Here is a 71,786-nt window from a genome sequence, read left to right on the forward strand (position 1 = left end):
TTTGTGCTCCTGTTCCTGTATCCCTTTCTCTCTCTCTCTCTCTCTCTACTCTTTAATTTATCTCTCCGCTTTTGATTGTGTTTGCTTTAGGAGATCAATATCTCTGCTTTTGATGAGAAGCGGCCATTATTGCTTTTACTGCTCACTGGAACCTTTTTTTCGGGGCTGCTTTTTTGGATGCTTGTGAGTTGTGATTAGTGTGCCATTCTTAGCGGGGTAATGTGGGTGATGATTTGCGGGGCTTGTAGATTAGATGGTCTTATGACGCACTGGAGATTGGTGGTCCTGGCCAATCAGGTATTGGATACTCTGGACGAGTCAGATTTTGATAACGTGGCAGTGTTTTTGTGGTCACTGCTATTGAACCTTTGGTGGTCTCGGGTGCACGTAAGTTCGACGGTGGGAGTGTGGTGGGACCCTTTCACTGACTACGATTGACAAAACCAGTCTAGAAAATGAACACATAGCTGGACCATGGTTGGTTTGTCGGGGCGCGAGTTTCCCGGTTGCCTTACCGGATTTAATAGGTTACCAAAATATATATATATAAAATTGTTAATCTCCTCCTAAAATTTCCTTTCTTCTTTTTTAATATATAAATATAAATATCTCTTATTAGAAGCATAACTGTCATTGGGTTTTTAATATCTTAATATTTACTTTAAAATTATATTATTTTTATTTTATTATTTTAAATATTGAAGCGATAAAATATTTTTAAAAAATTATCGAACATGACTACAAAATAAGTTTTATAGGATTTTTAATTTTGTTAATTTCCTACATTTTTTTCTCATTTACAAACAGCTCTTCACTATTTCAATTATGACCGGTGGAAAAGAAAAGGGGTAAAAATACAAAAGTTCTTTACCACCAATGATTTGTGGGCCGGACAAGGGTAAAGAGTTACGTATGTATGGGAAAGAGTTTTGTTATAAATTTTTTTGTTTAAATAAAAATAAATAATAAATGACGTGATATAAATGGAAAATGAGATTTGAATGTTTTGGGAATAAAAAATGAAAAAAGTTTGTCTGATAATAATTTTGAAAGGATGGTGATTTTTTTTTTTTAAATAAAAAAAAGTCAAAATTGAACTACAATATAACGTGTTTTCTAGTTTCTCATAATATTAAATATAGAAAAGGGATAGAAAATGGATGAAGAATAAAAATGGAATGGATAAAATGCAGAAGATATATTGATTGAATCAGGGGCGGAGCCACCTTAGGGCTTGGGGGTCCCCACAAGCCCCAAGGTTCTCTTCAAAAAAAAATTTAAAATTTTTTTTTAAAATTAAAATTTTACCTCAAATTTTATTATTTTTTCTAATTTTGACTCCTAAAACTTTTTTTCAATTTGGCCCCCCCAACTTGGGAGGGCTGGCTCCGCCCCTGGATTGAATCATAAGTACATAAGTCTGAGTAATTCAAGAAGCTCAGTTTTCTCCCAGATCATCAAAAACTCAAATCAAGCTAAAACTCTCGATACAGATTACAAATTACAAAGGCTATTTAAACCCCACAGATGAGATAACAAACTAACTACTTCGGCCCAACTAACAAACTCAATCCCAATCGGTTATAAACTCAAGCCCAAAGGGCTTAACCTAATATCCCTTACATAAAACCATTTGGCAAACACTGCTGCTAAGCTCGGGTTATCTTAAGTTCCACATGTTGTTATCAAAGAGAAATGTTACACACTCTAATGGGGTTCGAAGTCATGCTCTCAAATGTTCATTATCGAATATTACATGTACTCTTATTTGTTATTTCATTCGATACTAATTTTTACAGTCACATTAAAGAATGAACACTAAAAAAAAAATGTGTAGCACTATTTGTTATCAAATACACAAGGTTGACAACGACTAACATGAAATTTAATCCAACTCACCAAAGGATGGATTGGGTTGATAGTTGGTAGGCTATTGAGGCATGACTAAATATAGGCTTCGGCTCTGTCTGTTATCAACAGAGGCCACCATGAAAGTAGGCCCAAAGGTGGTCCAGCCCACTTCGTTCAATGCTTTCACTTTTCACAATATTATTTTCATTTTATTCTTTTCCACAATATACGAAACATACAACTCTGGCTAGCGGTAGAGAAAATGTAGATTTTGTGGGTTGAATAAATGGCTAAACCATTACAACTTTGCAAAATAATATAATTCAATATTTTTAAAGATTCCCTTTTTATATTTTTGCTGATGATCATCACGTGCCTTAAAAATTTAAATTAATAAAAAATAAAAAATTTAATAATTTAATTAATATTCTAACATTTCGGAATAACAATTACTTTCATTTTTTGTTTAAACTATGTAACCAATCATGAATCCTTTCTTCCTTCAAAAGAAATTTATAATATAACGAGTTTGGGAATATATGAACAGGAGAATACCATCGTCCATCTAGATCTCATTGTAAGCTATGGAGCAGTGCCTGTGATCGTCCCCAGAGACACTTGTCATGTAGGAATTTGTGAAAGCAGTATATAATTTCTTAATTCTTACGAGAAGAAGCTTAATTAATTGCTCGCCATGTTTGCCGAAGGCTCCACAGCTTAATCAGGAACTGGAAATGAAGAGACAGATTATTGTAAGAAGTTTTTCAATTGGGAAAAACATCTACTCCGGGAGTGGGATGGTTTCAACTTTCAAGCCCAAAATCCGAACTCGAAGTTGGAGCTGAGTTCCTGGAGGTCAAGTTCTAGGCCACCTTTCTTTTTTGGCCCTCGTTTGTTCCTTTGTTTGTCAGCTTTCTATATATTGTTTCTTTCGAGTCTTATTTTCTGCATTTCAACATTTAATAGTTTGTTGGATGGCCACAGGCAAATACACCATTCAGTTTGCAGCAAGAGAACAGGCTGAAACAGATGGGCACGACAGTGAGGAATGCTAAGGTGTACGTGGAGAGATTGAAGACGAATGGGGAAAAGGAAAGAGTGGCAAGGATCATAATGGGGAAGATGTCAATTGAACATTTATCAGATTTGATGTCCATATACCCCATGATGGGCAAGATATGTTGTGAGGTTTTAGAGAAAAAGCTTCAAGATCTGGTTAAAGAAGACAACTGAATCTCATTCTGATTTTATAAGATGTACCTTTGAAAGGCCTACATGTTTTCATTTTGGCTTAATCTTTCCCTCCTTTTTCGCCCTTTCCATGTTTTTATTTTAGGATCCGGCTTCTATGCGGTAGTTTACACTACTGCATAGATACTGTTAGACTAAAACGGCATCGTTTTAGTCTAATAGCAGAAGACGACAAAAAAAAAAAAAACGAAGCGTGACTTATTCCAAAAGCCAAGTCTCATACCAAGCAAGCCGGTGAAGGATTGACTCTATGCGATAGTGGATTTTCTGGTTCATTACACCTGGTTTTCTCACGTAAGTTTTTTGGTTCATTACACCTGGTTTTGTTATTTTTCTTGTTTATCTCATGGGTGTGCAAGAAATTAAAGTTGGGTCGTTGTTTCCGACGTCTTTTTTGTTGTCACAGGTTTGTTCTTATGTTATGTGGGGCTTTTCGGTAAGAATGAGGGTACTAAAGATACCCTTCTCAAAGTCTTTTGAATGGTGATTCTAGTGAAAATAATGAAGCAAAGTCAAGTAAGTGTAAAGGGAGTGAAACTGTAACCCCTTATTCGAATGCTGGAAAATTCCAGTATTCACACTTTCTCTTGGATGGGTCCTCCGATTGCTTTTGGCAATCTTTCACCGTTAGAGTCAATCATTCACCTGCTTGCTTGGTACGAGACTTGGAGCTCGTTTGGCAAACCGGTTTTTGTTTTTGTGTTTGAGAATTGTTTTCGAGAACAAAAACAAAAAACCATTTTCTGTTGTTTTTTCGTTAAAAAAGTGTTTGGCAAATTGTTTTCGAAAATAGTTTTTGAAAACAGAAAACAGTACCTAAAGCGTTTGAACAATTGTTTTCAAAACAATTTTCACTTAAGAAGACAATAAAAAACCGTTTGGCGTTTCTATATATTTTTTGTTTTTTCAATTTATTAGGTTATTTTCAAATACATTTTTGTCAAATTTATATGTCATTAGACTTAATAGCCTGAATGAGAATAGTATATTGTGATTATTGAGATATTCAAAGCAAAACTCTTTCAAACTCGAATAGTTTGCCTAAAATTACGATGGACCGTCTTCAAAGAGTGCTGGAAACGATCTGCTGCAACTCTCATTCCGACACCATGACCAAGTATAAACATTGTGATATCAACGGCCTCTTTAACAGTGACTAAGTCAGTCTCTTTGAGCTCAGTTCAATTCCCTTAAATGGGCACACAAGCTTCTAAATGCACCCTTATACAGTTACTGCAATTGCAAAGATAAAATGCTATCTAATGTTATCTTCCTCTTTATCTTTATCTTCGGTGCTTGTGTTGATAAGTCTCGAGGAGATAATTCTTGAAGAGTTTGAATTGATGCGATGATGTACACAAGCCCGATGCGTAGTTGCTGTGGATAAGCCTTCTACATAATCTGATGAAGTTGGTCGGCGCCTCTATTGCAATATTTGAACCAAGCTATTGCGGTACAAATGTTGTTGTTGAAGATCTCTTATGGATTTGATAATGTGGGTGTTGATTATGCTTTCTCCTTAAAGAGTAATTAACTAAGTAATAAGAAATGGGTGATGCAAAAGCAATTGCCAATGGCATTTAAAAAAACAACCCAAAGTCTAAATAGATTGTGTTAAGTTTGAAACTCTAGTCAAAAGAAAATTTCATGCAGAAAAATTCATTTAGTTCCTCAACTCGTGTACTTCTCACCATTTTATGGTTTTAATAAGCACAGTAGGGATACATAAACTATGATAAAAGCATGCAACACCATACCAAGTTGCTAGCCACTAATCAAGACATCAGATGCAAATTCGTTCGTTTTTCTTTCTTTCTGTTTTGGAACAAATTTAGATGGAGCAACAAAGAATCTGTAGCTGCATCAAGTCCCTCCCTACACAATTTGTTATGAGCCTGAATATTTGATGGTGGGATTTGTAATGAAATAAGAATAAAAGACAATAAAAGTAATAGTTTGGTACCTCGAGTGGCCAAATATAATCCTCCTTTTCACTCTAACACGCGGTTAAGAGATGAACCTTTGGATAATTTTCTAATTATTTTCATTGATAATCAAAGCTGAATTTAAATACAAGAGACAAGCTAAATTAACTAACTACCGACTAAACTCATTACATAATAACTACCCATTACATAAAAGTTACTAAACTACCACTACTCACTCTTACATAATAGCTCACCCACTACTTCCTGAACCCACTAACTCCTACTAATTTCTAGAATGCTCTACATAGACTACATGGTCAATATTCCATTACCCATCACCCACGTAGCTGCCTTGTGTCCCTCATGTGTGCATAACACGTACACTTTTGCACTCTAGGATGTTCCACTTCACACGTTCACTCTGCATTTCCTTGTTTCCCACCTCCACTTCACACGTTCTCCACACACACTTCTTCCACAAATAGCTCATAACAACCGTGCCCATAGCATAATTGAATCGATCTCCCGCCTGATGATGCAGAACTCGAAACCACCAACATTTTAAATGACATCGTTTTTGCTAGAGCCGTTAGATCTTCCAAATGATTTGAAACAAAATATCCAAATGAGAGTTTTGTCCTGAAGAAGAAGAAGAGATAGAAGAGAAAAATTAAAAGATTGAGCATGATAAGAGAAAAGGGCAGCGAAGACACCGAGAGGGGGCTGCTTCGGTGATTCAGAGCCTCCTGTAGGGAAGCAATTGAACGAGTAAAGCTCGAAATTGAACGCAAAGGAGGAATGAGGGCTCTAATGCAAGAAATGATAAAAAAAATACTCACCTCGGCTCTCACGAATCGAACCACAGATCAAGATTAGTGTGTTTCTTACTATGCACTTAAAATCAAAAGGCGTTTTTATGTTTCGTGCATTGTTTCTGTACTGTAGCAGAGAACAATTTTCAGAAAGAAACAGGTCTAACCTGTTTTCGATTTTTGTGTTGTATCTTATTTTTGTTTTATAAACATGTATCCAAACGCCCATAAATAGTGATAAAACATGTTTTGCTGTTTTGAAAACAGAAAACTGTTCCAAAACAAGCAACGAAACAGGCTCCTGGCTTTTGCAACAAGTCACGTTCCGATTTTTTTTTTTTTTTTTTTTTTTTGTCGGCTTCTACTGTTAGACCTTTTAGACTAAGGTCTAACAACGATGCTGTTGTAGTCTAATAGCATTTACGCGGTAGTTTAGACTCTGCATAGAAGCCGAATCCTATATTTCAAAGGAGTAATGCTACGCAAACTTTCAACATGTGTCAGCATGTGATTCCTTAACCACCTTTCATTACAAAAAAAAAAAGCATATTCTAGACGGTTTAAAAATGCAGAAAAACCGTCCGGAATCAATTCCGGACGGTTTTTTCTAGACGGTTTAAAACCGTCTAGGAAGATGTGTCGCTAATTAAGGTTCGGGACGGTTTGGGTCAAACCGTCCGCAATTCCAAACGGTTTGGTCAAACCGTCTAGAACTGGTTCTGGACGGTTTTGGGTAAAACCGTCCATAAAATTTTGGACGGTTTTGCTCAAAACCGTCCAAAATTTGTCCTTTTTTTTTTTTTTTTTTTTTTTTCTTTTTTAAATTATAATTATAATTTTAATTTTAATATGATTATTGTTCTTATTTTTATGTCCGGTGCAGTTGAGCTTCGTCTACCGGAGTAAATCAGCTCCGGTTCCACCGGAAATCCATCGGAAAGACAGGCTTCCACTGGTCCTTCTTCGACTTCTTCGGTCACTGCTGGAAATCCATCGGTCAAACCCAAGAATCACAAAACAAAGGAAAATTAATTCCCAAAAAAATCCCAAAAATCCCACCGCCACCGTTCCATCAGCTTCTTCTCCAATCCACCACACCCATGCTCTCGTACTACCCATCAGACATTAATTCCAAACCCAAAACAAACACAATCCAAAAAAAAAGAAAAAACAAAGAGAGGGGAAGAGAGAACTGGGCGGAAATCCATGTATTCCGGCCGGATCTCTCTCTGCATTCCGGCCCCAGATCCGGCCTAGCGTGGATTTTGGTTGGATCCGGCCGGATCTGTCAAACCCACGCACATAAACCGGCGTCGGTTTGACAGATCCGACCAAATCTGGCTGAAAACTAATTCTCTCCAGCCGCACATCCAGTCACCGACTCCGGCCATGTCCCGCTCCCATCACCTATCTCAGCCGCACATCCAGTCACCGACTCCGGCCATGTCCAGATCCTGTCGTCCCGCTCCCATCGCCTGTCTTATTCGCCGGACGGAGAGAGAAGAAGAAGAACGAGAGGGAGAGGGAGAGATGAGCACATGAGAGAGAGAGAGAGAGAGAGAGAGAGAGATTTTATTTTTCTAGACGGTTTTTGAAAAAAACCGTCAATAAATGTTAATTTTTTAGTAGTGTTTCAATCAGGCTGACATGTGTTGGTCGAAGTTATGTCTAGCATTTCTCATCCATCAAAAGATATTCCGGACAGAATTAACAAATTAAACTTAATATATTTTATATTTCTACACAATGAGCAGCATGGACACAAAAAATTCAAAAACTTCAGAAATAGCAACTCATGTTTCCCAAATTCAACAATCAGAAATAGCAATTCGGCAAACATCAGTTCGTCGATATCAAAGCACTTACAACACAGATCTTCAGTTGATGCATTTGAAGAACAAAACGGTTAGCATCCAAAATACACGTTGGGGCATCTTCACCGTGACACTTACAAAACATTTCAAAATCCCCTTATAAATAAAATTACATCCTAGTACTAATCATCAGGACAAAAAAAAAGAGCCTGGAATCTCATAATTTAGACTTGGCTGGAATAACATAAGCAAGATGGAACTTGCTTACACACAGCAAATTGCAAACAAAATCACTGCTTACCTTGATCTAAACTAGCCCTTCTGCAACTTCTCTAACTCTGTATTTTTCCCATTAGCTTAAGACTTATTACAGGTGCTTCTTCCATTTCACGACCACACTGTTGTCATGATTTTTTCTATATATCGTTTTTTTTTTTTTGTTCCTTTTTATAGTAAATACAGGCAACCAAACCAGAGGATAACTGAACTTGCCATCTTGAACTTCACAAAAAGTGGTTTCCCACAGGTGGGCCGTGCATGTTTGGCAGAATATATTACTCCTTTCTAGAACGAGGGGAGGATAACAGTTATAACTTAGTATCACCGACGGGAGAAAAACACGAAATCAGGATGATTGACCTGAAGCAGTCTTAACCAGCTGTCGGCTTCCTGCAAAAGGGAGTTTGCCAATTGGCGCTCAAATCCCCCATTAGGTGTCCACAAGGGCCCTTTGAATTTGTATGAAGCCAAACCAAAAACCCGCAAGGACATCTTAGGGACACCATCCATCTCGCCGGGATTTGTCACCAGTGGAGTCCGAGCACCTTGTGGACCAGAAGGAAATGACATTATGAGTCACATAATATATAAAGCTTGACTTGATTTATGACAAGACCCACACTCAGTATTCTCGACTTGCTAAATATAATTGTTATGAAAAATGCACTATTATTTATAGCATAAGCACAAATCGCTTGCACACTTGCACCCAGAAACACAACCTTACTTGCCAATTCAGTGATTGGACAATTTTTCATTACCTTCCACAGGTGTATAAAGAGAATGATACGTCAAAAAGCAAGCATCCAGATCTTTTAATGTAGGCCCTGTGGGTATTCTGTAGATGGGATACCTACAAAAGATTCAGCATAAGGACCAATTAGTCACATCTACAATAACTGCATATTAACCATGCAAGCAAATGCAAGGCTAAAAGGATGATACCATGCCACAGAAATCCAGCTAGAAGGTAGTAAATCACAACTTCTGAGTGTTTTTAGCTCAGGAAAACTGCAAGCAAGATCTGCTATCTGTTCCAACAGAAATTATCAAGAGAAGGCTTAGGAAAAGAGAAAGCATACAAACATAAATATGAAAGGATTTCTTATTTCCTATCTTAGTTTTAGTGAAGAAAAAGAGATGGGGGTGGTTACTAACCTTGTCAGCTAAGGGTTCGCGGCTATAAGGCAGGTCCCGCTCAAGATACTCGAAACGCAGGCAACCTTGAGAATTCACAGATTCACCCTCATCACTAGAAAAGTCTTCATTAATTACAGCAAGGTACTCCCTCAAAGACAAACTATCCATCCTATGAGGAATCTCAGTTGATGGATTGTGATGACCCCGTTGCTCATGGACATACTTCAATCCTCTTTCGAGTTCGCAATCACTACTACCATCACTACTTGAATCTCGGAACTCACTGTCACTATCCTCACCTGGTCGCCTACCATACAGAGGAACCATCAAACTTGTATAATAAAACCAAATGATTGCAATTACTCCATGTATTTATTCAAGTGAGAATCAATCACTAACAATGCCTTAGTACAATATGTAACTCGTGAAGAAAACAATAAAATAATACAAATTTGACCCAAATAAGAGCATCATCTTGCAATTACAGGACAATTTCAACACAAACCATTTTCATTTGAATGAAAAGATTGCCCCACTGATAGCCATCCTAAAAAATTACTACTAGCAAAATCATGACATCATATAACTAGATCATCTGGTACAAATTAAGACCTGACAAGCTTAAAAAATAGATCTAGGCCACAAATCTCTAGCAAATGGTCTTATGAGGAGGGACAATTTCAAAAAATATATCCGTACCAACACACCAATCATAAAACATCCCACCTCATATCCCTCACAAGTTGACCCAAAACTTGCTATGATAGCGCAGATAGAAAACTCAGTCCATTATTTTCACCACTAAAAGCAGTGGCAAGCTAACTATTGTGCTCAGAGACCCAATGCTTCTACTAAATTGGAGATAACTATGTCACCATGATACCACCTTATTCTAATAAATAATCAAAGAATAGAGCTCAAGTAATCTTCGCTCTGAAGTCATCATGCAAACTCCTGAACTACTTATTGTCATTGAAGTTGGGAACTTGCTTCCTGGTGACAAAAGACTCAAGGGAACATCGCAGTATATTATTCAAGAGTGCAATTACTTCAACTAAAGGAATCAACATGTTTTTTTTTTTTGGATGAATAAAGAGGAATCAACATTGCAAAGTTTTTTTGGTTGTCACATTGCATTGGCAATAAACACTGCAAAGATATCAAAACTCGCAGAACGGAAAACAAAATGACATTCATCCAGCACAAAATGCATCAAACAAAATCAAGAATGTAAACAGAAAATGACCATGAAGGGAATTCAATGCCAGTAACATCAATACCTCAACCTTGTCGACGACTTCTTGGACTTGCCATATATCTGTATACCGGACAAATACGGGACATAGTACTGAACAACAGAGTCGCTGTCATTCAATATTAGAGGCACTCCGGCACCGTAAGCGCTCCACTCCTTGAAAGACTCCCATAGATCACCAAGCACAAAGTACGGCTGAGACTCTCCATCACAAGTCCTAAATCCCTTCATTGTCGTCTGCCACAAAATTCAATTTAACACATTAATTCCAAACAAAACTCGTAGACCTTAAGCTCTATAATGTAAGCTTAAAATTCAAATAACATAATTTCTTCCTGTAACCAAGTTTTTATCGCATTTCCGATTATTTACTCTTTATATCAGACCCAAAACTAAACTATTTGGCTTATAAAAAAAATAGAGAATTAAACTTAACTAAGCTATATAATTCGAATTACCTACAAATGAATTAGTTGATTCATCTTTTTAAAAATCAATCAATTAAAATAAACTACCTAAAATCATTTCCCTCCTAATTTCCTCACTTTTCTCACTAACCAAACACAAACATTCAACGAACCTTAGAGAGATACTGAGCCTGCACGGAGGGCGAGATCGCCTGCAAGAACCGCTCGAGGTTGCTCAGCGGCGGAGCCACGGAGATCGGCTTGGGAGCCTCGCCGGTCCCGGCCCGGTTCTCCGGCTCCCTGTTCGCCGACGAAGGTGCCGGCGACTGGGCTGCCGTGACGTCGCTCTGGGCTCTCCGGAGCTGCTCGCTCTGCCGGTTCTGGTGGGCCCTACGCGCCTTCGCCGAGTCGTAAAACCGGTCCTCTCCCCGTGCCCGCCCGAAGTTTAACCCGGTCCCCAACATGTCCAAGCAGCCAATCAACCTCTGTTCCCGGCCTATAAACCAAAAATCAAGTCAACGCAATTCAAATTACTGTACGGATTACGGCCTGAAGTCGAGCGATCGTGGGATCGAAGCAAGGGATCTTAGGAGGGTCTGGGGTTTGCGAAAATGAGAGGCTGGTGAATGAGTGCGTTTAAGGAATTGGCCGAATCGGATCAGGAGAAAGAGACTTCAAAAAGTGGTGGGAATAAAACCCTAATGGATCTGCTGGTGGTGAGGCTAGGTGTCGAATAGGGGCAAACTGGTAAATCGATTACAGAGACTGAATTTGGGAATCAGAATGAGAAACCAAGCGATGGAAGAGAGATCGCGCAAACTGTGCTCAGAAGAATATATGGATGGGGAAGGGCAACAGAGCAATTTTGGTAATTACTTAAAACAGAGTGTTTACCCATTTCTACAAAGACTATTTTGTCCCTACAGGAGCAAATTTTGTTAATCGTAGTAAGGGTGGGAATGTTGGGATATTTAGCTTTTCTAGGGGTAGTTTGTGGATGATGGAAGGGGATTAGGAATTGAAAAGATCTGAGGGTTTTACTTTTACTAAAGGATTAGTCAGAGGGGTGAAGAATGACGTGCGGACGCGTGTGGGTGGCGGGGCGGGAGGACACGTGTATGGTGGGATGGAGAGGGGACGCGGAGAGCTGTCTCAGTCTTATCCCCAAATTCGATTTTATCAAGAACATTTGATTAGGCCACTTTCACGTCTGAGCCACGCTGGGTTTTATGGGCGTGAGATGGACGCGCCAAAGGGGGCCACCGGAAATCGTGGGGAGTCGCATTTCACATCCCCACGGTCGGAAAGTATGTCCATGTCAATGTGTCTGTGCTCGCTCCAATGGCTGTGTCCTAATGTTGGTTTCACGTAAACACCGGAGTTAGTGGCACAGGCGTGTGCTCCCTTCAAATGATTTTATCTTTTACCAAATGCTAACATTTGTAAGAAACTGTGGAGCTTTAATTTTTGGATTTATACTCTTGTATCAAAAGAAATGACTATGTTCATTAATTTTTTTTTTTTTTTTTTTTAAATCTTGTTGTGGTGGTTTTGAATTTGGGCTCGAATACGTAATGAGTCAGCAAAGCCAAACTTAGCACTCACGCCAATTTGATGGATCGACAGCTACTACATCAACAAAATCTACAAAACAAAAAAAAAAAATTCAACGGTGTGCACACAAAATCTGGCGATGAGAGTGATCGGTAGAAATAGGTTTACTAATTATATTCAACAAGTTGTGATAAATGATAATAGTTGTAATATAAATAGGAATGACAATCATAAGTGTCATTTGGGCGCATGACAATTATGACAATTGCTTCCTCTCCAATAGAATTGTACATGATGTTGATTAGGAAAAGGAAATGTATGTATAACATGTGGATTTTATCTCTTTTACAATCTGCATGTGTATTGTCTTGTGCGTGGCATGATATCATCACAGTTATCAAAATTTGACATCTCGTGATTTCTTTTGAATGGCTGCCAGGACCACAACAGCATTCTTGTTTCAATTTTGAATCAGTTAACTATACATATACGTATTAGACTTCTGGTGTTGCCATATTTATCCACATATATATATCTGCATTGAGGTCTTAAAAGAAAAAAAAAAATTCTCCTAAAATCAATAATATAATCCTTAACATCGCAGACTGCTTGTGAAGGACAAGGAGTAGTTGCGCGCAGCAAGTTGAGAAGCGATGCTGCCCAGATAGCCAGACCACATCATGATCCCACAGAAGTTGTAAATTAATGAGATTTGTTTTACTTAAAAATAAAAAAAATTAGCATCCCCTTGTCCCACGTTGATGTCCCAATACCAGATCCACATAAAAGTCGGTCACATGTCGAATATAGAAAGGAGATAATATTTATATATATATATATAATAAAAGTAGAAAGTAGAATCACCGAAGATGGTTACACGAATTCAAGGCCTAAAATTCGTTTTTCATTTTCAGCACAAGCGATGAATCTGCTCGTGAGCAATCACGTGTCTCTAACGGCTTGTGTAAAACCTTCCCCTGTTATGCCTATCTAGTTAATAATTAATATTAGATATACTTGTAAAATGCAAAACTCATTTTTTTTTGCTATATACATATATTGTAATTCTTTGCTTGTAGTAAAATGTTTTAATATTTTATTCATTTTCAACCATAATTTTTCATTATTAGTTGTTTTTCTCCGTCACCAAAACACATTTATTTGCCGTTTTCACCTCCATGAGAAATAAAGGTGAATATGGCCGTTGGAAAATATGACTATTAGAAAAAAGATAAATGTTTAAAAATATGATTATCGATAAGAATATAATGAAAAAAGCATGAGATATGATATATAAAAGAAAGTAGATAAAATAATAGAAATTCAAAAATCTGTTCGAGTGTGTATTAAAAAACAGTAATTAAAGTAAAAAATTACACTTTTTAGTTAGGTATTTTACATTATGGAGCTCAAGATGCTCTAAATGGTTTGAGATGGGAGAATTTAACTTCCCAATTACTGAAACCTACTGAAATTCATTTAGGTTTTCATTGTTTGACTTATACCTAGCTAATTGGTTTAATTAGTTTAGTTATTTTATCAAGTAAAATTATTTAAATTTTAGTTATTATTTTGAAATTAAATGATTCAAACTTTGTCATATCAGCATTTAAGACTATACTTATTTTTAATAACAAAGGTAAAATATATGAAAAAATAAGTTAAATATCAAGGTGATAAACGTAGAATTATTAAAAATAAATATCTGAACAATTTAATTTCAAAATAATAATTGAGATTTTTTTTAAAAAAAAAAAAAATTACTGGGTATAATATCATGAAAATTATAGAAAGTCATAATCCAATATCTTCAACTTTGTTTATCTATTCTTTCTTTCTTTTTTACAAGTTGACTTTTTTCATTAAGATAAGGATATTAAGGACTATAAATGTATGCAAATATCTCATACATAACCCAACTCGAAAGTGGGTTACAGCTTACATGATGGTTACAGGTCTCAAAGCTAGAATGAATGAATGTTGGCCAAAATTTATTAATTAGGATGAACTAATTAATTATCTCAAATATAATAATAAAATAAATAATTTTCTTCCAAACCAAGATTCACGACACGAGGCCGCATGTGGTCAAACAATCTTTTGTTTGACTGAGTTTGCGCGTAGCCCCAAAACGAGGGACCGCCCTTCAATTCCTCCAATTTTTCAATCCTCGCCCATCGTAACAAAATTGAGACAATTTTTTGAAGAATACTCTACACAAAGAAAAAGATTTTATTTTTTATTTTTGAATCTAGTCAAAATTTTGAGGATTTTTTTGAGGAATTTTGGGAGTTGATGTCTAAGGAAGATCCATAATACTCTGGACCTAAAACCGAATGCAAACCAAATTCGAAAGTATTCATGACTTGAAAAATGAGTGTTTTTATGGGCACCACATAATTTATTGTGGCCTAAAAAAATTATAAACTGTCACCTCAAAGTATAGTAACCAAAACATTTTGGTTTGAGAATATGCGGTAAAAAGGCCTTCCCTTGCGAGTAGTTAATGCATGATACGGACTCACACCGACCAACATTTATAAACTTATTGCAAGCACCGAACACGCTCGTCCACAAAGATGTTCATTAAATAAAATGCCCCTCTATTGTATTAAATTATTTGATTAAATTTGAAAGAATTTGTATAGATAATTATGATATATTATTTATGAGATACATTTAATCGGATAAGTAGTTAAACAATTTATTTGATCAGGTGAATCTCATAAGAGTAATATTTTTTTTTGCACAATTTTTATACATTTTAATAATTTTTTTTAAGATCAATCATTAGATATTCAGGATCTACATGTAACAGGTAAAAAAACAAATTCAATAATTAATATATATATATATATATATTAAAGTTGTACAAAAAATAATCATTTTTTATCTCATAAATAATTTTTCATAATCATTTATTTGAATTTTTTTAAATTCGTATAAATAATTTGAAAATATCATGACACATTACGGTGGAGATATGTGGCTGAGAAGAGAGCCCAGTTGATGAAATTGGTGGTAGAAAGTGAAGCTTTTTCCTTTGGTTCAGCTGCCACACGATAGGCAACTTATTGCACGTCCTAAAAGGTTGGTAAAGCATAGTTCCCCATACCCGGCCATATATCAAAAGGAGTGGAGGAAACTCCGACGTCACCGTCCATGTGATGCAAGTTTCCTTGTGTATAAAGTTAGAAATAGGCAATACGGGCTTTGGAAAAGCACTCAAAAGTATTTTTGACCTAATATTTGTTTTGAAAAAATACCCTTTTACTCATCTATTGAAAGGAAAATCAGTGATTCAAAAAAAAAAAAAATGTATATATATATAAAACTAGACTTAATAGCGTACTATGTAAAACAAGGTAGAGTAATATTATTCTTTACATTAATTTCAAGTTGACTGAACGTGTTTTAAATAATTTTTTATAATAATAAAAAATAATTAAAACAAATCACATTAATCGGTGTAAAATAAAAAATAAATGAATGTAACATTACCCAATAAATTATATTAGACTTAAAGATCTGATTACAACTGTTTTATAACTTCTTGTTTCATCAATCGCTCATCCAAAAAGAACTGTGAGAAAATTCTGCGATGAGTTTGGTATTATTTGAGGATTTAGCTGATATTGCTCTAAAATTGTTTTTTGTTTTTTTGAAAGATGCTCTAAAATTGTTATTTGAATGGCAAATTACCCAAAAGCACATATGCGATTGTCAAAATAAAAACAATTAGTCCCTAACTTTGAATATCTTGTCCTTCCTCGTGTGATAAGGGTTAGACTTTCTAATTTGACAATTAAATATATATATACAGGTGAAAGTCACTCCGTTAAAATTTTCTTCCACCTCTTAAAAAAATAAAAATAAAAAACCTAAAACTAGTTATAGGATTGGCAAGGTGGTCAAGAATTGTATTTTAAGATGGCAAAATATCATATCTCTTCTTTTAATTTGCATTAAACAAGGATTAGATCCCATCACCGTGAAATGTAAGCATGTTAAAGACATGTCAGCACCAGGTGGAGTGAAAGCCCCTCTCTACTCTCCACGTTGTATCTTTCTCCCTATCTAAACCGGACGAGAGAATAAAAACCCACCGGAAATTGCTGTCAGGAGAGAGAACGTCTCGAGAAATTTTTAGAGAGAGGGAGCCTTTCTGAGAGTTTGTTCGTCGAGGGGAGGCTTTATGCCTCCTCTCCCGGCATTGGTCTTCCCCCTTGTCCTCATAGGCTAGGGTGGCTTTTGTTCACCTCACTGGTCTCCAGTGGTGGGTGTTGTTTTTCTCCCGGCCTTTGGGTTATGGAGCTATTGGTCCCTCCTGGTGCTTGATCCGATTGAGATTGTTTTCTTTGATTGTTTTGTCTTTGTTTCTCTATTTTTGGTGCAAGTAGAAGGATTTGTAGGCTTTGGCCCGTGGGGAATGGCAGATGTTGGTGGGTCTCCGGCGGAGATGTTCTTTGATGCTAGATCTATAAGCCTCGACTAGGTGTTCGTCGACAGGAGCCTTTCTTCAATGATCACCGGCCTCCTTCGGTCATGGTTGTCACTTGACGGGGCTGTGTGGCTCATTCTTGCGCCGCGCTTGGCCAGCACGCGTCGGGGAGCTTCCTCTCTGGGCTCGCACGTGAGGGTCATGGCTTATATATCCAGTCTTAGTTAGTGTCGTTCTGGGGCTCATGGAAGTCCTTTGATGTTGGATTGGTTCCCGGAGTAGGCGCATGCTCTACAAGCGCTAGGCTTCGACATCAGTTTTCCCCGAGCTTGAGTTTTTTGTGTTCTTCTGTGTTGTTTTTTCTTTTTGTACATCATTGTCTCTGTTTACGGTTTACCTTTGTAATGGGCTATAAATTACTTGGGCATTTTAGGTGGCTTGTAAGCTAGACTAAGCCCTCTTATTTTAGTTGGGTTGTGCTTTAGTGTAAAGAGATGACTCAATTATTTGTTCATGTAATTTTAGTTTGTTGCTTAGGTAGCTGCTTTAAGTTAAGTTTGTTCCTAACTTAGTGATTAGGGATTTTGTATCTCTACTCACTACCTTTGGCCTACGGGTGTGTGTTTGTAGTTATTGGACTGGTTGTTTGCCTTTTGGGCTATTGTATTTGCCTTCAAGCTTGTTATCAATGGAAGTTCCATATCCCATTAAAAAAAAAACCCACCGGTGCCCTAACTCTCTCTCTCGTTCAACGGCGCAATCGACATTTCCTCTATCTGCCTCTCTCTCCGGTCAAGAAAAGCCCAAACACTCTGTAATAATGGGTATGTTTGGCAAATGTTTGTACAGAATATAGTAATGAGTTGTTAATTTTGAAATTAATAAAAAGTGATGATATGATATAAAGTAAAAATAATTTGTATAGAAAAGTAAAAAAATTTTGTATTGTTGTGAATTTTTTATTTAAATAATAAAAAAAAATATTTTAATGTTAATTGTTATTAAAAAATATAAAAAAAAAAAATGTAAATAGTGACTACTCACTATTCTCTTCCGGTCATAGGTTTTCCGAACGAGGCCCAATGGTACATAATTATTTGTCCGTTTATTGATTGTAATGATTAATGATGTTTTATCTGCTTTGTCGTCACGTACACTTGCCTCCGTCCAAGTGCAACTGCTTCCCAAACGTATTTTGAACACTATCAGGAATATCAGAGGAAACTGGAGGGCGCCGCAGCTTCTGGAAAAGGCATCATTTTCAATCAGTCGCCAAATTCTTCCTGTAAAGACACCTAATTCTCGTAATTTACCGTCCAAAAAATAAAAAATAAAAAATGAAAAACAATTCTTCTCCTTTTAGAAGCTACCTGGTTTTCTGATGCCGACAAGGCAATAATATCTTATACATAGGAAATATATATATATATATATATATATATATATATCCACATTATGGTAGACAAAAGTAAGGCTATAATTTGTTTTCCCCCTCCTTTGTTTCCCTTATTAGAGTAGAAAAAAACGAAAGTAAGGCTATATATTCTTCATTTTATTTTAATGTTAACGGCCTTATATTTAATGGTTGAAAGTGACCAACAGAACCGTGAACAAATGGTGGTCACGCCCAGTAATACCGGTATTTGTGTAGATTACCAAAGGTCAGTTTCGGTCAGGCAACTAGTGTAGTGGATGGCCATTTCTACCTCATTGGAGGCATCGATGTTACATCATATGTCACACGAAAAGTGTAAATCTCACCTTGAGAGGGTAATTGGTACAAATATACCGTATAGATAATAGTTATGACTTGAACATATGTGATATCATATATTAATATTATAATGCATCAACATGATATTCTGTATTTTTTATCTTATAAGAACCTCACTGCATATGATTTATCTTTACATTTAAAAACTTATGGTGTTCACTATATAACCCCATGTGTTAACTTACTAAGTCATAGACTTACGCTTTATCTTTTTCATATGTAAAACATTTTTGTTTTACAATTGGTCAGACTATAAAAAATGGCTAATGGGGGCCAATATTGCCGAAGAATTACAATGGACGACTTGACCAGGTTTATCTTTGTGGAGACCTCGAGTATGGTGGAGTATATGCACGCCCATGAGCAAGACGAAAGCTTATCCTTCTTAGTGCTTGTGTGGTGGTGGTATTATGGTATATAAGCTTTGTGGAGTATTCCTAAGGATCTCTTTGGATGGACCCTTAGATATTTGTACTTGATGTTTCTATTTTGACTATTTATATTTTATATGTATTATTTTGGAGCTTTTTTGCCAAGTTATGTTATAATGCTTTACTATCTTGCGTGCTCTAGCTAGCTATAGTTAATATTATTTCATGTGATCGAGGTAGCCATGCAACTATCTTGTCGTGGTGATATAAGTGATGTATCTTTCACTGCATTGCCCTTAATCGAATCGAGGGACTACGCAACCTTTTGAGATATTTACTCAATCGTTAAATAAATTTAGGAATGTTATAGTAATACTCCGAGTTATTACCAACTACATGGCATTAGATTAAGCACATGCATGTTATTGGATATTACATTGTCTATTGCTGCTGCCTGCTATTGTAAAGAATTTGTTCTCAATCCCTAAATTTGGGAAACACTACTTAAAAGCATTATCAATAATAATACTACTATGCAAAGGCAGCACGTTACAAAAGTTCAATACTAATTTTTCAAGAAACCAATGAGAATTAAAAAAAAAAAAAAAAAAAATTACATGTCAATACCATATATGAAACTTTTTGAACAGTGCCACATGTCAATTGTGATATTAACTTTGTCAACACCTCACAGCAAAGTTTTTAACTTTTTATTCTCGATTTCATATATAAATATGCAATCATTCTTTGCAATTACACGAAATATTTTTTGCTAGTGTGATGTGTTAGCTATCATAAACTTATTAAATAAGATGTGTTCCATATGCACAAATGGGCACTCGTGGTAAAGGATCATGTACGAAACAAGTTCTCTTACTTTCTTACAATAATATGTAAAATTTTGCAACAATGCTCGCACCATTAAGCCCCTGGGATCAATGACCAAAACTTTTTCCTTCTTATATATCAGAGACTACGTAAGGCAAATAGGAAAGCTAGTGTCTATGAAGTTGAGATGTAGAACTCGAACGCGAAATGAAAAATGAAAACTTAAGTTTTATCTCAAAATTTCAGGTTTTAAAATGTTGATAAATTTTGTGTGGGAGGGGGTGGGAGGGGGTCGGACTCGGTCGATCGAGCCTCACTCTCGATCAAGCCGAGGGTGCATTTAATGCACAATCACCTTGCCGCTACACCCTCTAATACCACACGTGTGCAAAATTTTTGGCTGTTGATCTCATCTCATGTGTGCAAACTGAGATGTATGCATGGAGATGCTCCCTTCGATCAATTGAGCTTTCCTTTCGGTCAATCGAGATCACCAAAATTCAATCTCATCCGTCCACTCTTCAACGCAAATTTTTCTCTAACACGTGGCAAGAACTTCTCGGTCGATTAATACTATACAAATACTTTGAAAATTTCCGTTATGAAATTGGATTTTTCGGTCTCTCTTGCCCTAACGCCTACAAGCTTTATTGTGCTCAACTCATTATAATTACAAGCCCCTTTATTTCCGAAGAAATTCCAATATCAGAAGATGACCTTATAGAAATTGAATGACCGACCTAATTGCTTAGAGGTAAACCCATAGAATTTCAAAGGAATTGCGAAAGACTTGATGCCAATTCCCTTGAATTTTTCTAGTCCAAGATATGTGGCGGATACATATCCCCTTGGACTGTTCTACTCCAAGTTGCCAAAGAGGCAAAAGAGTAGTCCCAGTTAGCAAGTCAAATTTAAAAAATGCGTTCCCCTTAACTACTCCACTACTTTTAACGATCTCCCCAACCCCTCTCTTTCCCCCAAAGCCCTCTCTCTCTCTCTCTCTCTCTCTAAGATCATGACCCTCTACTGTATTTTCTCTTCTACCCTCCACAGTTACAAATGAAACAGGCAAGCTTCCTGCTGCCCACCCTTGTATCATCCATTTCTCCGATGATAAGCCTCATGTGCGTCCTCTTCTTTTCCTTTCTAGCCACAAAATCCTTAGGTGAGGACGACCCACGCTTCCTAGCGTGCAGTGTCCCCAAAGCCTGTGGCGATGGCCAAAACATAACATTCCCCTTCTACATCCAAGATACGCAGGAAAAGTACTATTGTGGCCACCGTGGATTCCAGATCTCTTGCAACCAAAATGGCCAACCCACTATCATCATGGGCGATATCAACTACACCATCCACAAAATTTTCTACCAAAACCAGACCCTTCGCGTCTCAAACGCTACCTTTTCTAATTCAAACACCGGTTGTATTCCTTTAATAAAAAACATACCCTCTTCTCTTGTCCGATTTGAGCTAGTGCCAAAACAAATCAATCTGAATCTGCTTTATAATTGCAGCAATTCTTCGCTGCTTCACAGTGATTTACGGTCTTTTGCCGGTTGTGATGGGGAAAACGTTGTGGCCCTGTCTGAAGACGACCCGAAGCTGAGGGACGTATCAAACGAGTGCACGACTCGGGTGGTAGCACCCGTTGAATCTTATGGGGGTGAGAGTGATGGGATTAGAGGGGCCCTGGAAAATGGGTTTTGGCTGAAATGGAAGGCCACCAACTGCAGCAGTTGCGAGAATAGTGGAGGGTTCTGTGGGTTCATGTTCGACGACGACAACATTAACTACCGTTCCCAGTGCTTCTGCGCCGATAGACCTCATTATGTCAGCTGTAAAAATCGTGGTCAGTTTTCTCTCTCTCTCTCTCTCGAAACTAATTTTCCTCTTTCTCAGTCTTAGAAATTTAATCAAACTTGCTGGCCGCAGCATGTCCACTTGTTTATGAATGAATCTTGCCCGGTAAAACCTCCCAACTACTCAAGTAAACGGTTGATGATGAGAATAGAAAGATCTTTAGCATACATATCCATTCTTGATTCTTTGGCTTTAGAGAGAGAGAAAAAAAAAAGAGGCTATAAATGAGTTAAAAGAGTGGAGTGGGCACAACTATTGGTCCAGTTTTGTGAACATTGACTCCATTTTATAATGGAGGATGGCTGGATGCCATTATTTATTGTGATATCGGACACATAATCTATTAATCTTAATTGGACTTAAAAGACTTCCCAACCTCTACGTGGCCCCGTGCTTTGTCCTAAAATTCAGGATTATTTTATTTATTGTTTTTACGTATTTCTTATAAACTCACGTGATATTGCATATTTTATGAAAATACTGTTACATTAGTTTTAATGCTCCGTTTGTTTCGGCGTAAAATGATTTCCGGAAAATGATTTCGGTATTTTACGGTGTTTGGTAGGGGCGAAAATAATGGTCAACGAAAATCATTTTCGGTTTGACCGTAAAACCTTCTTTAATTTTTGGAAAACGATTTACGGTTTTTAAAATCGTAAATCGTTTTCCAAAATTATATTCTTCGTCCTTACATGCACGTTTGATATCTGACTGTCCAAATCCTACAATAGTCGGTCGTTCGAAAATAGGCAGCACCGGAATCCGGCATCATCAAGTCACTGGAATAATGCCGGCGTCGGAATCCAACCACCGGAATCCTGCCGGCTGCCGGAATCCGGCCGCCGAAATACCGCCAGCCGCCGGAATCCGGTTGCCGGAACACCGCCGGCCGCCGGAATCCGGTTGCCGGAACACCGCCGGCCGCCGGAATCTGGTTGCCGGAACACCGCCGGCCGCCGGAATCTGGCCATGGACAGAAACCTGCCGGACCCCGGCCTGATCTGACCGGATCCGGCCACTGATCCGGCTGGATCTGGCCGAAATGGCCGGGATCCGGCCGGATCTGACCGGATCCGGCCACTGACCCTGCCGGATCCGGCCAAAATGGCCGGAATCCGGCGGGATCTGACCGGATCCGGCTACTGATCCGGCCCAAATGGCCGGAATCCGGCGGGATCTGATCGGATCCGGCCACTGATCCTGCCGAGATCCGGCCAAAATGACCGGATCAGGCCGGATCTGACCGGGCCAGGAGGTGTCCTGCCGGAATCCGGCAATTTTGGCCGGATTCGGTCAAACATGTTCGCCGAATTCCGGCGACGGCAACCGGTCGTCGCCGGATTCCGGCGACAGTTGCATTTTCACTTTTCGTAATTTTTTCGTGTGAACCAAACGCCGAAAAATATTTTCGAGAAAATAATTTCTTTTGAAATTGATTTCGTCGAAAATATTTTACGACGGAAACCATTTTACGTCGAAACAAACGGAGCATAAGTGTCAATTGAATTATTATTAATAGTTTATATTTTAGTGATTAACATGGTAATTATTACATAGGCTGTTATATTAGCTTGCAAATGACTTATAATAAACACTATAATACCCTAACATAATCCTATCGGACAGGCTTCAAAATTGCACGTTAGTCTTGGAATATTTTAAATTCAATATTTTCGGTGATAATGATATGACATTTTATTTCCAAAGTCAACGCACCATAAATCATGTATTAGTTTTTGAAGTCATGGTCTTACCGTTTAATAGGACTAACAAAACACATAATTGTCAATTTATTGCCAAAAGTTTGAAGAATTCAATATTAATTTAAAATATTTTATAATTTTAGTAATCTATTACAATTTTTTATTTTAGTTACCAATAAAACTCTTGAAAAATTAGATATTAATTGAATTAAGCAACAAAGAATGTGTTCTTTTGTGTTTTAAGAAAATTAAAGAAAATTATTGAGGAAGCTGGTGATATTGACAAGATAGAGCGAGAAAATATCACCCTTTAACAGGAAATTCCAGTCAATTTAAGGATCATTAAAACCAAGTTAAATCAAACTTCCCTAACAGGAAAGTTATGAACTTTATAAATAGACCAAAGTGTGATGAAATTTAGATGTAGGCGAGCTTTAGAGATGAAAGGTTCTAATTGCCATTCACGACTACCGTACCAAGATCGAGTCCAAGCTGTCCTCCACCCGTGCTGGTGTTTTTCGCCTACTCTACTCCAAGCTCGTCCTTAAAGGCCAGTTAGGGGTGACTGAACAATTCTTATGGCCAATGTATACTTTGGCCATCCTCAAAACAATCAAAGAGGTGGTCGGCCAACTCTAGTGGTAGTGGTGGAGTGGTGGTGCCTCAAAACAATCGGCGGCTGTTGGAAAGAGAAAAGAATTTAATTATAGAAGTCACGTAATCTAGGCCGTTTATTTAAAAATAAACAATCCATATTAGATGTATTGCACCCTAATTACAACGGAATCTCCAACCGCCATGACAGTAAGGCTGCTAGAGCTGCTCTACTGTAAGCCCTTTTCTTTATTGCTTTAGCTCCTACAACAGTCTAATGGCTAAGTTCTAGGGAAACGACCAAGAAGCGTAGGAAACCTGATTTTAAGTCCGCACAACTTTCGATCCTCATTTTTTTATTTTATTTCTTTCTCAGAAGTTTCTTTGATGAAGATTGTGGACAAGGATGGCATGCGGGCTGGTCAAATTAGGTTCAGCTTGGATCAATATGGGTTCAGGGGCTAAAAAAACCTTAGCCCAAAACCAAGCCCTTTCTAATTGTATTGAGTGCAGACGACTCGATCCGTCTCAATAGGCTTTACCTCGAAAATAACCCATTCGCAAATGAGTGGGCTTGGGTTGACAATTTATATAGGGGCCCATAAAATGGCTACCCAAGCCCATGTTAATTCTTCCTTCCCGTTTAGCTTCAAATCCATGGCAGTCTAACAGAACGAGAAAGCCCATGAACTAGAAAACAATTAATATCTTCCCTTGACTTTGTCAATACGTTCTATTTACCCCGTCTCCTACTTCCCTCACAAAGACTACTGTCTACTGGAAAGCTGATTGTTTATACTTCCTACACACCACGTTAAGATTTTTCAAAGATGCCCAATGCACGCTTTTCGTCTTTAAACGGCTTTCTGCTTTACGAAACTTTTCCAAAGATTGTGGACCATGCATATACCAAATTATTATTTGTTTTATTATGAGGAAGACGCGTAATTCAATTAACACCACTATATGGTCTAATCTTCTTTACCTTTATTCCATGTTCACACGAGAATTAGGGAGGCAAGAAATGGGTGATGAGATCGAGGTCTTTTTCTTTTTGGTTTCAGTCATCATCAAGATTAATGGACGATCGAAACCAGCCGCATTGATTTCCATCAATATTTTTGAATTTTGAGAGGTTTTGAAAGAGTCAAGGAGTCTAAGTCTTTCTGATGCGGGTCAATAGGGAAGATGGGTAGGAAAATCCCTCACCTCAGTACTTTCTTCTGCTGTGGTGTTGAGGAATTTCCCAAAGCACAGACCAATTATCACATGGGAACCCCGGACTTGCTCTAATCTCACCCCCCCGTTTTACGAGTCTTCCATATACAATTTCCAAGTCAACTACCGTGTTCAACTGATCAGAAACTCAATGTTATATAGTGAAGAAACAAGGCCATGAAGTTGTTCAAACACGTTATTTCATTTTTGAGCAAGGATTTCTTAGTGGCCTTCTTTGTTTTTCTCCGGTGAATTGGGAATTTTCGGATGGCTTCTGTCTTTCTCTTCGTTTTCTCTCTTCTCTCACACTTCGTGCTGCTTCTTTCGGCTCAGGATGAAATGGGAGACACCCAAAGATGTGCACCCTTTCGCTGTGGACATCTGGGGGAGATTCACTTTCCATTCACCAATAACACAAACCCCGAATGCGGTGTGTTATTAGATTGTCGGGAACAGAATCCGACGATAGTACTGGAGGGAAGACCATATGAAGTTCGAGGCATCTCACAAAAATCACCAGATAACACCATTATAATACATATCTCTGACTCACATCTTTCGAAGTACTTGGAATCCAATACATGCGAATCCTTAACTAATTTGACTTTTCGCAGCTCTCCTTCGTTCATCTCTTTTGAAATCGCCACACCCAATCAGACATTTTTTAAATGCCATCGCCCTCCCGATATTCCTCCCCCTACAAATTTTAAAACAAAGAGCTGCAAGGACGACTATAATATCTACTATAGTAATTCAAGCGACAGTTTTCCTACTTCTCTTCCTGGATGTTCAATTATTCAGCTCCCAAAGAATATGAGTCTAGATCATCCTCCGTCGCCAGGTGATGATGACCTGTTTAGGCTTTTAACCCCTGAGTTCGACCTTCGGGTGCGTGTCTTTTGGGAATGTTACAAATGTCATGAAAGAGGCGTTCCATGTAAGCCAGGCCATGACGGAAAACTTTCTTGTGACGAGGGAGGTATAGACTTACGAATAACGCAACAATATGTGGGGATACATGCATACATACATGAAAATGCATATAAATTTCTGTCTTTTTACGTTGTATTTATTCCTATTACTTGTGCTGCTATTATTATTTCTGTTCCATGCCATAACCCCACTCCTATAAATGGATTAGGATCCCCTCAAATTTCTTAAACGTTTTATATTCTCAAATTGTTAAATCCTGATCCCCTATAAAGCGATAGCTTTAGCTGATTTGGAGTAGTGTCAAATTTAGATTATTGAGTAATATAAATAACTTTGTTGCAATGAAACCCATATCAGATTCATATAACTGAGCTGGTTTTGACATCTCTTTCTTACTAACCCTGTTAGGGATTTTGATCAAAGGCGGCCAATTTAGCTGCTTCACTTCAATCTTCATTGTTTAAACTTTAAATTAATATCTTTTATGTTTGTATCTTCTGTTGCAGGGATCAGTAAAAAAATGAAACTGGCGATCGCATTAGGTGAGATATCACTTCAATCAAATTATTGTTGAAAATTGATATTCACTTGTGTTTGGACAGCCTATGGGAATAAAATTATTCCATATTAAAGTGATATATTATGTTATTATCACATCTAAGTTGCTAGTTGCAAGCCATTTTTATTTTCCCCTTCACTGCGTATGGCTAGTTATCAAAGCTTTAGAGCACTAATTTTGTTATTTTCATGCAACGGCAAGTTTTCCATCTGCCATCAGCTTTAGCAATGGCTCCTTTTTGTCCACTGCCATAATCCTAGATGATGGCCTTGCGCCTTCAAATGCAAGCAGACTGAACAGTGAATGATTAGGATACTATGACAAGACTTGTAAAGTAGTCAAGTTTTCAAACTAGCCTTGAATAAGTTCTATCGAATTATCTCCATTGTGGCTTGTCAGTTGATACTTAACTCCTTCCTTTACTCTGCTTTAGGTGTCGGAGGTGCAGTCATCTTAATAATTTGCGCTTTCTTTATTATCCGGCATCATTACAAGAAAAAATACGCTTCTTCAAACATGCTGGCAAAGAATGCTAATTCTGATCCATCCTCAAGATCAGACCTGGAAGGGGGGAGTCTCTACTATGGAGTCCCTGTTTACTCCTACAGCGAACTTGAAGAAGCGACCGATAATTTTGATATTGAAAAAGAACTTGGAGATGGAGGATTTGGAATTGTCTACTATGGTAAGATGATAAACACATTGCTTCACTTTCATCCTCACCTAAATTACAGTTTAAACTTTCTAAATAACAATAGAAAAGAAAAAAAAGAAACAGAGATTTGGCATGCATCGTGTTACATGAGCTAATTCTCTTAACTAGGAAAACTCCGTGATGGGCGGGAAGTTGCAGTCAAGCGCCTATACGAGCACAACTACAGACGAGTAGCACAGTTCATGAATGAAGTTGAAATCCTCACCCGCTTGCGCCACAAAAATCTTGTCTCCCTTTATGGCTGCACCTCACACCGCAGCCGTGAACTTCTTCTTGTGTATGAATATATTCCCAATGGCACTGTTGCTGACCATATTCATGGAGAACGAGCGACACCAGGTTCACCCACATGGGCTACACGTATGAGCATCGCCATTGAAACTGCTAGTGCATTGTCTTACCTCCATGCTTCTGAAATCATACATCGGGATGTGAAGACTAACAACATCCTCCTTGACAACAATTTCTGCGTCAAAGTTGCAGATTTCGGGCTTTCTCGGCTGTTCCCAACTGATGTTACCCATGTCTCAACAGCTCCTCAAGGGACTCCAGGCTATGTTGATCCCGAATATCACCAATGTTATCAGCTTACTACTAAGAGTGATGTTTACAGCTTTGGCGTGGTCCTTATTGAGCTCTTATCATCTCTGCCGGCTGTTGATATGGCTAGGCATAGGCATGAGATTAACTTGGCTAACTTGGCCATAAACAAGATTGAAAAATCCGCATTCCATGAGTTGATCGACCCACATCTTGGATTTGAATCGGATAAAGAAGTTGAAAGGATGACCATTTCGGTGGCACAGTTGGCTTTTCAATGTATACAACAGGACAAGGAAACGAGACCTTGCATGGATGAGGTCTTGGAGGCTTTGAAGCAGATTCAAAGTGGTAATGATGCAGCGGAGGATCGAGAGAAGGGATTTGATGATGATGGGATCACGAATGTAAAGCCACAGATTTCGCCGGAATCTGATGAGGTTGGATTGTTGACGAATAGACTGCTGCCACCTTCACCAATTTCTGTGACCGCTGATTGGACTAGTAGGTCTACTACACCTAATATCAGTAGTTAAGTTTGTTCTCCATGCTGCTAAGTTTTCGAGTAGGGATAAGAATATGTTTTAACACCTATCAGACGCAAATGAGTGGGTTGAAATTTCATTTTCTTCTCATCTACTCGTTCTGTTGTTCATGGAAGGCATATTGTTGATAGGTTAAAGTTTTGGGGGAATGTACATAATATGAATGGAGTTATTAGAAGCATTCATATATATATATATATAGCAGGAATTTCGGATTATTTGTTTCATTGTTTTTTTGCACTCTAGTGTTTGTTGTAATGTCCAATTGAGCCATTCTATGGTTGGAGCTTAAAGAAACATATCTACTTTTCAACAAAATCTGCAAATTTCATGTCCTACCGTAACACCAGAGTGCTGGATTCCACCAGGAAATCCAACCAAGACAGTAAGTAGTTCATTAACAAGAACAAATCTTACATGTTAACATCGTTGAAATCCACAGTATCAACGTAGGTCCTAAGATGAGGCGGAATGTGATCACTCTCACCATACAAAGGGCGTAATGCACAATAAATCTCCGAATCCTGCCTCTGTTAGGATCATCTTGGCTCTAGCAGTTGAGATTTTCGGGTCCTCAACCATTCAGGAAAGCACATCAGGCGTAAGATCTTCGGTCTTCCGCGAATGTTGAACACCTGCCATTCGCTTCGTCCCAGAAAACTGATTTCCTCACTCCTCAGTGAAGCTCTGAATTTTCCTAGCACCCATCCAAAACGTTCGCCCTTGTTTGCAATTTGATAAGCATCAGGCCTCACCGTTGTGTTAACCTTGATGACCGATTCATTTCCTTGCACACGACAGTCAACTACTTGGCATCCTACCGCACCAGCAAACATATTTGATTCGAGCGTAATTGATTATGCTCCCAACCAAATTTGTAAAATAGCTGCCAGAAGGCAACCCTCCAACACGCATCCACAGTTTGCCGTCTGGCGCGGCAAGCTTCTGTTGCTTAAAACCAATCTTTTCAACCTCAAAGGCTTGTCCAGACAGGTGATTAGGGAAAGTTAACAAACGTTGCAAGCAGTTGAATGCATGACCTACATTTAGTGGCCTAACACGTAACTAACTGATAGTGGTGTGTAATTAGTGATGTTTTTGACATGCCACTAATCAATTTGTCACTAATTTTCATTTATTGGTGTGTCAATTTTTAACACATTACTAAATTTCAATATAAAAAAATAAAATAAATAATTTTTTTTAAAAAAAACACGTCAATAAAATTGTATATTAAAAAAAAAAAAAGGGGAGTAGATATGGCCGGCTCCTGTTTTTGGGATTACCGGCACTAATTTGCATAGAATATAACTTCAGTCAGGTCATGGCATAAAACAAGGCTTTTCTACTCACCAATAAAAAATAGACACGTCATCTAAGAACAAAAAAACTCGAAAAGTTTAAATGTTGCTGAAACACCAGATCATATCAAATGCCCCACCCATTTCTTGTGAAAACCTCTTAGATACGTTAAGAGTCCTTGCTTCGGAACACCTCCACCCACATCTGGTTGGTATCGCAGGAGCTCAAACGTTTCACTTCCCTCTCCAAAAGATCTTATGCTGCTAGATGTTTCGATCGGACCAAGTCTGCCGCCACCCATGCCTTGAAGGGCCTCAAATCATCACCACCAGACCAATGGTGCTTTTGCTGGCTGGCCTGATGGCCACCCCCGGCCACTGGGGTGTGCTGCGCTACTACCCCAGGTCCATGGGGAGACCGTGCGGCCACCCCCAAACCCCGGGGGTGGCCTTCGGGCCATCCCTTCTGTCAGCCGACCCATTGGTGGCAATTGCAGTTGTGGTGGTAGCGGTGGTGGGTTGGGGATGGGGTTTCAACGAGTTGGGTCTTGGGTAGCTTGAGTGTGGTGTGATTGGGTGTTTTTACCCTATAGTGCTTTGGTGTTCTAAACTGACGTGTCAAGTGTTTATTGAATGGCAAAAACCTCTTGTTTTCCGCCATGATCGTATAAAAGGGGCGCTCATTTGCATATTACTGGCACCTAAAAGGCTTGTCTTCACTGCCACCAATCAAGCACCATTGTGAGATATACAATCAATCAAAGAAATCAAATTTCAACTTTATGTAATATATTATTCCTTTTTGGTTGTGGCCTTTATATCACATTTACGGTATTTACTATGTTTATTATTTTTTCAATAAACATATACGGCATTATGGATATTTCCATTAATTTAGATTACCGTAAATATGGAATCGGTATTATGGTTATTTCTATTAATTTAGATTACCGTAAATATGGAATCGGTTAATTGATTTTAAAATCAATTAACGATATTGTTTCCTTGATGGAAGGAAACAAATACGGTGTTTACCATTTTGAGGGTCCCTAACCTAGCCTATAAATAGAGTGCCTGTGTACACCATCAGTACAGCCATCAAGCAATAGGCATAGGTTAGAAGATCCCTCAAATAATCTTTCTTGTTCTTCAGATGGATCGTGGAGACGCTTGAGCAAACATGGCTAGAGGTAAGCCTGAATCCTGTTTATTCGTTTTCCGCTGCGCATGTTAGATTAAATAATATGTTGATTATTTCTAACATGTGGTATCAGAGCCAGCCTCTATGCTATTTTGCTTAGCATATAATTTTACTATGTGTTATCAATATTGAATCAAGTATATTCTATTTGGTATTGTTCACTTCTGTTTGTCAATATTGTTTGAGCAATATTTCGTCTTTTGTGACATGATAGAAACGCATTAGCGATTATTTTGTGAATATTTGTTGTTCACGTACTGTTTGTGAAAACCCATAAATTTGATAAAACTATTTTTTGTTTTATCACTATTCTGTGTATTATGATATACTGCCTAATTTTGAGTTGTTGTAATTTTGATATGGGTATTTTCATAAAGGGGTGGCGGCTAGGGTTCCATTTTTAGGGTTTTCAACCCATCTGGAACATTACGGGTCGGGTTGGTTGGTGACTGGGTAGGGTTACGACCCATTAAAGTTTTTGGGTTTGATATATTTTCGGGTAGGGTTTTTTAAAACCCATGCAGTTTTTAGGCCATTTAAGTGGGCTGACCTAGTTTGGGCCAGCACTATACATGGACCCAGAGGCCTGACCCGATTAAGTGGGTTGACCCAATTGCCCAAATACAGTAGCCCATTTGGAGTCTTGTGACCCAAAAGCTCAACCCAATATAGTAGCCCAATACAGATACCCAACCCAAATTAAGTGGGTTAACCCAATTGGGTCAGCCCAATACAGCAACCATTTTCAGTAACCCATCAAGTTCTTTTTAAAAGGGGAATTTAGGCCTTATGGTGTTTAGAACCTGGGTTCATCAGGTGTAAAGAGCCTTGGCCACTTACTAAACCATTAGGCCATGTGTTTTATTATGTCCTCATATTAAAGTTTTATTCCCTTTATTATTTACAGTATTGTGTATTAAAATTATTGTTTATTTAATACATGAATTGAGGAATATATATTTTAAAATATAAATTGTTTGATGCCTAGACCTAAGAATAATTAACAATACCATATATACTGGTGTGTTTACAGTAATATCTAAGAATGCAATGTCGGGGAAAGTTCTGGCAAGGAAAGTCTTGGGATTTAAGTGTGTCCGGTGTGACCCCCCTCACTTTCCTGGGAGCTCATCTGCTTGCACCTTGGAAAATGCTGTTTACCCCATTTAAGTATTGGTTTGTTATATTCCTAAGGCCATTAAGGGGGCATCTATAAAGTTGTTGGATGTTAATGAAGTAGCAATTATCATGATAATTTTGGGAGAGCCACAGCATCCCAATTTTGAATGACAATTGCATCAAGATTACACACACGTAATTATCATAATAATTATGGGACAGCCAAAGCATCCCATTTTTTGTATGATAATTACATCAGGATCACACGCATGAACCTCATAAAGATTTATTAGATGTTCATGAATTACAACGTGATTATTATGATTTTGGGAGAGCCAAAGCATCCTAATTTTGTAATAATTGCATAAGGATCGTACACATGAACTTCATATAGAAAAATTAACATCGTATTGTAATTAACTCATAAATTTAATTACCTATCCCCAAAGGGAAGTTTTTATTTTTATGACTTAATTAGAATGAGATAACAAATTTAGTATTAAAAGTAAAATTTCTTTCGGTTGCCCAAAGGTACGAAGAATTTTTATTTATTAATATTTAAATTTATTAGTCTTATCAATAAAGAGTAAATTTCATGCGTGATGCAACCTTTGCCCAAAGGTAGGTTGAAATTTACTATTTAAATTGGCATTGGCTAATTTAAAATAAAGTTACTTCATAGCATTAAAGTATTTATTTTAATTTTGGGTTATTGTAGCTATTCCTGTTACTCTACCTTTTGATGGTTTTATATTCCAATACATTATGATAATATTTTTTTGACTGGAAAAATGATTGATATGCTTTTTCATTTGGGGTGTTAAAAATTTTGGTACTCCGTGTGGACAAACCACCTACTCCCGCGGAATTAAGTACGCCACGTGAGATTATTAAGCATGAACGGTGGGAGTGATTTAATCACTTAAGTTAGATGTTCATGAAATCTCATGTCACTAAAGTCATCAGGGATTTATTCCTGAATGTTTTAGAGCCAAAGTTTTATAAAGGTTGTTTATGAACATTTAGTAAGTTCAAACAAAACTTGGCCAGCACCCTAATAGAAAAAGCTTTAAAGACAAACCTTTTACAGTTTCTGAAGTGTTTATAATCCCATTATGGGAATGAAGGATATTATAGATTAGCTTAAGTCCCTAAAGATTGAGATTTTTGAGTCATTGTTGGTCTATTTCAATTTTTTGAATTCTCTCTTCTAAGTGTAGAATTTTATCTTGTAACACACGTAAGGATAAATGGTTAGTAAATAAACTTCTAACCATGTGTGTTCAAGGATATGAGAGAATTTATAAAGTGTTCACATGATTATTCATGTCAAAGGAAGGACCAATAAATGCAATCATGTCCAACACTTAAAGCATGAGAATAAGGTGCCAATAAAGTATTATGGCAATCAAGATACATATTTCTCATGAAATAAGGAAAATTAAGGGCATATAAAGAAAGATTGCATGAAGTATAAGAAATGACTTAAAATAAAGATAATCTCCATATCTAGTATGTCGTGAATCTCTTTTAGTGACTCAATCAAATATATTGTGGATTGATTATGGTTTAACAATCCACATTGTCAACACAAATGCAGAGTCCTTTTTTAAAATGGATAACACGTGTTTATAATTTGAGCTTGTTGGGATCTATAGGTTAATTTTAAAATTCAGTTATAATTTTGACCTCAAAAAATGATTTATATTCCATAATCTTTTTGAAATCTATTTTCTAGTTTGGCTTATTAAAAATTTCAATTTTATTTTAAACTTGAAATTTTTCTTATTTTTTGGTGGAATATTGGTTGGGGTTTATTTAAAGTCTATTTAAAATTGACCTACGTCCCAATTTTTGAAACAAAATTATTTGTTTATTTCTGCATAGTGATGTTGACGTAAAGTAGAGTCTTTAAGAATTTAAAAATGCTCTTGTTATGGCTTTGGAGATTGAAATATATCTCCATACAGAAAATAAAAGTCGGTGATTTACTGACTTTGGTACTTGTGTGGATTGCATAAGGGAAAGCATACCAACAAGACCACTAGAGGTGCCAAAGAGAGCATTTTGAGATTCTTGAGATCATGTACATTAAAAGGTGTTGACCTTTTCATACTCATTGCCTAAATGGTCAGAGATATTTTTTTATCTCTTTTAGTGATGACCATATAAAGTTTATGTATCTCTATCTTCTAAATATTAAAGCTGGGGTATTGAATGCTTTCAATACCTATAAGGAAGAAGAAGAGAAACAATATGAAGATCATAAGATCTAATATAGGCATAGAGTATTAAGGTAGGTACACACAAAAGGAAATGATTAGTAATACTAATCTGCTATCACCCTTATAGAGTAAAGCTTTGAAAACCGTTGTGTATATGTTAAACAGGATTCCATCTAAGGTTATTCTTAAGACACTTTTTTTTAAAAGTATGAAAAAGATGGAAGCCAAGTTTAAATTATTTACACATATAGGGTTGCCTTACTAAAGAGGGGATTTATAATCCTCGCCTAAGGAAATTAGATTCAAGGACAACCAACGGATCTTTTATAAGCTATCTAGTAAACTTTAAAGGGTTTTAATATTTTATTATCCTTCGTATAATCTTAGAGTTGTTGATTGTAAAATTTCTAGAGGATGCAGAACCTAGTGGGAGTGCTCATTCACATAAATTGGAATTTGAGGAAGCACTAGAGTTGGCCAAGTCTCCTCCTCATAGAGGATGATTGATTGTATTCAGGAAAAATCAGATTGATTATCCTGAGCCACAATCATTTCTAGAACAACCAACTCATACAGAATAGGTTCAAAAGTCTATTCTCCCATTGCAAAATGCAGAGGAAGTAGAATTAAGAAAATCCTATAGAATAAGGAGATCAACAATTCTTAGTGATCATGTTGTATATCTCCCAGAGTCTGATGTTGACATTGGACATAAAGATGATCCAAATTTGTTTTCATATGCTATGAGTGGAGAAAACTCCACATTGAGATTCAGTGCCATGAAGTGAGAGTTAAGTCCATGGCTGAAGGGTCGAGCTAGACTCGTAGCCAATGGTTTTACTCATAAGGAAGGCATTGATTATCGTGAAACATTCTCTCCAGTGTCTAAGGATGGTTCATCAAGATGATCATAGCATTAGTAGCTCATTTTTTATCTAGAGCTACATCAAGTGGATGCGAAAACAACTTTTCTGAATAGGGATCTTAAGGACGAGGTTTACATGAAACAATCAAAAGGTTTTATAAATAACAGTCAGAAAGCTTGCAAATTAAAGAATTCTATTTATGGGCTGTGATAGATTTCTCAATGGTAAGATACTTTTTACAAGGTTATTGTTTATAGAAAACCTTGTTGATTAGTATATATACCTTAAGGTCAGTGGGAGTACAGTAATCTTTCTAGTCCTATATTTGCAAGTGGTGATTTAGGTTTGCTACATAAAGTTCACAAAACTTTGAAATGAAGGATTTGGGTGAAACCTCTTATGTCTTTTGACATAGAGATTCACAGAGACATAAAGAATATTAACATTGTCTCGGAAGGCCTACATTGAAAAAAGTTTTGAAAAAAATTTAGAATGAAGGATTTGCACCTTCAGTAGCAATTAAGAGGGACTAATTAAATACAGATTAATGTCCCAAAAGGTATTGGAATAAGGGCAGATGAAAAGTTTTAAGCGTCTACATTATACATAACCATATGACTGACAATAAGTATATTGAATCAATAAAGTGCTGCAAATAAAGCCTTGCGGTATATGCAAGGAACCAAGAAGAACAACTTAACCTAAGGATACACTTTCCATTTGAAGGTGGTTAGTTGTTTAGATTTGAGTTTGCTGATTGTGTAGATAGTAGAAAGTCTACTCTAAGGTATATATCTTTTTATTGAAGGATAGATCCTAGAGATGCAGTTTGCAGACTATAGTTGCTACGTCTACCAAGAAAGCTAAAAGTCTAGCGTGCTATGAATTTGGTACACAGGCATGATGGTTGAGACATTTGTTGAAAGTCTCAATCTTGTCGATTTTACAGTTAGACCATAAAGATACTCTGCGGTAATTCTACTATAATCTTCTTTTATAAGAATAAAGAGTAGAAGCAGAAGTAAATCGACATTAAGTATCTCAGTACGAGAGATAACATTAAGAGACATAAAGGGTCTATTGAGCATATAAGTACTGAATTAATGATTGCGGATCCCATGACTTAAAGTTTACCGGTAAAGAAAGAATAAAGTCATGCGGAATATATGAGACTCATTAATTCATTTTCACTTGATTTGTCTCTTTTTGGTCTATAGACATAAAGTTATTATAATAAAGATTTTTTGTGCACATTTGTTATTTTTATCCATGAGGATAAATAAAGTTGGACCCGAATGACTTATAGGAAGTTCATTTATAAAGCTTGATTATCCATAAGGTACTCATGTAAGGAGTGTTTTACATCGTGATACATGGAAGGGACGACCTAATTTTATAATGGTTTTACCGCCATGATTCGTGTGAAACATTTCTTAACTGAGTTGGAGGATTCCATAAAAGATTGGCCAAAACTAAAGAACCTAATACCATATGGTCATGTGTTATAAAGTCCAAGTGGGAGAATGTAATATATTATTCCTTTTTGGTTGTGGCCTTTATATCACATTTACGGTATTTACTATGTTTATTATTTTTTCAATAAACATATACGGCATTATGGATATTTCCATTAATTTAGATTACCGTAAATATGGAATCGGTATTATGGTTATTTCTATTAATTTAGATTACCGTAAATATGGAATCGGTTAATTGATTTTAAAATCAATTAACGATATTGTTTCCTTGATGGAAGGAAACAAATACGGTGTTTACCATTTTGAGGGTCCCTAACCTAGCCTATAAATAGAGTGCCTGTGTACACCATCAGTACAGCCATCAAGCAATAGGCATAGGTTAGAAGATCCCTCAAATAATCTTTCTTGTTCTTCAGATGGATCGTGGAGACGCTTGAGCAAACATGGCTAGAGGTAAGCCTGAATCCTGTTTATTCGTTTTCCGCTGCGCATGTTAGATTAAATAATATGTTGATTATTTCTAACACTTTATTCATCAAAAGACCATAAATTCACCAATACCCGCTTTGCGCTTGAAAATGGAAAGCCACCCAAAGATCAGGTCAGTCCGGAGCTGAGAAAATTTATTAAAAAAAAAAAAGAATAATTATACCATTGGTCCTTGGGATTGACCTAAATTACAAATCATTCCCTATGGTACAAAAAATTCATGGAGGGTTCCTATGGTAAACTATAATTATGAATCACTCCCTAAACTCATTTTCGTCCACCAAGTTAATAGATTCTGTTAGTTTGTCACGTCATACCCAATAAGAAATCGACACGTGTCCATTACAATAAAAAAAATATAAATAAATAAAACTTAAAAATTAGTTTTTTTTTTTTTTTTAAAAAAAAAAAAAAAAGAAAAAGAAAATAGCAAATGGGTGGTTGCCGAGAGTGGCCTAGCCACGTATGGGGGGTGATGCACGGCCTCCCCTAGGCTTGGGGTGGTCACATGTCGATTTCTTATTAGGTATAACGTGACAAATTAACGGAATTTGTTAACTCGGTGGACGAAAAACGAGTTTAGGAAGTGATTTGCAATTATAGTTTATTACAGAGACCCTCCATGAACTTTTTGTACCACATGGAGTAATTTGTAATTTATGTCAACCTCAAGGACCAATAATGTAATTATCCCTGAAAAAACATGAATTCTTACCTGCTATTAACTAAAATATGTGATGAATCCAAACTGATTAAATAGAGATAAACTATAACAAGCACAATTCTGCTGGAAGAATTATAGATCAAACATTTTAACAAAGAAGAGAAGAAGATTGTGAGACAATTCAGACGGATGATTATGAGAAACCATTTATGAGACTCACTTGACGAAATAAAAATTGGACTGTCCAATTACTTATTTGGTTAGGTGAGTCTCATAAGTAGTCGACAATCACCTGTCCAAATTCTCTCAAATTCGTACAGATAATTTGAAAAGATCTTGATCCGTTCTTGCTTTGAAATTGCCATAAAAATAAAGAAAAGAAACAAAAACCAATTAGTGAATCAAATAACCCATTTCCAACAGGCATATCCCTTGCTCCTCCTTATTAGCAATCAAAGCCTCCCTTCGCTAGCTCCCCAGGAGATTTATGAACAACTATCCTTAAAAGTTGAAGAGAATATAATATTTTAAAATATTGACAAAAGTTTGATCATGTTTAATTGGATTGTAATAGTAGAACGTAAATATAAACAGAATCGTACAATTATGTGAATAAATATAAATTAGGTTCTCAGTTAGTGCTCTGGTATTGTTTTTATCGTAACAATTATGCTGTTATGCTTCAAGTTAAGTCATAGAAGTAATGCCTTGTAAATTTTAAGGATGAAAAATTGGGGCATTACACAATTGTCAGATGTTGATCTCATATTGCGTGTGCAGATTGAGATACGTGGAGTTCTTCAATTAATCAAGCTCTCATATCAGATGATCAAGATCACCAAAATTTAGACGGTTCATTTTTAACGAGGAGTATGAATTTTTTTTTTTGATTACAAGCCCCTCGGCCTTTAGTTATAGCCGAAACATAACATTCCCCTTCTACATCCAAGAATCTTCACGAATCTCAACTATGAAGTATGAACTAATTAGCCGGCAACAAAATTGTATAACAAGTTTGACTATGTAACCCTATATAAAATATAGCCATTACTTTTCTTCAGGTTCCTTCACCTAATTCATAAACTTATATATATATATATAAAATTATGGCATAATTTGATTGGTTGGAATGAAGGTCAATAATGACTTTTGAATGCTCAGTTGGGACGAGTGAGTAGAATGCCTCTTTTTCACAACCCATACAAATAGAATTTTAGTTGGAAAATGCACCGTTCAACCGTCGACCGCCCAGTCCATGCTTTGAAATTGCCAAAAAAAAAAGAAAAAAAAAAGAAAAAGAAAAAGAAAAAAGAAACAAAAACCAATCAGGCTTCAGTGAATCAAAGAAAAAGATGATAACCCATTCCCAACAAGCACTTCCCTTTTCTCCCTCTTAACCCTCCCTCACTCACTCACCACCAATCCATCTTTTAAACCCGGCCCCTACAAATTTCAAACCCAAGAAGAGAAAACAGAGAACCTGGACATACATGACAACGCTTCAGAAGTTCAAGCTGCTGGCGACCCAGTGCGGCGTGGCGCCGAGCCCCACGCGGAGCCCGAGGACAAGCCCAGTTGTCCAATTCCGTCGCCGCAAGACCACCCTCCGAATGCTGCTCAGCCGCCGATCATCTCGCATGGCTCAGCCACTAATCCCGCCTACTTGTTCTCCGCAAAAGAAGGAGGAGAAGGATTTGGTGGCGGAGCTGCAGGGACACCGAACTCTCAAAGACCTTTTCGTGTCTTCGCCGCCGTTCGGAGAAACGAAAGAGAGGACTGGCGGTTCGATTAGGAGCGGCAGTTTGGTTGGTTGGAAATCCGGAACGGCATCGTCAAGGCCGGCCTGGACAGGTTTTCGGCACAGGGCGTTGCTAAGAAGAGCATGGCGTCCTGTGCTGGTTGCTATTCCTGAGTGAAAATGATCAGGGCATTTATTTATTTCCTGTAATAAATTCGTGAACATATTATGTTGTATATGTTCCGACGGAGCACAATGTGCCTCCAATGAACTTGTCTCAAAATTTTTTGTTAGTCCGATTTATTGTGTTATTGGCACGTGGGTGAGCTTGCTATGATCTTGTTGTTATATTATTATTCAAGAGGGCAAAATGGTGCAAAATCGATCGAACTATTTCTAAATGGATCATCTTTATCTCAGAATCATTCGAAGGATTGGATTGTCTGCAACATTTCTATTCCAGTGGAAAGCTCATTCTTCTCTCTTCTTCTTATTCTTCTTCCTCTTTTTGCTTAATTTCTTTTTGTGTGTTGTCCCGTTTCGTCTTCTTTTAGGGACAAAAGGTGGAGCACCAGTGGAAAGTGAAAGTTGTTTGGACTACGACTGTGGCTCGGGGGTGACCAGAGAATCCTCCATAAAAGCTTGAGCCGTCCATCTCGAAAAGAGGGAAACAAAGATAGGGCATGCTCACGCAAAACCAAATTAAAATCTTGCAGTACGATTGTGTAAGAACTTGGCTTGTTTGGCCTGATCATCAAATTTTAAGCTAAACTTTACTTTTAAAAAAAATTAATTAACTATCACTTTTTTATAATACCTATTTTTGCTATGAATTTTTACTATTTTATTTAAATATTTTTATTTTTTCCTCAACAATTATAAAGAAATAATTTGATTTGGTTTTTGAGTGTACAATGCTCAACGAAATTTGTTGAGCTACAATTTGCTTAGCACGGTCGCAAATTGGATGCAGAGGTTTTTTTATTTTTTATTTATTACCGGACTGACCAAAATAATTTTTTAGCTGTTTATTTCGGTCGGCCAAACGTGAGTGAGCGCTCATCATCTTTTTGGCTAAAATGACTAACGAATGCAGGTAAATTTTGTACAAGACTTTGGCTGCTGCCCAATGAGATTGCTCTAATCCGCCTCCCAAGTTTGAAAATTTACCATGTTCTTTTTATTTATGGGAAGTCATTTTTCAAGGAACGGGTTGCCTACACGACACGTAGCTTGTGTTATGCGAGCTCCGGCTTGTTAGGTTTTTTCTTTTCTTTTCTTTAAAGCTCAATTTTGTTTGACTAGGTTGTAAGCAAGCAAAGTTATTTGTGAACATGCTTAGACTCGACTCGGATTAACTCAACTTGAAATTGGTTCGTTTATTAATCGAATAGAGCTTGAATAAACAAATCAAGCTCGTATAAGATCATATAACTTCATTTGTATTATTTTTAACTTTGTAATGAGAACATGTTAAGTATTTTTTTTAAAAAAGTTCTTCGTAACGTAATATATATAAGTTGAATTATTGTAATTGTGAGTCTGGATATAGATATAAGTGCATTTGTGTGTATATGAATGTATAAATATACTAGAAGATAAACATATAAAATTGAGATTAGATTATTTAAGATTTGAGTTAATTTATCTAATTACTTAAACAATAAATCTTAACGATAATTAAGTAACTAATAATTAGTATTAAATTTTTTTAAAAAATAAACAATCACGATATTTACTTTATATATGGAATGACTAAATAAATTGAATAATTGGTGAACAGGTTCGAGTTCATTCCCCTTCTACATCCAAGATACGCAAGAAAAGTACCATTGTGGATACCCTAGATTCCAAATCTCTTGCAACAACCGTTAAACTATATGATGCAGCCCCCTCTGAAGCAGCCACGTATGCAGCATCACATGCTGAAGCATTCTCTAAAGCAGCCACGGCATAACCCACTACCAATGAGACAACAGCCACGAATGCAACACCACATGATGAAGCCTCATCTAAAGCAGCCACGACATCACCTATTGTCAATGAGGCAGCAACCACGCCAGCTATGTTTAGTGGAGATTCGCATATTCAAAACCAGCACATTGAAGATACTGTCACCAACGATACTGCAATATCATCCTCTGAGATTACAGCCACCAAAGGAAAGTATCATAAGCACTATGATGGAAATCAATCAGCCACAAGACAACTCACCAATCAAGGAATGTCAATGCCTGCATATCATGCTATGCTATGTACCACCAAAGGAAACCAGTACACACAACATGGAGCCAATCCTGTCCACCAAACATTGATGCAATCACACCAAGATGGAAAGCACCCGGAAATCACTGTCTACCTTGCTTCTCAAGTCTATCAAGATACAACAGCTGTGCATGCTCTCTAGACATGCCAAATCTATATGGAAAAAATATGGAGGAGACCCTTTGCTAAATAAACATATTCTCATTGATTGTAAAATTATTTTTTCCTTTCTTGTTGGTTCTGCAAAACTGTATATATACTGATATACCTTGTAACTTTGGAATTATCAAAGATCACTTTCTACATTCTATCTTCTTTTAACAGCAATGGCCAACCCACTCTCATCATGGGCGATATCAACTTCACCATCCACAAAATTTTCTACCAAAACCAGACCCTTCGCGTCTCAAGCGCTGCCTTTTCTACACTACAAAAATGCATGCAAATAGCCACGTGCAGTTTGACACGTGTACAGTGTCGTACACGTGTCAAACAGTTAGACACGTGCATTTTGACACGCGTGATACGCGTGTCAAATGTGCATGTCACGAACTGCACAATTTGACACGTGTATTGAATACACGTGTCAAATTGTTTTTTTTTTTTAAAAAAAATCCAAATTCAGTTTTTTATTTAAATAAAATTTAAATTTAATTATTTAATTGAAATTAAATAAAAATTTTAATTAAATAAAAAATTGAATTTGGATTTTTTTAAAAAAAAAATAATTTTGTTATTGTTTTTTAAAATTTATTTGGGTTAATTAATTTTTTTTTTGAATTTTTCAAGTTTTGTAATTTCCGACCACAAATAACGCAATATTTATTTTACCCAAAAACAACACGAAATCATATTACACAAACCAATAGTTAATAACATATTCGTTAACAAACAAATATTTACGAACAAAAAATAATTACACAAAATATCTACAAATCTGAAGGGCGTCCCTGCGAATCACGAGGTACCGTCCCAGGCGTGTTCTCGCCAACCGGCGATTGCTGCGCAATGAATGGTGTAGCGGGCGAAGGTGTAGCGACAGTGGAGTGCTGGCTCAGCTGTCGTCCAACAGGCGACAACGTACCAACCGTTGTCGAATTACCTACAAATAATATATACAATTAAAGTATATAATATTACTTGCAAAATTAAAGGGGAAATGAAAACAAATTGAAATTAATTTTGTCCTATACACAATATAAATCATACCTGCAGATGCACTACTAACGGACGACGTACTACCTACGTGTGCAGGTGAAGACTGATTACCAAGACATGGTGCTGGTACTCCCATGGAGGACATGAAGACCTCAAACTGTCGCAAGCGCTGCTCTATGCCGTCGAACTGTTGCACGCGCTGCTCCAACCGGTCATTTCTCGCTCGCTCAGCCTGTAGCTCCGCTTGGATCTCTTCCATCTTCCGAGACTGTTTGGCCAAATCCCGAGATGTGCCCTGAGATGGTCCCCCCTGTGACCGAGGCCTATATGAGAAACATGTCCCTCGAACAGGTGTGACGTTCGGCCCAACCTGCCGAACCCTCCCTGCATACTCAGGCCTCCCAACCGCCTGTTCGTAAGCGTCGTTCGGTACCCAACGCACCGTGTCTGCGGAGACGCTTTGCGTGACGGCTGGATCACTGGATGAACTCTGCGTCATCCTCTCATGTACGTCGTCAACATGAATTTGTCATATATTGAATAATGACATATCACACATAATTTAAAAATATTAGTAAACTAAATCAGTAGCATACGCATAGGACCCGTGTACGGTCGTTCACGTAAGTGCCGTCCTTCCTTGTGTGGGTCTTCACGAACGACGCGGCGCGAGTGGGGGGCGTGCCAGATGTATTTTTTAGGGTTTAGGGTTAGGATTTTTGTTTTTATTGTTAGGGTTTATTTTTTTAGAAAGTGTAGATTTTTTTTATTTTTTATTTTTTTTTAAGGATCTAGGATTAGGGTTTAGGGTTTTAGTTTCTTAGGGTTTAGGGTGTAAGGTTAGGATTTTTGTTTTTAGTGTTAGGGTTTCTTTTTTTAGAAAGTGTAGGATATTTTTTTTTTAGGGTTTAGGGTATAGGGTTTGTTAGGGTTTAGGGTTTAGGCTTTAAGGTTTAGGGTTAGGGTTTGAAAGTGTAGGATTTTTTTTTTAGGGTTTAGGGTTTAGGGTTCGTTATGGTTTAGGGTTAGGGTTTTTATTTAGAAAGTGTAGGATTTTTTTATTTTCTTTTTCTTTTTTTAAGGATCTAGGATTAGGGTTTGTTAGGGTTTAGGGTTTTAGTTTCTTAGGGTTTAGGGTTTAGGGTTAGGATTTTTGTTTTTATTGTTAGGGTTTATTTTTTTAGAAAGTGTAGGATTTTTTTTTTTAGGGTTTAGGGTTTAGGGTTCGTTATGGGTTAGGGTTAGGGTTTTTATTTAGAAAGTGTAGGATTTTTTTTATTTTTTTTTATTTTTTTTAAGGATCTAGGATTAGGGTTTAGGGTTTGGGGTTTTAGTTTCTTAGGGTTTAGGGTTTAAGGTTAGGATTTTTGTTTTTAGTGTTACGGTTTCTTTTTTAAGAAAGTGTAGGATATTTTTTTTTAGGGTTTAGGGTTTAGGGTTTAAGGTTAGGGTTTTTAGGGTTTGAAAGTGTAGGATTTTTTTTTTAGGGTTTAGGGTTTAAGGTTTAGGGTTAGGGTTTTTTTTTTAGAAAGTGTAGGATTTTTTTTTTTAGGGTTTAGGGTTTGGGTATTTTTTTTAGAAAGTGTAGGATTTTTTTTTTGGGAAAAAGGGTTTAGGATTAGGGTTTAGGGTTTTAGTTTTTTTTTTGGAAGTATAGGAATTTTTTGTTTTTTTAAGGGTTTAGGGTTTAGGGTTAGGGTTTTAGTTTTTTCTTAAGGGTTTAGAGGGTTTTAGTTTAGGGTTTTTTCTTGGGTTAGGGTTTTTGTTTTGTTTTAAGAGTTGAATGTTCTTTTTTTAAAAAACAAAAACAAATATGGGTTTAGGGTGTTTCTTTTTTTTTTAAAAAAAAAGGTTTATTGTTCCGTGTTTAGAGTTAGGGCTTAGGGTTTACGGTTATGAATTTAGTGTTTAGGGTTAGGGTATTTTTTTTTTAAAAAAAATGGTTTAGGGTTAGGGTTAGAGTTTTTGTTTTGTTATAGGGTTTGGGCTTTAGGGTTAGGGTTTTGATTTTTCTAAAGGGTTTAGGATTTAGGGTTTATGGTTAGGGTGTTTGTTTTTTTTTAGTGGTTTAGGGTTAAGGAGCTTGGTTTTTTGGTTTTTTTTAAGGGTTTTTGGTCATAAATTAAATATTTTGGGTCATTTTATGTTTCTCAAATTATTTTTTTAAGAAAATATCAAAAACGAATTGTAGGATATACTTGTTTCAATTTTAGTTTAAACAATTCCATAATTTTATTTTTAAAAAGTGATTTTCTATATGAGGATCATTTTGTTGAGTCATTTTGTCAGATTTCGGTTTTATAGAATTCCCAAAAACCAAAATATGATAATTGTCGAAAATGATAATAACAACACAAATTTGTAAATGGTAAAATATATCACCAAAAAATATACAACTGTACGCATGCATATTTTCCATGCATAATAACCAACCACAGAAAAATCAAAAAAATGATACAACAATATATAGTAATACTGCAATGATAAACAATTAAGAAAAATATATAAATAAATACTATCACAAATATTTGAAATTTATTATAGCCAAAAAATGTAGGAAACAAATTTTGAAAATTACTCACAATCCTGTACTCTGTGATGTAATATACTACTGATTGTTGTATTTTTTGTACCTGCATTTTTTGGGAGGAACAAATTAATACTATCAGCAAAAATAAAAAACACAAAATTACAAAAAACTAACTTCATATTATTACACAGAGAGAGAGACAGAGACGTAGAGATACAGAGAGAGAGAGGGAGGCAGAGAGAGATAGAGGCAGAGAGAGATAGAGGCAGAGAGAGATAGAGGCAGAGAGAGATAGGGAGAGAGAGAGAGAGAGAGACATAGAGATACAGAGAGAGAGATAGGGAGAGAGCGAGAGAGGGAGAGAGAGAGAGAGTATACTGAGAGAGGCAGAGAGAGATAGGGAGAGATACACAGAGAGAGAAAGAGAGAGAGAGAGAGAGAGAGAGAGAGAGAGAGAGAGAAAGAGATAGAGAGGAAGAGGGAGATAGAGAGAGAGAGGTAGACAGAGAGAGAAAGAGATAGAGAGGAAGAGAGAGATAGAGAGAGAAAGGTAGAGAGAGGGAGAGACGGAGCGAGATATTAGAGAGAGAGAGACCGAGAGGAGGAGAGGTGGAGAGAGGGCGTCTCACCGGCGGGAAGGGCGGATCGCGGTGGCCGGGAGCTGTCCGGTGCGGCTGTATGTGTCGACGGAGAGGGGGGGAGAGAGAGAGAGAGAGTGATCAGAAATGGAAGCTACCCATTTCCGATATATTTATATATATTTAATATATTATTTTTTGAATTTTAAAAAAAATATATATATATATATATACATATAGACGATCACCTAAGGCCAGGTGGCGCGCGGGAGAACTCCCGCGCAGCTGTCCTGGCCAAAGGATTGGGCACGTGTACTGAGTACACATGTCCAATCCGGGACGTGTATTTAAATACACGTCCCCAATTGTATTTATTTAAAAAAAAAAAATTTATATATATGTATTTATATAATTTAACCACATAAAAAAAAAAAATACAAACCCATGCAGCCCTAAATGTATGTACCGTACATATAGCTAAACCTTACGCGCTAAAACTAAACCGTAAACTATAATTTAAAACTAAACCCTAACCCTAAAATTAAACTCTAACACTAAGTATATATACTATATTAAACCCTAAATAAAAAATAAAAACTAAAACCTAACCATAAAATTAAACTCTAACCCTAAATGCATAGACTATATATAGCTATAAACTATAATCCTAAGGGTACGTACTGTATATATATAGTCGTAAACCCTAACCCTAATCCTCTGTCCAAAAGTATATTATATATATATATATATATATATATATATATATATATATATATATATATATATATATAGTTATAAACCATAACCCTAAGTACATGTACTATATATATATAGCTATAAATCATAATCCTAAGTATATGTACTATATATATCGGAACAATCTAATTTTGAACTGCTCAAGATTTAATATATATATTTAAAAGTGTACAATAATAACACATGAAAAATATATTGACATTATTATTCATAAAATGTAAAATCAATTAAATTATAACCCATAGCTTTAAGTGTATATATTATATATACCTATAAACCCTAACCCTAAGTGTATATACTATATATAGCGATAAACCCTAACCCTAAGTATGTATACTATATATAGCTATAAATCATAAGTTTAAGTGTATATACTATATATATCGGAACAATTTAATTTTGAACTGCTCATGATTTAATATATATATATATATATATATATATATATATATATATATATATATATATATATATATATATATATTTAAAAGTGTACAATAATGACACGTGAAAAATATATTGACATTATTATTCATTAAATGTAAAATCAATTAAATTATAACCCATAACCCTAAGTGTATATATTATATATACCTATAAACCCTAAAACCCAAACCCTAAGTGTATATACTATATATATCGATAAACCATAATCCTAAGTATATATACTATATATAAGTATAAACCCTAGCCCTAAGTGTATATACTATATATACTATATATAGCTATAAACCCTAACTCTAAGTGTATGTACTATATATAGCCATAAACCCTAAATGTATGTACTATATGAGGGACTAAACTATAAATATTTAATTCATTATGTAGCGCAGAACTCTTAAAATAATTGCATTTACTATATATAGCCATAAATAGCAAGGTTACTGTATATAGTTTCTAAACCGTTTACATGCATGCATATCTATATATATAGTATTAATTATAGGTTTTTTAACTTTGTTATGTTTAAATTTTTTTTTTTTTGTTTCTAAACATAGATGGTGTACAAAACTAAACCCTAATTTGAACTATTTGGTTTAATTAGATATATAGCACCAAATTTGTTTAATTATGCATATAGTACAATATAGTATACTATATATATATAAATAAAGAACCTAAAAAGTATAAATTTCAACCATAAAATTTACATATAGGGTAGTGATTGGGGGGAGGCCAATGACCGGCTCTCTCCCCCCTTTAATATTAAAAAAATCACTTTCAATCTACTTTTTGTCTTTTATATTATTTTATTCCTTTTTTTGGATTGAAAGTGATTTTTTTAATATTAAAGGGGGGGAGAGAGCCGGTCATTTGCCTCCCCCCAATCACTACCCTTACATATAGCATATAGTTTTCAAACCTAATTTTATGTGTATAAGTTATGTTCACCGTATTTTCAAAGATTTGTATGATTAATAAGATAAGGAGTTTTTTTTTTTTTTTTTTTTTTTCAAAAATTAATACAAAACCGATTTTTTTTTTTTAATATATATTTGGCAAAAAATAACAGTTTGACACGTGTAATAATACACGTGTCAAATTGGACACGCGTATTTAATACACGTGTCAAATTGGACACGCGTACAAATTGGACACGTGTAATAATACACGTGTCCAATTGGACACGCGTATAAAATACTCGTGTCCAATTGGACACGTGTACCGGTTGTTTCCTTTAATAAAAAACATACCCTCTTCTCTTGTCCGATTTGAGCTAGTGCCCAAACCAAATCAATCTAAATCTGCTTTATAATTGCAGCAATTCTTCACCAGGAACATTTTTTGAGTGCCGAAGCCACTAATGGAATTGGAAAAGCAAAGAAGGCAACAGTACTGTCAAATTTATCGAGGCTGTCTAGGGATGGATTTGTGAAGTTGATGACAAAGAGTAAGCTAGATGCCTTGGTGACTCCTGATTTCTCTATTTCTAGTGTTCTTGCAATTGGTGGTTTTCCAGGAATAAGCGTCCTAGCAGATCATGACACTATGGGGGTGCCATTTGGCATTTGCTTTAGGGGCTTAAAAGGTTCGGAGCCAAAGTTGATTGAAATGGCTTATGGTCTTGAGCAAGCATCAAAGATCAGGAAGCCTCATGCGCTCCGGCGTATAATCTCCTATGCTCCAGCGCAGGAACCTAATTTTTTTTATTCACATTAGTGTCGTTTAGGGGTTCAAACGACACTAATTATTTAGTATCGCTTCAATGCTCAAGCGACACTAACTGTTTAGTGTTGTTTGAATAGAAATGACTCTAATTAATGTCGCTTGAACAGTTAAACGAGTCTAATTTAGGGTCTCAACCCTATGTTTAGCAATACTATTCAAGCGACACTAAATGAATAGTATCTTTTTTTGGCCAAAAAATGACAATATAATATTCAAACGACATTAAACATCGGTTTTTTTTTACCATCTTAAAAAGGAAGAAAGAAAGAGAAAAACATGGAAAGAGAGTTCTTGGTTTTCTTGTTTTTGGGTACTTAATTGGAAGAGCTCTTTTCCATGAGTTCATACAAGTGGAGATAGAGATCAATAACTTCGTGTAATAAAAATAAGATGGAATGGTATCATCTCAATGACTCAACGGTAATTTTTTCATATAGAACCTGTCAACTGGCCGGGCTTAGTGTGATTACTTATTTCTTTCTTTCTATGATTTATCTAATTTTTTAAGATTATGCATCGTGGACTAATGATATTTTGGTATGTATGATATGATTGATATCAATAATTAATGTAACTAGTAGCGAAACGTTTTCAGTTCAAGAGCTAATTAATCAACAACGTGACTAGGTCACCGACCTGTTGAAGTTACCGTTACGAGAGATCTCTCACCTCTAAGCTTCTGCAGCCTTCAATTTCAAGGTATCTTCTTGATTCTACAACTCATCTCTGTTGTGTATTCTTCATGCAAAGCTCCTTCACTTGCACAACTTTTCTTTGTCCTTCATTCATGAAATACAGATATCCTCATGCATTCATGAAAATGCATATAAATTTCTTTGTCCTTCTAAGTTGTATTTATTCTATTCGTCCAAAAAAAAGTTGTATTTATTCCTAATACATGCGATGCTATTGTTTCTGCTCTTTGCTAAGTGTATTATATAATACACTTCCATAAAGCAATAGCTTTATCTGATTTGGATTAGTGCATGTCAAATTTAGTTAATGATTAATAGAAATAATTTTGTTAATGAAACCCATATAAGATACAAATGAGCTGGATTACCTGAGAGAATTTTCACTTTTGATCTAAAAGGAAGAAGAAGTGGATCATCCTAAAATTAAAAAATGGGTGGGCTCCCCAACAATGAGATATAATATGTTGTCACCTTATGACACAACTATTGACCCTTTTTTATTTATTAAACAAAAAATCACAAAACTATGGAAATAGATTGAGGTGTGGTTTTATGTTTTCTTTTCTTTCTTTTTTAAATAAATTAAAAAGAAATTAAAAAAAAAAATCAATAGTTATGTCTTTGGATGACAAAATATAATTTCTCTCACAATAATAGATCCAAACTAAACTAAAACAATGCTGAAATAATTACAAAAAGTAAAAAATTAGTTAAACAAATAATTACAATAGACCCAATACTCTAAACCGTAGAAAAGAAAGGCACTAACATAAATTCTATTCTCTCCTAAAAGGAGAATAAAACCCAAGCAAAAAAAAAAAACCCTTAAGATTTTTCAAAGATGCCCAATGCTTTTCGTCTTTAAACGGCTTTCTGCTTTCCGAAACTTTTCCAAAGATTGTGGACCATATCTATACCAAATTATATATTATTTGTTTTATTATGAGGAAGGCGCGTAATTCAATTATCACCCACTATATATATGCTCTAATTTTCTTTACCTTTATTAATTCCATGTTCACACACGTACAATAATTAGGGAGGCAAGAAATGGGTGATGAGATCGAGGTCTTTTTCTTTTTGGTTTCAGTCATCTTCAAGATTAATGGACGATTGAGACCGGCCGCTGATTTCCATCAATATTTTTGAATTTTGGTTTTGAAGAGTCAAGGAGTCTAAGTCTTTCTGATGCGGGTCAATAGGGAAGATGGGTAGGAAAATCCCTCACCTCAGTACTTTCTTCTGCTGTGGTGTTGAGGAATTTCCCAAAGCACAGACCAATTATCACATGGGAACCCCGGACTTGCTCTAATCTCACCCCCCCGTTTTACGAGTCTTCCATATACAATTTCCAAGTCAACTACCGTGTTCAACTGATCAGAAACTCAATGTTATATAGTGAAGAAACAAGGCCATGAAGTTGTTCAAACACGTTATTTCATTTTTGAGCAAGGATTTCTTAGTGGCCTTCTTTGTTTTTCTCCGGTGAATTGGGAATTTTCGGATGGCTTCTGTCTTTCTCTTCGTTTTCTCTCTTCTCTCACACTTCGTGCTGCTTCTTTCGGCTCAGGATGAAATGGGAGACACCCAAAGATGTGCACCCTTTCGCTGTGGACATCTGGGGGAGATTCACTTTCCATTCACCAATAACACAAACCCCGAATGCGGTGTGTTATTAGATTGTCGGGAACAGAATCCGACGATAGTACTGGAGGGAAGACCATATGAAGTTCGAGGCATCTCACAAAAATCACCAGATAACACCATTATAATACATATCTCTGACTCACATCTTTCGAAGTACTTGGAATCCAATACATGCGAATCCTTAACTAATTTGACTTTTCGCAGCTCTCCTTCGTTCATCTCTTTTGAAATCGCCACACCCAATCAGACATTTTTTAAATGCCATCGCCCTCCCGATATTCCTCCCCCTACAAATTTTAAAACAAAGAGCTGCAAGGACGACTATAATATCTACTATAGTAATTCAAGCGACAGTTTTCCTACTTCTCTTCCTGGATGTTCAATTATTCAGCTCCCAAAGAATATGAGTCTAGATCATCCTCCGTCGCCAGGTGATGATGACCTGTTTAGGCTTTTAACCCCTGAGTTCGACCTTCGGGTGCGTGTCTTTTGGGAATGTTACAAATGTCATGAAAGAGGCGTTCCATGTAAGCCAGGCCATGACGGAAAACTTTCTTGTGACGAGGGAGGTATAGACTTACGAATAACGCAACAATATGTGGGGATACATGCATACATACATGAAAATGCATATAAATTTCTGTCTTTTTACGTTGTATTTATTCCTATTACTTGTGCTGCTATTATTATTTCTGTTCCATGCCATAACCCCACTCCTATAAATGGATTAGGATCCCCTCAAATTTCTTAAACGTTTTATATTCTCAAATTGTTAAATCCTGATCCCCTATAAAGCGATAGCTTTAGCTGATTTGGAGTAGTGTCAAATTTAGATTATTGAGTAATATAAATAACTTTGTTGCAATGAAACCCATATCAGATTCATATAACTGAGCTGGTTTTGACATCTCTTTCTTACTAACCCTGTTAGGGATTTTGATCAAAGGCGGCCAATTTAGCTGCTTCACTTCAATCTTCATTGTTTAAACTTTAAATTAATATCTTTTATGTTTGTATCTTCTGTTGCAGGGATCAGTAAAAAAATGAAACTGGCGATCGCATTAGGTGAGATATCACTTCAATCAAATTTCTTGTCGATATTATTCCAGCTGGTGGTGATCTATTGCATCTTAGACACATTCATTGCAACTCCTTTTTTACTCCTTCCAAGGGTCATTGCAAAGAAAAATACTGTTTTACTTTGGTTTAGGCTAGTGTCGCTAGCTTGTAAAAAATGGCCCTATATTTAGCATTGTTTACTATTTAAATGGCGCTAAATTTGAATTTTTTAGTGTTGTTTGGCGCTAAATTTGATTTTTTTAGTGCTGTTTGGCGTAGAATTTGAATCAGTGTCATCTGAACATACAGTAAACGACGTTAAATTTAACACTATTTACTGTTGAAATGGCGTGAAATTCAAAATTTTTAGTGTCGTCTACTGTTCAAACAATGCTAAAATTCTTTCTATTTATATATTATCCTCCCCCCTCTCTCTCTCTCTATCTCTCTCTCTGATCTCTCCTTTTTTCTTTTTTCTTTTCCTCTTCGTCTCCCTCACCCTTTTTCTTCTTCTCTTCTTATACGTACTCATGCCCCCCACCATTTTTTGTTTCTTCTTCTTCTTCTTCTTCCTTTTTCTTCTTCTCCCTCGCCCACGATTTTTTTTTTTTTTACTGAAATATTGGCATGATATATTACACGATTCAGTGAAAAAAAAAAAAAAAGAAGAAGAAGAAGAAGAAGAAGGGAGGAAAAAAAGAAGAAGAAGAAGAATGTTTTAAAAATTTTAATTTTAATTTTCCAAAAATACAATTTAGAATGACACTAAAAAGTTAGTGTCGTTTGAACAGTAAATGACATTAAAATTTACTGTTCAAACGACGCTAACTATTTAGTGTTGTTTGAGCATAAACACTCCAATATAGCATTGTTTGAACAGTAAACAACACTAATATGAAATTTCAACCCTATGTTAAAGTGCACTATTCAAACGGTGCTAAATGAATAGGGTCATTTTTTCTATTAAAAAAATGGCCACTAACAACCATTTTGTTTTTTTTTTTTTTTTTGGTAGTGGTTGTGGCTAATTTATATTAAATCTTTGGAGTATTATTTCATGTAATGATATAACTAAGGTTCCCCAATAGGCAATGGCTCCACTTTCTTATTTTTATCGTTCTGAGGATGTACTCCGATCTATGGAATCCATTGGAAGACTTCTAAAGTTGTTGTCAAGTATTCAAACTTCCGTGTTTCATATTATTCTTTTGGACCTATAATAGACAATTTTTCTTAGTTGATGATTTTCCTCCGAGGTTCCCTCCCTAGCTCTCGGCCAATCAAAACTTCTTCATGTCTTGTCTGGTGTCACTACAAGAAAATGTTTAGGATCTAACTCTTAATGGGTAGTTCGTGTTAGTCTCGTTTATGCACCATATAATTAACTTCGTAATCTCTATTTAATTCTTTATTACAGCTACTTTATCTGCTGGAGTTGGAGTTGTACTTGTGATGGTTGTAATTTATTGCTGCTTCAGGGGAAAGTTCTTATCCAATAAAATAATTTATTCTTGGAAGAAGGAAAGTCTAAGCCATCAGACTGTCCATGCATTTCTAAAGAACCATGGACCTCTTACGATTAGAAGATACAGTTATTCAGAGATCAAGAAAATGACCAACTTCTTTAGAGATAAATTAGGCGAAGGGGGCTATGGTGGTGTCTACAAGGGACAGTTAGCAGACGGTTGTCTCGTAGCAGTGAAGGTTCTAAAAGAATCAAGAGGTAATGGAGAGGAATTCATTAACGAGGTTGCAAGCATTAGTAGGACCTCTCATGTCAACATTGTCTCTCTTATGGGCTTTTGCTTTGAGGGTTCTAAAAGAGCTCTCATCTATGAGTTTATGTCAAACGGATCTCTCGAGAAGTTCATATATAAAGAAAGTCCCTTGAAGGCTGATCGACTATTAGAATGGGAAACATTATGCAAGATTGCACTTGGCATTGCTCAAGGATTAGAGTACTTACATAAAGGTTGCAACACACGAATCTTGCATTTTGACATAAAGCCTCACAATATTCTGTTGGATGAGAACTTTTGCCCAAAGATTTCTGATTTTGGCCTTGCAAAAATATGCCCTAGAGAAAAGAGTATCATATCAATGTTGGGTGCGAGGGGGACTGTAGGATACATAGCTCCAGAAGTATTTTGTAGAAATTTTGGAGGGGTCTCTCACAAGTCAGATGTTTATAGCTACGGAATGATGGTTTTTGAAATGGTTGGAGGAAGAAGGAATAAAGATGTCGAGATTGATCATACTAGTGAAATATTCTTTCCGCATTGGATTTACAAGCGTCTTACACAAGATGAAGATCTAGGATTGCATGGCCTTATGAATGAAGAGGATCACGAAAGTGCAAGGAAGATGATAATAGTAAGTTTGTGGTGCATCCAGACTGACCCTTCAAGCCGGCCATCAATGAGTAGAGTAGTTAATATGTTGGAAGGGAGTCTCGAATCCTTGCAAGTACCACCCAAGCCTTACTTGTCTTCGCCGTCAAGATCGCCAGAAGATTATTCAACAATAATAAGCTCTCTACAGTATGATTCTGTAATGCCCTAAAATGCATCTTAATTTCTTTGAAAGGAAACTTTAATGTTGAGTAGTAACTAGTATTTTTTGTGAATTGCATCAATTATTAGCTTCCATCATGAATTTATAATGTTGCGAGTCCGAGCAATCTTTATGTAAGCGCCCATACTAAAGCATAGTCAAGCTATTTGGAACTCACTACAGAGTCTCAAGAAATTATAGGCAAAGCCTTAAGGCTTGCTGCTCTATTAGCTAAAAAGATTGCGCAGGAAACAGAAGTTTCTATAAAGACTTTGCTCGGAACAGAGCAAATCTTTTTGTTTCTTTCTTTTTTGGCCAAATAAGGAGATAAACGAATCCATAGTGGCGTTTCCAATTTTCTACCTTGATTTGATTGTTTCTCCATTCCTGTCCCTCCTGCCAGAATCAAACTTTAATCCTACACTAAGATGGTGCAGACTGCAGAACTATTGCAAAGAGATGCTGTGCAAGGGGGAGGGGTTACTACCGGCATTAGAAGCAAAGAAACACTACAAAAAAAAAAAAAAAATGTTGTCCAATGTCGTTTGGGTTAGTGTTGCTTGTACAAAATGGCGCTAAATTGCGTCGTTTGAAAGATATTAAATTTTTTGAATTAAGTGTCGTTTGAACAGTAAATAACACTAAATTCAGCATTGTTTACTGTTCAAATCACACTAATTTTAATTCGGCAGCACTTGTCGGATTCCGGCGATGGTCGGCCGCCGAAAATTTGCCGGTGCCAAAATCCGACAACGTCCGGCTGCCTTTGCCGGATTCCGGTGGACCAGATTCTGGTCGGTTATGGCCGATGTCCAGCCGGATCTGGCCGAAATCTAGTCAAACTGCCTAGAATCCAGCCGACTCTTGCCGAAAATGGGCCAAACAAGACGGATTCTGGCCAGTATTGCCGAAGTCCAGCAGGAAAAAAATAAATAAACAAAGCTTAAACAGATTCTCATTCGGTGATAAATTCAAACTCAATTCATATTAAAAAAAAAAAATGAACTAAAATTAAACATTCAATACTCAACTCAATTCGATTACAGTGTACGTCATTTGAAGCCTATTTATCGGACTTGTCCATTGATCGGAGGTTACTTTGAACCTTACGAATCAAAACGAAAGAGAATTTCAAGGGCCTTGTTTGGTAAGGGAAGGAGAATTGATAGTGAGAATTAGAAGTGATAGATGTAATATAAAATAAAAAGAATTTATATAAAAAAGTGAAAGAGTTTTGTATTGTAGTGTATTTTTTTATTTAAATAATAATAAAAAAATTATTAATATAATACAAAGTTAGAATGTTTTGAAATTGATTGTTTTAAAAAAAATGTGAAATAGAAAAGGAGAAATTTTCTTACGCTTACCAAATAAGTCGAAGGAGTAAAATTTAACGGCTCAGAGAAGAAATGACCTGTATGGCTTAATACTTTAAGCCACTTTCCAGTCCAACTTATTACCTTTACGGCTTTACCCGAGTGAATTGAAAATATATCATGAAAAGAAGGGATTCATATGTAATATCATAATTGGGAACAAATTCATCAACTTGGAGTTTGTTGAAAAAACTCTTAACAAATGTCTCTAATAGTAGTATCAGATCCGATGGTTTGGTATTATTCCTTTAAAAAAAAAAAAAAATTTGAACACAAATGATTGGCATTATTTGTTAAACCATTCTCCTTCTAACTTATGATTTTCTGTTTCCAAAACAAAAGCATTAACAAATAATCTAAAGCACAAAGCACTTAAAACTAAGTTAAATTTTTAAAGCCTAAAACAAGTTTATTTTGGTGTTCTTTCTTTCCCTTTCTTCAGCAGGACAAATCCAAGCTAATTGAGCATCTTTATTCTTGCAAAAAATTTCCCTAACGGTACAGAGGACAAAAAATTAGTCAATCACTGTCTTGCTGTTAGCCGCTCTAAGTTAATTGGGTTTTATGATTGCCGCGAATAGGTTGTCATGCTCTCCCCCCCCCCCCAGTGCATTCTTTTTGGTGGGTCTATGAATGCTTCCTGCCGGGAGGTATAACCTGCTCCAAGAACCTACGAATCATTTCATAACTGGTAAACGTAATAACCGCGGACGGAGTGGTTCTCAACAGATTAGTTGCACAACCACGGTAAAAACCGGGAAGGCCTTCCTTTTGGAACACCTTCTTAACGCAGTCAATAACCCCGGCATATCGGACTTCACTATTTCTGGCCTGCCCTTGCTCTTGCAGCCGGGAACGCACTACCTGATCATTTGGATTTCAATCAGGACAACAGAAACAGAACATGAGAGAACTGGAATGAGGGGTTTCTTGGGCAATTGGCCATCCACTGCAGTTTAGCAAAAGAAGAGTCCAGCCAAATATACCTCATGTGGGTAAGTAATCACTGAGGCAAACACTTTTGCCACTGACGAGGCAACAGCAACGCTCCCAGGACTCAAATTATCAACTGTTGTGTTACCTGACAATTTCAAATTTATATGATCAGCACCAACTAAATGTAGGAAAACATAGAAGATTCTGGAATATGCAACCAGTCAAAGAAATAAACACACCATCATTACCCCTTCTAGCCATATAACTCTTGATCTTTTCATATGCAGGAAATTGAATTGCAACATGACTTATCCCGGCCAATGAAGGAACAATGCCACTGTTTCAAAATTCAACCCCACAAAAATATGGTCACAACTTAAAAAAACAAAGAAGGAATATTTTACTTTGTCAAATTAGCAGAATGGGCGTCAACCTTTCTAATCAACTTTTACTTATAACCAACTGAAGGAAAGAACTAGATAGATGCATGACTCACCAAAATACTCTTAAATGTTTTAAAGATTGTGTCCCAGATACTAGATGCGTCCAAATTTACATATTACATATTAAGTTAAGGATGAACTTACCTATACAATCCCCGAATGCCTTCCTCATGTGCAATCCTTGTCAAAGCAGAAAGCATGCTTTTGTAAGGAACCACGCCCTGCCTCATTCCCTGTGTCTGCGTGAAGATGAAAAACAAATGAATATCCAGAACACCACAATGACATGAAAAAAATGTGTCATCCAAGAAACCATGGGTATTACTAGCCATATCATGGCAATAGATTGAAACATTATTTTATCAAAGACAACATTCCTGAACCAGGTTTTCAAGCACAGAATCATCAGGTAATATCTAAGATTTAAAGACCACTATTAAAACAATATTCTTAAAGGACAATGTTATCACCCATTTTTGAGACCCATAGGTCTTGGCTTTGGTGGAAAAAGGGCAGGACAGAGTAACATAGGTCAAAGGTGGAAATCTTACAGACCAATAAAAACAATGCTAACATCCACTTCAATCAGCCACAATCCAATAAAATATGCAAAAAGGAAAATATCCATGGAAAATTTGATTTTGGGAACAAAAGGGGACGATTTAGGAGATAAGGGTATTAAATAATAGGTAATTGAAAGGCACCAAATTAAGGCAAAGGGAGCAATCAAAAGAATATCCCTAGCAAATCAACACGTAAACTCTGTTCCCCATTCTACCATTTCATGTGTACTCAGCCCTTCATCCCATTATCGCAGGTTGTAAATGACATGGGTTGTAGCTAATGTAATCTTTAGGGAAAAGAGAGAGAGAGGCATAGATACCAAATCAGGTTGTCTGAAAGACTACAGATTAGTGGCATGTGGGTTTGCTGGGATGAGGAAAGGATCAACCATTGCAAGCATATCTTGTGTGAAAAAATAAGTAGGTAATGCAAACATTGAGAAAAGTGGGTGACGGTGTCATGAATCTTGCGAATTTGGCTTGGATTTTACTAATCCAATAATTATTAGTTCCATCTCACACTCCCACCTTAATTAATAGACATCTCAGTTCTCGTTTTTCCCTCGACCAGTCAAAACAAGGAATTCTGCTGCATTAGAATATCTAGCTCTTCCTTGGAGTCTCAAGGGAGTGCACTAGAGATAGGTATCTCTAATTGTCTTGGAGAAACAACTTGACATCTTAAAATTAGTTAAGCATCAACCACCACGAGCCTTAGAAGCCTATGTTCCACTATTCAAAAAGATATTGAATGACAATTCCTAGCAGCCCTTCACAGAATCTTGACTTGGCCAATTCTGAAGAAACAGATATTATATTTCTATATATTTGGAGGGACTTACAAACATAAGCACGCCCAACTTACTTGGAGTCTGGTCTTAACAACCCACAGTGGATTTGTTGTAAGGGCAGTGGCTGCCCCAGCACTTGCAGCAGCTATCATATTTGTACCAATCGTGAGTTCATTGCTGCTATCCCCTATAAAAGGGAAACAATGAATTGAAAAAGAAATCAAACCAAACAACCCAGCAAAATTCAACAGTCTTCTTAACTCATAAATGTTTATAACCACTTGATTGACAATTTGTCTCAAAAGGAATCAAGAACACGAACACATATTTGTCAAGAAATGACACCACAAAACACGAACCATGTGAATGGAGTAGGCGCTTTTTTAGATGCTCATAAACTGTGAAGTAGACCTACATACAAAATGAGCACTTTGTCACTTGGAAAAATCAAAGTACATAAGATGAACTTTAAGGTGTTAGCTACATGAAGAACTATAGAAGAAAGTATACTCTCAATTTATGAAAAATATATATACTCCCATTATTTGGGTTCAACTTGCCAAGAACCAACAGGATGATTTGTAAAGTGGCAGCTAATTTCATGGTATTCCCTTTTTAACCTGATAAGTATAATTGGGAAAAAAAAAAAAAAAAAAGGTAGGAAAATTTTACAATCAAAGAGCCACGTTCACGATACATAATAGACGATTGAAACGTCATCTTGAGTCTTACTTCATTGTATTTGTCTCACTTTTATCTCAAATGATAACATCATATGCACCCCAAAGCATTGTTCATATGGGAGACTTGACAAAAAAATGTCTAGTAAAAAGGCTTCCAATCATATATTTTCCAGCAATAAGTCAAGCAAGGTAGTACTCACTGCCCAGTTTGGAAGTAGTGCTACTAAAGTCGGAGAAAGGCCACGATACAATCCCTTGAAACCTTCAGTCCTTAAAATGTCCTTTAGGCTTGTGATAATGACACTACCTGAGTGTAGACCAAAAAGAAGAGCGTGAATAACAGTCACTGATCAATAAGCATAGCGAGTAACTGTTATACAAATCTCTCTTCAAAGGGGTAGCCATTTAGTAAATCTTCATCTAGGTCAAGTTTTAGTTTGAACTTTTGTCTAAAACTCAAAATATTGAATTGCACATAGAACCCTGAACTTATTATGATTGATACTTTAACCCAAGAAAAGAAGTACCTTTTTGTCAGCAACTACTAGAAAGAACAGCTCAGGGGAAAAAGGAAACAATTATAACATAAAGGAAACCAGGATTTCAAGCTAGGACAGTGCGTTAAGCTCATGTAGCAAGTACAACTACTGAGGAGAGTAGCTTGATGGTCAGAAACTCGGACTACAATACCCTACAGTCTACATTGCATTGAGTAATCTCTAATATGGAAATTAAAACATAAAAATTCCGCAAATGCGAATTTCTAGATTTTCAGAACATCACAAATGTGTATTAACACATTGAGCACGTACTTTCTACCCACTTGTTTTTACTCGTCCAAAGATCCTTCTTAATAGGAAACACTAACCACATTGCTAGTTTGCTAACTGCATATAAATTGACAAACCCAAAGTTCCCTCAGACAGGTAATTCAACAAAATTAGTCAAATAGGTAGAGATTATTCTGGCATAAGCATACCTCTGTGGGCAGGAGGAAGGCCGTGGACCTGTAACCTGGTCTTGATCACATCCAATGGGCACATAAATGTCGCCGCTATAGCGCCTGGAAACGCAAACGAACCAAGAATAATAACAAGAATCAAAATGTTGAAAACGCATTAAAATTTAAACAGAAATTAGCGAAATTAGAAACCCTAGGGGAATTGAAGTGAAAAAAAAAAACAGAAGAGAAAGTGAAAAGGCCAACCAGCAGCGGCACCGGCACCGCCGTTGCAGATGACATCTCTGGTGCTCGGACCGCCACCATTAGAAGGCTTGCTAGCGCCAGTAGTCATGTTGCGAGCCCCTCCTCTAGGCTACAGTTCCCACGGTTTCGATTAAAGCTAAGCGAATTCGCATGGTAAGATGCGTGTATTTATAGTTATAGTTATGGTTTTCCCCTGCCACATTTGACCAACCCTGAACCCCACGCCAAATCCCCAATCTGAAAGAGGAGAGAAAAAAGAGGGAAATATTCAGAGAAGGTTGGGGTTATCGTCTTTGAAGGGGTTTAGGCGGTCTGAGTTGGATTCCTGAGAACGTGTACGGGACTCGTTTGAACGGGAACTTTTTTGGAATTTTAAAAAATAATTCCTTCACATTTATTACTATTGGCGATACGAAAGTTTCAATTCAGCAGTTTATTAAATTAAAATTTATTTTTAGAACAGGATTCTCAACTGCATTCATAATAAGATTATACCAAAAATAAAAATGAAAATTCAATTTAATAACCAGTTCCCTTATCCACATTAAAATTAATTAATAATTGGTAAAATATATAATTAAGAAAAAACTTGATGGCTATTAGAATCCTCGAGTGATCAAAATGTTCCTATTCCAGCTTTGGGGAAAAGTAGTTTTTTGATCATTTTATCAGGATAATTTAAATAGAATTTTGTGGGAGTTGTACAGGCAGCTTTTGCTTTGCTGTGGTGGCCATGTGAGGTGAGGATGTGATGTGGTGGGTGGGGGAGGGTTTCTTTCCTTCTAGTGATATAAAGATGCATGGCTTTGCTACCACTGGTGTGTAGTCTAGTGGCATTTAATGGTTCGGTGGGGAAAGGTATTAGGGTCGAATTTTGAAATAGGAAGCTTTGGAATTATTTACATACGGCTTGAATATTACTAGTATCCTCAATAGGGTTAGGTCATACTATGACTTAATAGGTTTGAATGAATATTTGTGATTTCTCACAGTCTAAGCTCTTTTTGTTATTGGTTCCAAAAGGCAGGTGTTATTCGCTCAGTTATAATAGCCATTCTAGTTGCTCTCTTCTACCTTTCTAAATAAAAAGGGAAAAAAAAAACATGGTTTTACTGTTGGGTGCATAAATAAATGATATACAGATGCACATGTATTGATGCACAACAAAGACATTTTGATTTCTAAGGTGCTGCAGGTTAGGGGTGAAAATGCGGACGGATAATAACTGCCCGCATTCTCTATCCGCACATGCGGATGCAGATACTGTTAGTAAAAACTAATATCCGCATGTGAGGATAACGATTAGCAAAATCTAGTATCCACATATGCGGATAGCGGTTTTAAGGAATGCGGAATTCACTTATATATATATATATATATATATATATATATATATATATATATATATTCACTCAGACGACGTTATTTTGGATTTGATAAGTTTAAGACTTTTAGGTTATGTTAGGTTTTTTTCACTGTCATCTCAAAATCATACTTAATAACTGCTCGGATACGAATATTAATCATAGAATGCAAATGCAGATGCGGATATCTAAAAGTAATAACCGCATTCGCATTCGTATTCGCATTTTCAACCCTAATGCATATGCATATAAAGACTATAGAGGTTAATACTGTAACTTATTTTGTTGTATTAACCTCCATAATATCTTTGTTGTACATGTGTTGATTTATTTTTATTTTTATTTTTTGTTGGAAATATGTGTTGAGTTTAGCTTGAAGCTGATTGCTTGCTCAATTTCAAATATTAGGTTGCTAAAAACCTGAAAAGCTTCGTGCAAAAACTTGTATGACATAATATCTACAAATATAAAGAAACAATTGTCTCGTCATGTTAGAAATAGTAATAATAATTTATTTCTTTGTTCATTATAGATTCATTGAATCTATAGGTCAAGTCGAGAATGGTAAATATATCTACTCAATGCGTAATCATGCTAAACTCGAATATCAAAATATTTAAGGTCTGGGTTTCAACTCGATATTCCTTTTCGGCCAGAGTTCAGATGTCAACGGTTCACCAAGGGAAAGAATAAAATGGATTTTTGAAATTTGGGCTCCTTTGAAGTTTAGCCCCATTATTAGTTTGGGTAGGCCAGGCCCAGCCCACCAATTGTGACATTTTCTTTAGTATGGCCCGAGTTCAGTCTGACCTAGGCCACACTCGACTTAGCCCAATAGTAGGTGGAATTAAATCCTTTTATTTTTATTTTTATTTTGGGAAGCCAAATTAAATCAATAATTAATGCTTCTACCGCTATTGTTTGGTAGGGTTGGTTTAACTTTCCTTATCATTTTTCCAACCGTTTCAATGGCTTAGAGAAAAAGACTATGCAAGAGATAAAAATATTCTTAAAGTCCTAGAAGAAGAAAAAAAAAAAAATCCATGAATTCAAGGGTAAAGTGTGCATATGCTGATTCATCTGAGGCTCTGAGCTGTTGAAGCTCTGGGAAAAAATCAATCGATGTGAGCTGTTTAGCTTTCGTCGGCCGGCTTTCTGGTTAAAGCACGGTGTGGGAGGCACTATTTGAGCTATTTCCGATTTGGGGTTAAAGCTCTTTGTTTAGTTTTTCGTCAGCAGCAGTGTGGGAGGCACTTGTGCCTTTTGAACTTGTTCTAACAAAATATGACGTGGCAAGTGGAGCTGATATGGCAACTTTGATTTGGTTGTGTACATGTGCCATGAATTTATAGATGGTGACGTTGCCACATGCACAGGTGGCAAAATAGTTGTTAATATTTTTTTATTTTGAAATGTTAATGAATGTAGTAAAAACAAGTGTAAAGGAGATTGACATCTTAAAGAGTCTTTCAATGAGATCAAAATATATAATATGTTAGAACACTACCCAACCCAAAAGTTTAAAGCCTTATAAGTTTGGACACAACTGTGTTATATTAGTCACTTGTAATATTTTTCTCTCGTGATATTTAACCTTTCCACCCTTACACGTGTATACTTAACAATTTTCTACTAACAAATATGAACTTGGGGATGGTCGCCAACTGGCTTGTAGTGATATGCAAATGACAATTAATTTTTGACATGACCTGTAAACCTGACACAAACCTAATACAACTTGAGAGAGTTTAAGTTGAAAGGATTTGACCTATATATGTCAATCATAACCCAATCTATTTAATTAAACGGATAAACTTCTCAACTCTAACTGTTTAATTTTTTGTCGAATTCGTTAATTGTGTCAAAAATTGCTAACACTACTTGAAAGTGCCTTGTATACGTACCAAATTTAAAAGGAAACCCTTGGTTTTACAAAGGTTTTTTCCTATTTTTCAAACTAATTATTATGTTTTAATTTTATTTTTCCTTATAATATCTTTTTTCCAAATGCCTATCGTGTAGGCAAGTAAAAAAACAAAAAAGAATTAAACAACTCGAATAAGGTAGCCCGCCATCTAATAGACCAGATCGACTTAGGATTAGAATTCCTCATACAATATTTTCCTTCTAGATTGATTGTTACTCATGCCATACTTATTTATACTTATTTTATCTTCATGCATATTCAAATCCTCCAGTAAATAGTAGGCATTAGTAATGTAAATATTATCAAGTTAATTTCCACAAGTCCTACAAGAAAGCGGGTAAATCGATCTAATTGAAAATAAGGATTTTATGAAATCATTTTGAGGTGATGAAGAAAGTGCTTTGTTTAGAAGGGGACCAACCAAAAAAATGATTAGAAGGTGAAGGTGAAGATGAAACTTTGAGAAGATGGCGGATCAAATTAATTAAAGGGTTTGTGAACTCAGAGTCGTTTGTTGGTGAAGAAATATCTGGGAGCAGTGGCATTTAACATTACAAGACTGGCATTTGGGATGGGGTTTGTGAACTCAGTGGGCGTAATGGACGAGCAAGGGTTGGAGTTCAAGGCAATCTTGGCCAACGGACTGAAGCTTGGCGCATCCCTTGCCATGGCGGAGCACAGTCAATGGCTTCGTTGGATGTTTCCACTTGAGGAAGACGCATTTGCCAAGCATGGGGCAACGAGGGACTGACTCACTAGAGCTATCATGGAAGAGCACACCCAGGCACCCATCGCACTTGCACATACGTGTGACAGTGTACATGTAATTTTTCCTTTCTTTGTTTTTGTTTTTGTTTTTGTTATCCTCCTTGGGGTTTTCTATTACGAAGTTGTGATAAAACTATAATTCTGGTGAGATTATAAAAGAAAATTTAGAAGTTCACGGTACACAAAGGGGAAGAATAAATGGATTGTTGAAAATTGGGGTCCTTCGAAGCTTAGTCCAGGCTACCAATTGTGACATCTTATATAGTATGGCCACGCTCTACTTAGCCCAATTGATTGTGTCTGCGCATACGTACAAAATAGAAATATTTGGCATTTGTCTTTATTAAATTCAATGAAATAAAGACTTTGAAAGAAGAGTGAAAGTGAAAGTTTGTCTAACGTTTCTCATATCGAAATGGTTTCTCTCGATGCTACATCGTCAACTCGCCCCCCTAAACTTTCTCATTTCTGTCTTTGATTTCAGGGACATGATGCATCTACTAGAAGCAATGTTGAAGTATCAAACTGTTATTTGTTGCTCAGAAATCAGACCCCTAGTTTGGTGAAGCTACGTAGCAAATAAACAACCACTCAAACAGGAAGTCTTACAAAAATGCATAGGAAGTCTGAAAGTAGATCTACTTCAGCATTGAATTTAGCAACTAAAGCGAGTAGCCATTGGAGGTAGCATAAGATCAATAGGTGGGCTCAGCACCCTAAGCTACGGTTCCTAAATTCTATTTTTGTGGGGATGCTCTAATTGTGTGCAATTCATTATAGGAGATTCTTACTCGATGAGTACCCCTTAAAATCAGGATTGGGGTCCCTTGAAATCAAGGTACATGCCTAAGTTGTGACGTCCCACATCGCCATGGGAATGAGGATGTGCTTATATATATAAATGCATCATTTATGACACAATGCGTTTTAAAGCCGTGATGGCCATGAACATATCAGAACTCCGCAGCTAAGCGTGCTTCTGCGAGAGCAATATCAGGATGGGTGACCTCCTGTGAAGTCTGGTTCGGGAGAACCAAAAGCGAACAATATTGTGTCATTGGGGGTGGGTCGTTACAAATGGTATCAGAGCCATTGCCCAGCCTGAGATGGTGGGAGCATGCACAAGCCCAAGAGGGTCGCCAGCGAAGACGCTGGGTCCAAGGAGGGGGTGATTGTGATGTCTCACATCGCCTGGGAATGATGATGTGCTTATATATATAAATGCACATTTTATGACACAACGCTTTTTAAAGCCGTGATGGCCATGAACCTATCAGAATTCCGCAGTTAAGCGTACTTCTACGATAGCAGTATCAGGATGGGTGACCTCCTGGAAAGTCTGATTCGGGGGAGCCAAAAACGGACAATATTGTGTCATTGTGGGTGAGTCGTTACATAAGTGCATAAATTTCACTGAAATTCAAGCAACCTAAGAGAAGGAGGATATGAGCCCACCTGCCCCTAAGAGCTTAGGGTGTGAGACCCATCTTCCCGGAGCAAGTGGCTCAACAGGCCCTTCTTTTAAGTTGTCCAATTTCAAAAAATTCAAGCAGCTTAATTTCTAGAACCCCATCCTTAAAATCATTACAAATATGAAATATGCTCTCTTGTTCACCCTTTCCACTCTCTTTTCCTATTATCTCCCATGCATTATCCATTGGTACAGTTAATAACTTTAAGAAAAAAATCTCTATCTATTTTTTAGTGATAGAAGCTTTCATCCCTAGGCCTGGGTATCGGGTAAGTCGGTGACGAAACCCCTTCACCGACTTCCAATCGAAATAGTCGTGTAAGTCGGATAATTACATGAATTTTTTTCCGAGAAGGAATATTTTCAAAATTTTCAGATCATTCAGAATAATCGAATAAATCGGTAATTGTCTGTTGGATAAATCGGTAATTCAACCATTAATTCAACAAGATTACAACCTAAAATTCTAACAAACCAATAACCCAAATCTCTTAAACAATAATCAAACCCACAAATCACAATATATATAAATCAAAGAAAAAAAATAAACCCACTTCAGAATATGATTTCATTAACCACAATGAAATAAAATGAGGAGAAAAGGAGTGGGAATGGTTACCTCGATGGCTTGATTCAGTTGAACACGAGGGTGAGAGAGATAGAGAGACGAGATGTCAAGACTCCGCAGATCACAGTGACTGAGGCGAAAGAGAGAGAGCAAGACAGGCGATTGGAGGGCTGGGCATGGACCGTGGGCGTCTGAGCAAGGGCAGCAGAGGAGCGTGAGGCGTGAGTGGCAAGGAGGGAGTGATCTAGGGTTAGGTTAATCGTCATCGTGTGTGTTGATCTTCAGTAGCAAACGATGGGGTTTGGCGAAAAGTACCAAAACGACGTTGTTTTGGTACTCTAGTCGGGTCGGTAACCGTTGAAAATAAGCTTTTCACTGATTACCGACCAACTATTATTTCGAAAAATAAATTTATTCCAATTTTTTCAAAATTTTAAATATATGGTAAGCGGTCGAAGGTGATTCAGTGTCGGTCGATGGGTTTTCGGTAGTTGGTAATCGAATAATTTGCCCACCTCTAGTCATCTCGGCCCTCTCATAGAAATTTCTTCCTCCCAGTAAGGCCCTCCACCGCTTCTTGTGTGCTTTGTGGGAGGAGGGAAGGACTTTGTCTCTTCCGTCCTCCCCAGCCCTATTTTCTTGTCTTTTTTGTCTCTCTTTTTCAATATTTTTCTCCTAGTTTTTTCGATGGTTTCCCTACCAAATCTACAACGCCATCTCCTATACCACCACAAGCTCGGCTTGCATCCTCTACCTCCGATCTACGCTCTTAGCCACCGTCTCATTTCCAGCCACTTGGTGCGACTCCTATGCGCTAGCATTGGAGAATAGATCTGGATTCTTTCAACCCAGATCTATGTTTCACTGTCAGCCTCTTCCTCCGACACGCCACCGCCTGACATCTCCGGCCTCCCCGATGCTTCGCTCACTCCTCTTCACCCGCACGTGGGCCTCACACACCTCCCCACCCCTCTGTAGCTATTGCTTTTTGGTTTTGAGTCTTGTCTATGTTGTTATTTTTTTGAGAATAACTTCTATTCGGTGGTGGCAAAAACCACCACCTTTTTGCCCACCAATAGCAAGTTGACATATCAGCATCAAACAAAAAAAACACAAAAATGAAAGTGTAGGCAAAAACACCGGATTATTCTCTTTCCTTCACTCTTTTAGAGTTTTAGTCTTTAGAAAAAAAAGAAAAAGAAAAACCAAAAATCCTCCTCCCAACCACTGCCCCACGCGGCCACGCCGGACCTCGAGCTCGGCGGCAGCTCCACGGATGGATCGGCGACTCCACGGCGTCGGAACTCGAAGGAGAAGACGAACGTGGTGGGTAGTCCCTGTACGGGAAGGAGAAGACGAACTACTTGGACCCAAAGTTGGCCGGGGGTGGCCGCGCGGCTACCCCCGGTCCATGGGGCGGCCGCGTGGCCATCCCCAAGGTTTAGGGTTGGCCTTCGGGCCAACCCTAGATCCATCTAAGGCTGGCCCGATGGCCACCCTTGGCCCTGCACGGCCACCCCCGACCACTGGGGGGTGGCCGCGCGGCTACCCCTGGTCCATGGGGAGGCCGCGCGGCCACCCTCGAGGTCTGGGGTTGGCCTGAACCTGGGGGTGGCCTTCGGGCCAACCATTCCGTCGGCCGGGTGGACGTCAATCCGTAGGAGGAGCAGCGTTCGGTGGCGTGTTCCGACTCGGGAGTTGGCGGCGTGTTCCGGCCTGGGCGCTGTTGGTAGCGGGTCCGTGGTTTGGCCTGGGCGGTTCCGGCGTGGTCTGGGCGATGCCGACAGCGTCCGGCCTGGCTGTGGCGGAATGCTGCTTGGGCAAGGGCGGTCTCTTAATAAAAGGGTGGCTTGCAAAATTAATAAAAGGGTCTCTTAATTTTGTGACGTGTCAAAATGTAATTGGTGGGCAGAAAACAAGGGTTTTCTGCCATTGCCTGATAGAAGGGGCTCTCTATTTTTTTTCCCCAATGGTGTTGTTTTGTGGGTTTTAGTCTCCCTGTTCTTCATTGATTTTCTCTTGTTGTGGAGAATCGGAGATCGAACCTCCTATTCGACAACTCCAGTTCGAACGTCAACAGTGCTCCTCCTTCAACGACCTCCACCTAGTTGCCGTTGTTGTAGCTTTCAAGGAAGTCGAGCTACTGACATGTTTCAAAAATTACCTTGTGTAACCAATTTTTTGGCTTTTAGTCCAAGGTATAAGGGACCGGACTAACTTTTTTTGTACCTATTTTCTATTTGCTATTATTATTTTCAGCATTATATTTCTATGATATATGTTAGTTGCATAATTTTTAAACAACAATTGTATAACAATTTTTACGTGCAAGTGAGTTTTAATTTTAATTTTTTTTTAAAAAAAAATGCTGTATAACATTAAGGGAGAAAAAAACTCACTTACATGTAAGCATTATTATGCAGTTATTGTATAAAAATTATGCAGTTAACGTATTTAAACACATTGTTAGAACTTTCGATAGCTTATGTATATCTCAATCTAAAATAGCTAATCAAAATCCATTTTATCTAGTTTAGCTAATGAGTTTTAAAATGCACCATACATTCGATTACCTATTCTTAATTCTATATTATTTTTTTTTCATTATAATATTTTTTTTCACGTGGACCCTGCTTGATAACTCTACTACTTTACACACTTTCCTTGAGATCTCCACTATAAAGGAATAACGTCAAGTCATGGAGGAAAAAGGAAAAAAGAAAAAAAAAAAAATAAAATAAGTGAATAGTATAACTCTACCTGTAGAGTTGTACAATTTATGAAATTAAGAAAAATTTATTTTAGAATTGAAATATATAAGCCGGTGAAGTTTTTTTTAATACTTTATTATCTATTTTAGGCTTTTTAACTTAAAATTGTAAATAAATAAGAAGTGCTCTGATAGAGCTGAGCTCATCTCCTCTTAGTTTTTCCTTGTAATTTGTAACCGTTGTTCCCCTTTTGCGGAAAAAGAAAGAAAGAAAAGGGTACAGTTAATAATATTTGGTACTCTGCACCGACAGCTGTATACCCGTGGCCCTGTTGGAGCAGTTCACTTCTCGAAGAGCGGGGACTGCGCATGTTCATCTGGATTTGCTATCTCGATTGCAGGGCCCAGGCTGGTATAAGCAGTGGTTGGTTGCCTCTTCAATATGGAGACAACCAGGCCACGCATGTAGGGCCCTGAAAGGCCCATCCTCACACCCTTTTCAAAATCTCTCTCTCTCTCTCTTTCTCTCGCTCTGTGTATAATGTATTCGTAGCATCAAAGAAGGAACAGATCGACCCTGACCGTAGTGATGATTGATCCAAGTCTCCAAGACACCTACTTTGGCTTGGCAATTCCCTTCTCCCAAAACAGGTTGGTGAAAGAATACGACAAAAGAAATAATAATCGTTAAAGGCTGTGGAAGATGATGATAACTACAAGATGGAGTATGTGCCCCGATGATATTTCACTGGGATTCTCATAGTTACACTTTCAAAGAGTTTGCCCATGCTCTCTTACTTGTCTGCTTCTGCGCCCACAGATTCGCCTGAATGTTTTGGATGCATTCGATCTCTCTAACATATTGGCAAAACTAGAGAACAATGGTCGTTGGAGTGAGGAAAATCAAAGCTTTTTTTATGATATTTTAAATCGTATCTTATAAGGCATGTTCTAAGAGCCGTTTAGGTGAAGACAGAGAACCGTCTACGTAAGTCATTAGTCAGAAGATGCATAAACATCAAACACACAACCTTACTACAACTACTATGTCTCTATCTGCAATTTATTATCCATCTGCCCAAGTGCAAACTACATCATTATTGCAATATCTTCCCCAATTTGCCAATCTGCTAGCTTGATGGTAGCCACAGAAAAAAGTTAATGCTTCTGTATACCAAATAGACATTGATATTTGATACTCTTTTGCCATGATTATCATCGCATAGATAAGGACAACGCCATGTTTGATGGCCTACTGTATCTGTCTCTGCAACTGCAAGAAGGATATATCTTGTACTGCAGTTTACTAAATACCATTTCGATGACAAAATTACTTTATTGTACCATTAGTGTACTGTATTCATGGTTACATATACTATAGTGTGGTATAAGTGTTTTATTGCCCTTGCTGCGCAGAAATTCTCTTGACTGCTAGTTCCTAATAGCTATAAGTGCATGCAGTTTTGTCATGCAACAAATTAAATAAGTGAATCCTACTCCTTAGGGTTTCTCAATAAAAATAAATATATCACTCATTGATTTTCTCCTAGTAATAAGAAAGACTGCAACATTAACTTTATAGCATGTTAGGACAATTTTCGGTACGGTGTGAACGATGCATTATTCGATGTTCTTCACACTCTTAATACTACAAAACAACTAAAATTAAGAGTTAATTCCACAATTTCACTCCTATGCCTAAATTAGCTTCTAAAATAAAAGTATGTTCAATGTATAAAATAATCAGTCTATCGTTTATACTTTGGATATGAGCCTATTTATAAGCAAAGAGGTGGAGTCGAATCTGAATTAGGTTTTCTACTCCTATTTAAATTAGGAGTGCCTAGAATTTGATTTGGTACGAGAGTCATATCTCCATTCAACTGAGAGTTGGACTGTTAACCAAATTCTTCAAGGAATTTTTATTAGATATGGATTGAGACTACTACCTCAATTCGACTTAAAATATGATTATTTCCAACGTAGCATATTCTATATCTTAAAAGCATCCTCCCCCAACCAAAAGAATAAGGAAAAAAAAAAAAATGGCATCATGAATCATGAGCCCTATTGCTTTTGGTGTGAATAAGCTCATGACTAGTTTTGTCACCCATGC

The 71,786-nt window shown here is 36.9% G+C and overlaps 6 protein-coding genes across 8 annotated transcripts in view; 3 read left to right on the top strand and 3 right to left on the bottom strand.

Annotated features, from left to right (window-relative positions):
- The window catches only part of LOC133852711 (uncharacterized), a 2,540-nt gene extending 2,351 nt beyond the window's left edge, over positions 1-189 (bottom strand). Inside the window, exon 1 of the mRNA XM_062289469.1 lies at positions 1-189. This exon is cut by the window's left edge and continues 99 nt beyond it. The gene's annotated coding sequence lies outside the window, so the exon portion shown is untranslated.
- Positions 190-7,611: 7,422 nt separating this feature from the next.
- Positions 7,612-11,594, bottom strand: LOC133852718 (uncharacterized). Its single transcript, XM_062289476.1, has 6 exons — positions 10,911-11,594; positions 10,356-10,567; positions 9,094-9,382; positions 8,881-8,966; positions 8,697-8,788; positions 7,612-8,480 (listed from the first exon to the last, which is right to left on the bottom strand). The coding sequence occupies exons 1-6, from the start codon at positions 11,199-11,201 to the stop codon at positions 8,257-8,259; spliced, it is 1,194 nt and encodes a 397-aa protein (XP_062145460.1). The 5' UTR covers positions 11,202-11,594; the 3' UTR covers positions 7,612-8,256.
- Positions 11,595-20,654: 9,060 nt separating this feature from the next.
- On the top strand, positions 20,655-28,597 carry LOC133852727 (LEAF RUST 10 DISEASE-RESISTANCE LOCUS RECEPTOR-LIKE PROTEIN KINASE-like 1.1). 2 transcript variants are annotated; one of them, XM_062289483.1, is made up of 4 exons: positions 20,655-21,554; positions 26,520-26,555; positions 27,006-27,257; positions 27,396-28,597. In XM_062289483.1, exons 1-4 carry the CDS (start codon positions 20,765-20,767, stop codon positions 28,361-28,363), a joined length of 2,046 nt encoding a protein of 681 aa, XP_062145467.1. In that variant the 5' UTR covers positions 20,655-20,764; the 3' UTR covers positions 28,364-28,597. The 2 variants fall into 2 exon arrangements, with proteins under 2 accessions (XP_062145467.1, XP_062145473.1); XM_062289489.1 differs by lacking the exon at positions 20,655-21,554 and adding an exon at positions 24,891-26,059.
- A 10,475-nt stretch (positions 28,598-39,072) lies between these two features.
- LOC133860904 (uncharacterized) lies at positions 39,073-39,836 on the top strand. Its single transcript, XM_062296604.1, has one exon. The coding sequence runs from the start codon at positions 39,206-39,208 to the stop codon at positions 39,629-39,631; it is 426 nt and encodes a 141-aa protein (XP_062152588.1). The 5' UTR covers positions 39,073-39,205; the 3' UTR covers positions 39,632-39,836.
- Positions 39,837-50,739: 10,903 nt separating this feature from the next.
- LOC133852746 (rust resistance kinase Lr10-like) lies at positions 50,740-54,958 on the top strand. Its single transcript, XM_062289497.1, has 3 exons — positions 50,740-51,820; positions 52,281-52,316; positions 53,728-54,958. The coding sequence occupies exons 1-3, from the start codon at positions 51,109-51,111 to the stop codon at positions 54,870-54,872; spliced, it is 1,893 nt and encodes a 630-aa protein (XP_062145481.1). The 5' UTR covers positions 50,740-51,108; the 3' UTR covers positions 54,873-54,958.
- A 1,561-nt stretch (positions 54,959-56,519) lies between these two features.
- On the bottom strand, positions 56,520-61,286 carry LOC133852756 (nicotinamide adenine dinucleotide transporter 2, mitochondrial-like). Of its 2 annotated transcripts, none has more exons than XM_062289513.1 (9): positions 60,863-61,286; positions 60,635-60,718; positions 59,856-59,962; positions 59,332-59,383; positions 59,047-59,159; positions 57,763-57,857; positions 57,424-57,512; positions 57,226-57,320; positions 56,520-57,103 (listed from the first exon to the last, which is right to left on the bottom strand). In XM_062289513.1, exons 1-9 carry the CDS (start codon positions 60,948-60,950, stop codon positions 56,867-56,869), a joined length of 960 nt encoding a protein of 319 aa, XP_062145497.1. In that variant the 5' UTR covers positions 60,951-61,286; the 3' UTR covers positions 56,520-56,866. The 2 variants fall into 2 exon arrangements, with proteins under 2 accessions (XP_062145497.1, XP_062145492.1); XM_062289508.1 differs by having other exon boundaries at positions 57,415-57,512.
- Between the last annotated feature and the right edge of the window lie 10,500 nt (positions 61,287-71,786).

This window comes from Alnus glutinosa, chromosome 1 (genome assembly GCF_958979055.1).
Source record: "Alnus glutinosa chromosome 1, dhAlnGlut1.1, whole genome shotgun sequence".
In the NCBI taxonomy this organism is placed as follows: domain Eukaryota; kingdom Viridiplantae; phylum Streptophyta; class Magnoliopsida; order Fagales; family Betulaceae; genus Alnus; species Alnus glutinosa.

Coding starts and splice junctions, on each gene's coding strand:
- LOC133852718 (XM_062289476.1), bottom strand. CDS start 11,201: ATGTTGGGGACCGGGTTAAACTTCGGGCGGGCACGGGGAGAGGACCGG. Junction 10,568..10,910: donor AGGCTCAGTATCTCTCTAAG/GTTCGTTGAATG, acceptor ATTTTGTGGCAG/ACGACAATGAAGGGATTTAG. Junction 8,967..9,093: donor GCGAACCCTTAGCTGACAAG/GTTAGTAACCAC, acceptor CTGTTGGAACAG/ATAGCAGATCTTGCTTGCAG.
- LOC133852756 (XM_062289508.1), bottom strand. CDS start 60,950: ATGACTACTGGCGCTAGCAAGCCTTCTAATGGTGGCGGTCCGAGCACC. Junction 59,384..59,855: donor CACTACTTCCAAACTGGGCA/GTGAGTACTACC, acceptor TTTTGTATGTAG/GTCTACTTCACAGTTTATGA. Junction 57,858..59,046: donor TTGTTAAGACCAGACTCCAA/GTAAGTTGGGCG, acceptor ATCTTCACGCAG/ACACAGGGAATGAGGCAGGG.
- LOC133852746 (XM_062289497.1), top strand. CDS start 51,109: ATGGCTTCTGTCTTTCTCTTCGTTTTCTCTCTTCTCTCACACTTCGTG. Junction 51,821..52,280: donor ACTTTCTTGTGACGAGGGAG/GTATAGACTTAC, acceptor CTTCTGTTGCAG/GGATCAGTAAAAAAATGAAA. Junction 52,317..53,727: donor GAAACTGGCGATCGCATTAG/GTGAGATATCAC, acceptor TCTTTATTACAG/CTACTTTATCTGCTGGAGTT.
- LOC133852727 (XM_062289483.1), top strand. CDS start 20,765: ATGAAACAGGCAAGCTTCCTGCTGCCCACCCTTGTATCATCCATTTCT. Junction 21,555..26,519: donor TGTCAGCTGTAAAAATCGTG/GTCAGTTTTCTC, acceptor CTTCTGTTGCAG/GGATCAGTAAAAAAATGAAA. Junction 27,258..27,395: donor ATTTGGAATTGTCTACTATG/GTAAGATGATAA, acceptor TCTCTTAACTAG/GAAAACTCCGTGATGGGCGG.
- LOC133860904 (XM_062296604.1), top strand. CDS start 39,206: ATGACAACGCTTCAGAAGTTCAAGCTGCTGGCGACCCAGTGCGGCGTG.